A 72,089-nucleotide genomic window follows, 5' to 3' on the forward strand; every position below is an offset into this window, starting at 1 on the left:
CGACCCTCTTGCATCAACACACCACCAATTCCAATACCACTAGCATCACATTCAATCTCAAATTGCTTATTCAAATCAGGAAGTGCAAGCAACGGTGCAGAAGTTAACAATCTCTTAAGTTCATCAAAAGCATGATCTTGGGCTGCGCCCCACTCAAATATAACGCCCTTTTTAGTCAAGTCATTCAAAGGTGCAGCAATAGTACTAAAGTTGGGCACAAATCTTCTATAAAACCCAGCGAGACCATGAAAACTTCTAACTTGGCTCACATTCATGGGAGTAGGCCAATTTTGAATAGCTTCAATTTTTGACACATCTACTTCTACTCCATGCTTAGAGACAACATAACCCAGAAATATGACCTCATCTTTGCAAAATGTGCACTTCTCAAGATTACCATAGAGTTTAGTATCACGCAACACTTGCAAAACATGTCGAATATGTATAATATGATCATCTTCATTGCGGCTGTAGATTAATATGTCATCAAAATACACAACCACAAACTTGCCAATAAAATCACGCAAAACATGGTTCATCAGTCTCATAAAAGTGCTAGGTGCATTAGTCAAACCAAAAGGCATTACTAACCACTCATATAAACCAAATTTTGTTTTAAAGGATGTTTTCCACTCATCCCCTTCTTTCATCCTAATTTGATGATAACCACTACGCAAATCAATTTTAGAGAACACAGCAGCACCACTCAATTCATCTAGCATATCCTCTAAACGGGGAATAGGGTGACAATATCGAATAGTGATATTGTTTATAGCTCTACAATCTACGCACATACGCCATGTACCATCTTTCTTAGGAACTAGAATAACAGGAACAACACAAGGACTAAGGCTTATGCGGATATAACCTTTGTCGAGTAGCGCTTGTACTTGCTTCTGTATCTCCTTCGTCTCTTCGGGGTTCATTCTATATGGTGCCCGATTGGGTAGCGAAGCTCCGGGAATCAAGTCGATTTGATGCTCAATACCTCGCAATGGTGGAAGTCCTGCGGGTACCTCATCCGGAAACACGTCGCCAAATTCCTGCAAAACATTAGAAACACCAAGAGGAAGAGGGGTCATGTCGTTAGAAACCAAAACCGTACCCCTGTACAAGAGCACAAGAGGCATGGTTGTAGGATCCTCACTAAATTCTCTCATGTCTTCTTTGGTGGCTAATGAGACTAAGGAATTCACTCTCTCACTTTTCGTTATATCACTCACAACATTACAATTCTCTCGCCTATCTAAAGATGCATCCTCCAAGTTTACTTCAACCTTCTGACGAGATTCATTGACAATTTGCTGTGGTGTCATAGGCTGTAAGTTAATTTTCTTGCCCTTGAACTCCAAGTGATATGTATTGGCACGGCCATTGTGTTGCACAGAACGGTCACAGAGCCAAGGCCGACCCAATAGTAGGTGACACACCGTCATAGGAACAACATCAAAATCAATGCAATCCTTATACGGTCCAATAGCAAATTCAACACGCACCATGTGGTTTACCTTCATCTCACCATTGTCGCTCAACCACTGAATATAATATGGATGCGGGTGCGGTAGATACTTCAACTTCAGCTTGGTGCACAACTCCTTGCTTGCTAAATTGCGGCAACTCCCACCATCAATAATGACCTTGCAAGCCTTGTCAGGACCAACTAAAGCCTTTGTTTGGAACAAATTGCAGCGCTGAGTAGATGCACTAGGCAACACATTAAGAGCACGCTGCGACACAACAATGGTGCGAGCATCAGACGGATATGCATCTTCACCATCAGTGTCATAGTCATCATCTTCTGGAGCATTAGGATCAACATCATCTCCAGTCTCATACTCATTGTCCTCATTGATAATCATGACTTTACGGTTAGGACAATCTCTCTTGAAGTGACCTTTGCCACCACATGTGTGACAAACCATATCACGATTGCGCGCAGTAGACACTTAGAGCCACTCGTACTTGCAGCAGATTCGGACTTCTTTGTGTTAGACACATTGGAGACCGACTTACTAGGCGGATTAGAGTAAGGGGCGGAGCGTGTCGAAGACGCCGGCGCCGTAGATGGGGCCGCGCGGGGTGTGAAACGCCCAGCTCCTGTAGCTCGTCCTTTGATCTTTGCTTCGTCAGCCAACTGTGATTCAGCTTCTCTTGCATGATGTAACAATTGATTCATATTGGTGTAGCTGTAGTGACGAACAATGCCTTTGATATCATACTTCAAACCGTGGAGGAAACGCTGCATTGTCATCTCGAGAGACTCACGGACACGGCCACGCTGCATAAGCATCTCCATCTCCATGTAGTATTCATCGACAGTCTTCACACCTTGTCTCAATAGAGTCAGCTTATCATATATATTCCGTAAGTAATTTGTAGGCACAAAGCGAGAAGTCATCGCCTCCTTCATGGCACGCCATGTGTGTATAGCTTGCTCACCATCCTCTTCACGATTACGAACAAAGGCATCCCACCAAAGCAAAGCATAGCCATCAAATTCGGAAGAAGCAAGCTTGATCTTCCGATCTTCAGTATAATGTGGATGTAAGCTCCACAACTTCTCAATCTTGATCTCCCAAGTGAGGTATTCTTCAACATCAGCTCCTCCTTCAAACTTGGGTATAGAAAACTTGGGCTTACCCAATCCATCTTCCTCATCTTGTCCACGACCATTGCGGCCAAGTGGAGCCCAACCGCGAGGACGATAACCACGTGGCGCACCACGAGCATTGTGTGCGTCATCTTGAAGCTCAGGATCATCATCATCGTCTTGTTGTTGTTGCGCGGTCAAATTCTCAACAGCTAGGCGCAAATCAACAAGACTGCGTTGTACATCCGTCATTTGATCTTGCATTGTAGTGACGGTCACATGAGTAGCATCCAACTTCTGGGAGATCTCTTGGACCGTCCCCTTAAGCTCCTCATCCTGAGCGCGGAATTCACGTCGCATCTCATTACGAAGAGCCTCATACTCCCTCCATGTGATGATATCTGCAGCACTCTTGTTTTCCTGGTTAACAAGTTTATGATCACTAGCAGACATCGTTAGTAGATTAGTGCACTAAATCAAAAATATATGGTGGTACTCTCACAACTCACTCAAAACTGATAAGAAAAGGAGATCTTACCATTCCAAAGTAAATTAGTGTTGCTTACCACTTGTATGAACAACTAGTGCACGGATGTAGCGAAGCGAATATCAAGGGTATAAGAACAAATCACACGGCAAAGCAGGATATATGTGGGGCTGTAGGTAGGCTACCTATGCACCAATAACAAGCTCTAGCGCTGATCGTAGATAACCAATGATACTCACACAAGGCGATATAATGTGGCAATGCAACTATATGTAGGAAAGGTTGCAATGCACTAGAGAGACGCTAGCAAAGCTCAACGAGATAGGCACAAGATTGCTCAACTACGGGTGCAGTAAAGTTAACTAAGGCCTTCACTTGATTCAACAGCACTTCACTTTTCTTTTTGGATATTTTTTTCTTTTTGTATAACACACGCAGCTATGTAGCTCTTTTTGCTTCTTTTGAATTTTCTCGTTTTTTTTTTTTGATATAGGACACAACTCCTTGATAACACGGCCAACAGAAATATGCAAAGCACCGATAACCTAACGAGCAGCCTGTCGAGCGGTAAACTAGTCTCTTCTGGGGAAGTTCCTAGTCACTTTATATCGAAAGGCTGTGTCTATGGTTGGGAACAAGCACACTGTACGCTATGTGGACTCGGAGTAACAAAAACTGACACTAGACGACAAAGTAACACAAGATGATAGAGTAAACTCAAACCCTAAAATACTAGATGGAAAGAAAAGATACGCAAAAACAACTACGAAAAGCAACTAAAACTTGAAATTAGTGCAATATAAGGCGATGGCAAACCCTAACCCTAACTTTTTATGGCTTTTTCTGGATAGGAAAACACTCACAACTCAACTATGGGGTGGATTGTGGATGGCTTACCGAGGAAAACTGGAAATCTAATACCAAGATGATAAGGGGTGGCCCGATCTTCTCAGTAATCAACGGTGGTGATGATGATCACTGGGTGATGGCAGCGGAGAAACACGACGATGAAGTGGATGATAACTTGTATGACGCAACGAGATCTCTCGATTGGTCCCTGTCGCCAATGCAACAGCTCTCAACCCTGCAAGATATTCGCAACTCCACACACTTGCGCACGTAGCCGCCGACCACGAAGCGGTAAGTTGCAACCTTCTAATTCCCAATGGAACAGCAGATCACACAAGACTTTTTCAGGATCTACACAATATCAAGCAATATGGTGTAGGGAATTCAATAGTTTTGCAGAGCAAACAACTAAGAACTAGGGTTTATCTTAAACGTGGTCTAAAGCAGCTAGGGGGGCATCCTGGGCACTTATATAGGAGTTTAGGATGACCTCATGTCGAAAAAGTACGAAAATAACCGACCCAGAACAGATCTGGTCGAGACAGACTCGGAGTCGGCCGGTCGGGAGGCCGGTCGACCGGGTCTGGGACCGGCCGGTCCGGTTCAAACCGGGCCTGGCGCCGGGCGGCGACCGGGCGAGGCTCCCGGGCTTACTGGATAGTGCCCGGATGGCACAAGCGCCGCGGCCGGTTGAAAACGGACGGACCCGGCGTGGGATCCGGTCGGACCGGGCCTGGGACCGGACGGTCTGGCGGCACGGCCGGTCGGGCCGGATCTGGCACCGGCCTGGACTTCAGCTTTCCCTCTCGCGCCTTCCTCCCGCTCCTCCCTCGCGCGTCCATGTGATATCTTCATGTCCAGCTCCATGTCCAGCTTCACGTCCATCTTCTGGTCCAGCTGCTCTTCTCCTCCTCGTGCGATGCTTGCTCCCTCCTCATATCTGATCATACATAAGTAATAGCACTTAGGCAGTATAAAGTTCTCATCAATCAAAGTATCGTTTAGGAACAAGTTCACCTGTTGTTTGAGTAGCTTCGCACGAGCTCGTGTTATTGGTCCAATCCTAACTTCATTGGACTTGAGCTTCACAGCAGGAACATCTTCAGCTTGCAATGACGGAGGTAGTAGTGAGGTAGGGATGTCCTCATCACAAGTCTACTGACTAGCATAAATGATTCAAACTTTAAAAGTGGGATACATAAGATATACCTTTTGTAGGTGGCTTCATATTTCTCTTCCTTATGATGTGTTCCTTCAAAACTCTTGGTAGATCTCTCTCATAAATATTATCAAGCAAAGAGGCATCAGAAAATTCAGCTCTTTCAAGAACAGGGATAAAAGGAAAATTCTTTTTTTTTGTATTTTCGTGAATTAGGATAGAGAGGGAAAAAGAATCGAGATTGGCAACAAAGTAAGGAACTAAAACAAATGAAAAATGAAAATGAACTAAAACAAAAAAGAAAAGAAAAAGAAAAGTGTTGGAAAAACCAACACGAGTGTTTCAAAGCTCTCTCAAAGAGCCGGAGTACAATTATTCAACACAAATATAAATTCTTGAGGAAGAGATCCCCAAGCTTAGGCTTTTGCAAGTCCTCTTGGTGAGATCATTGTGGTGGAGGATAATTCTCATTGTTCCATTGGTTGTTTCAATGAGTGAACTGGGAATTGAGTTTGGTGGTGTGGTCTCGAAGGTTGATGGCGAGGTTGCTCAGGTTCTCAATGCTTCCTTCGAGCGTGTACATGTCCTGGTAGGTGGTGAAGTCATGGAGTGGTTGTTGCTCATGTTCCGGTCCTTGAGGTTCTTGTTCAAACTCCTCTTATTTTTTGGGTTCATATTGTTGTGGCGGTAGATTTGCTTCAACCTGCGTATCATAATGCAAACGCCTTTCCTCGAGAAAGAATAGAACATTACGCAGAGGGGTAGTGATCAAGTGATCAGCTCCCGGTATATTGAAGTAATATCTACCTTCTATTTTTCTAACCATGCCACATACATTCAGAGTAGTAAAACCAAAACGGCAAGGGTCTTTCAATGCTCGTAAATTACTTACATTGATATTAAGCGTTCTTGCCAAGACGGTGATGACTCCATCTCCGCATATGGGGCCCCGAGCTTCGAGTGTTTGGTGGTTCAAGTAGAGAACGAGAATGACACCCAAATACGTTTGGGCGGATGTTGCTTTCTGGGAACACAATCTTTGCGGGAATCATCATGTACTCTTCATTGAGTTTTGTGAAATCACCTTGTGTCTACAAGGTGTTAGCAATAACATAGTACAAATAGCGAATAACAGGGTACTTAATAGAATTTCCCCGAGGGAGTGTGGTAGGTATTCTCATCCTAGAAAAATACATACTAGGTGAGGGGTTCAAAGTAAATCATACATAGCGGTTTGCGGTGGCACTGTTCTCAAAGCCAAAGTGGTTGCACCACTCATCTAAAGTTAAATTATACTCACGGTTCATCAAACGAAATGAAAAAATGGTGGCATCAACAAATTGAATTTAGAGAGCTAATATTTAAACAACTTACGCCCCATAAGAATGATATAAACGCTTTAGTAGAAACGTTAGAAGATATAAGTCACACAATCAAACATTTAATAGTGTAGCTGGAACACTCAATTTAATTTCACGTCTTCAATATTGCTATGATTTAGACTCATAACTTATTCACATGTTGGTATTTCTTGGAATATTGAGATCATTTGGTGGCAGTGGCACCCAATTGAGCAACCCAACTACCCAAGTATCAGGAGTTGTGTTAGTAGTTTCTTAGTCATTTGTATGTTTTTTTCATGTTGTTTGTGATTGTTTTTCACAAATTATGAAAACTGAATCTTAGTGGACCATTTGTTTTGTTGAATAGACTTAGTTTTGTGCCTTAAAAAATATAAATTAGGACTGGCTCATCTCAAGGGAGTACCTCATAAGTAACCGAAAACTCATTTTCAAAAGCAACTGTACATGCAGGAGTGCCATCTACCACAGACTATGCTTTGAGATTGGTGAGATTACTTGTCCTCTTTTTAACAAAACTGAAACATAATTGAAACAAAATTGAACAGTACAAAATGTTTCACAAGTTTCATAAACACGTGAGCAACATATGTGAAATTTTGTGAAACATACTTTAAACAGTAAATAAATTTTCATAAGTTTCAGACATGTTTCATAAATTTCAGAGATATTTCACAAATTTTTAGAAACTAGATCAATACATGAGTAACATCAGTGTGACGTCATCACTGTTCTACCTACCGAAGCCGATAAAATCTCTGCGTTCATAAGTAACCTCATGCACGAGCCACAACAAACAACTTACAAAAACTCGCATAGCCACGCTACATGCAACAAAAAACGCGGCCATACAAGCTAGTAGAAGAGGGAGTTGTAGGTGGAGACCGTGGCGGCGATGGACGCCACGCAGATGAGCAGCGACGGCAGCAGCGTCGCGTTGAGAAGCATCCCCTGGCCAAGGTACCCGGCGAGCGTGATTGTCCCGTCGGCGGCCACCCGCGCGAGCGTGCCGGCCTCCGTGGACAGGAGCCCGCCGTTCCAGGTGCCGCGCGACAGCCGGGCCGGCATCACCTGCGACAGCAGCGACAAGTTCACCCCCTCCAGCACCTCCGCGGACACGAAGGTGAGCAGCGCGGAGCACACGTACTGCGCCGCCGTGTAGGTCGACAGCAAGTTGAAGCTCAGCAGGACGCCCGCCAGCAGCACCACCTCCGACGCCACGAGGATCTGCCGTTCCTCGAACATGTTGCTGATGTAGGTGCCGACGACGGCGTTGACGGGGAGGACGGTGAGGCCCAGCATAGCCAGGAAGATGGCCACCGTGCTCGTGGTCCAGCTGAAGTAGTAGCTGGTCACCACGCTCGACTCCGACAGCAGGATCTCCATGGAGAACTTGAGCATGAAGTAGATGAGTAGCTGGACCTTCACTGATGGAGTGAGCAGTCTGTAGGCCTCCACAACTGAAGGCGCTGCTGCTGCTGCACCAGGCGCCTCTTCCTCGTGGTCATTGCCGTCATGAGCGTCTTGCTTCAGCAGATGTTCCTCTTGGTCGTTGTCGACATGCGCGTCTTGCTCCAGCAGATGCTTCAGGTGCTCTGTAGGACGGAATGAAGTGTATCGTCACTACATAAATCATGATCAAGATAGATAATATGGGAATAAGTATCATAATTCTGCAAGGCATACTTGTGCTCGAGGAGCCAGCAGAGGAAACCTGACGGTGGACTTGTTCATACGTTTCGCCGAGAGCCGGCTCTTGGAACGAGATCCACAGCCAGATGAGGTACGCGAACCAGCCAAACGCCATGACCCAGCCAGGCAATGTCTCCGCGTTGACGGTGAACGCGTACAGCTTGAAGTTGACCTGAAGTAGTCCGGCCATAGCCGGGCCGCAGGCCATGCCGAGGGCGCTAGCACTGACGAAAGCTGCAGAAGCCTGCATCCGGATCCTCGGAGGAACACAGTCGCTGATGTATCTCCGGTTCACGGCTCTGGCCGATCCCATCCTACATACACATCACCAAAATCACATCAGACACACTGAATTGCATATTTGATTTGCAGGAATTTCATACGAAAACGGATCTTCTTATGCTTACCCACAGAGAGCACGGCCAACGAGTAGAACGGTCAGGGAGTTGAAGTCGTAGGCCATGGCGTACATGACATTGCCCAGGAGGAGCACGACGCTGCTGAAGAGAAGCGGCTGGAAGTAGGACCGGTTGGACCAGGCGCTGAAGTAGACCGACGAGAAGACCTGCGCCACGGGCATGGACCCGATGATTATGCCGCACACCGTGGCAGCAGCGCCCAGGCTGGTGGCGTAGTCATCGGCCGTCGGGACGACGATGTACGTGTTCACCATGTACAGGAAGGTGTTGGCCAGGTTCAGCACCAGGGATATATAGTGGTACTTCTCCTCCGCCGCCGCCGTGTGCTCCTCCTCTGTGCCGGCGGCGTCGTCCGGCTCCGCGATCAGCGCGTGCTGCCCCAGGAACCGCAGGAAGTTGGTCGAGTTCGTTAGCTTGTCCGCCGTCGCCTTGATCATGTCGATTATGGGATCCTTCAGGGAGATTATATATGTCACTGTTAGTCGCATAAGAGCTGCAGAATCACTCACCGTTTGTACCGACAAAGAGAGGCACAAGACTGAAAAACCTTTGGAATGGCCAGTGGGTTTTCGTCATAGATATTCAGATAGCTCCCTTCACGTTCCTCGAGGTCGCCAAGGTTGCGAGACAATGCCCCCACAACAGCTCCAATACCCTACCCACAATTTTAAGATTTTATTAAATCCGTTTGTTCAAATTCAAAATTTTCAAAGTAGCATCGCAGAAATGCTGGCCAACGTACTCACCACATGCTTGAAAACCTGCTTTAGCTGAGAGAAGGGGTGGTTGGATCTGCTCCTGACAAAATAGTCAGTGAACGTATACCCGAGGCGCTCGTCGAACTTCTTCAGAATCTTCCGGACAGCATTGGCATTAAGATCAACAAACTTGAGGAGCCTCACAAGATCCAAGCCAACTGCCCTGTAGTCCTCTTTCAGCTCCGCTATCTCCTGGACCAACGGAATGTCCTCAAGCACCGCCCTTCGCTTCCCCAGCTCCTCGAGCCATGCCGCGATCAGCCCTTGCTGTTTTATCATGAACAGCACTATCCTCTCAATCTGAAAGAAAAGGGGGAATAACGTGAGACCATCTAAACATGAGATCATCTTAATCTGAATCGCAAACCTCATCATCAAGCAACTTTGAGAAATCTTTGAGAACACGTCTTCTGTCGTGGTTTCCTTCCTTTGTCTGCTCTGTGTACACCTTCACTCTTGCCTTGAGCAGCTTGTAGTTGAAGTAGTACCTGAGATGTGCAGGCAAACGATGTTTCAGTACTGACTGAAACTGGGTAGAGTAGATCAACAGAGGAGGAAATTCTAGTTGATCACACGATGAATAAATTTCACATACTCCTCCCATCCTGGAATCTGGTCTTTTGTTAGTTTCTTGGAGAAGTTCACCATTTTTCTTCACAGTGCATATAACCTACAGGACAAGTGCAAATGTAAGGTATTCAATCAGAAGAAAAGAAACTCGCAAAAGAATCAGATAAGAACCTAGAAACTTGGCAATGAGCTAAACCTTACCAGGACTAGATCTTCTGCTCCTCCCTGGAAATATTCTTGGTAGTAAAGTGGGTAGGTGGTGTACTACCATCTGCTCACTATATATAGCTTTGCTTTTTGGAACGATTCTTGCACGTTGGATGAACTGGTTAGTTATCAATGCTGACAAAATCCATGCTAAAATTATATGGAAATCAAGTTCGATACGCACAGCTGTGCAGATCATTTTATATGTATCTTCACCGTCCATATCCATTAGCTTTTCATTGGATTATAAAGCTGTGCCAGGCCCAGCTGCATAATCCGAAATAACAGGAAAATTAAAATCTACGTGTCTGACTTTTGTGCTATTGTATGATAGTTCTGTCCGAATATTCGAGAATATGCTTATTTGGACACAATAATTTATGTGTCCAAATCTATTTATCCTTTCGTTTAAACATCATATTGATTATCATCAAGAGACTATAACAACGGATTAGATATATATGTTCTGTTTATTTATTTTTATTTGGACACAATAGGTAATGTGGAGGACTACTACCTGACTATGCAACGGATTAGATGATATATGTGGAGAGTTGACAATACGTTTTTATTGTTCTGAAACGAATGGAGTTGACTTTACCTAATCTAGTATTTCCGGGGAGGAAAAGCTAACAAATGTCAACCATTTCTTTTTTGCAGGGATAACACAACAACCATAGCAATAAGCCAGATAAGCAATGCAGCACATTTGTTGCATATCCAGTTTGAAAAGGCCCCAGTTCTAGCAACAGCAGGTTGACTTGATTTCAGAATTAAAATCAGACAGGAGCCGAATGCGGTGTTTATAGCTCGTTCTACATGTAAGATGTTTTTCTGGAAAAAATGAAAACGATATTTAACAGTTCCAAAAAAATTCAGAAAAACAAACCTTGATGTAAATAATGGTGTATTCTGCAAACCTGTAAAATTTCAACTCGAAATACCATATATGCTAGGCCGTGCAAAAAATAATAAAAGTGGAAATCTGAAGTAGTGAACAATGCAGATTTTGAAGCCTCCAAAAATTGCCATATTTTGCCATTCTTGTGTGAGCCAAATACAAGGGGTTTTGACTTGAGATTTTACACATTGGTAGAATACATCACTATCAACGTCTAGATTTCTTTTCAGAATATGTTTTGGTCAATGTCCGTACCCCTTCGATCGTGAGGGGATCCTCAGGCGATTAGGGTTCCTCTGCCTCCCGTCGCCGGCCGCGCTTCGATCTGGCCGTCTCTGTGGCCTTCGGGCCATGGAAGTGCGACGGATCACGGCTCTCGTGGCTCCGTTTCCCAGTTTTGGGGGCTTCGTTCCCCGTCTTTAGGGTTTTTGTTTGTAGGGGCGGTGTTTATGTGGTGGTGGAGGCGCCGTGTGCAATAATGTCTCCCCGGCTTCAACCCCATCTCGACGGGGATCTTCGGATCGTCAAGGAGCTTTATGGCAGTTCATCCTACTTCTTCATCTCCGGGACGGATATGGTCTTTTCGACCCGTTCAGCGACTTCCCGTCCGCAACCAACAACGTCAGACTGACTCAGGGAGGAGCGGCGACGCGCCGTCGACACGGTCTAGAGGTTGAAGATGAAGGGCTTCTCAAGGATCTCGTTATACTTTTCGTTTTTCTTGAACTGTTTTGTACTGTCCGATGTTTCTTTTAATGTCAGTGTCCTATTCGCAAAAAAATATAGATTTATTTTCAGAATTTTTTGAAACATAAAACAATTGGTTTCATTTAAAAAAAAATGCCAAGTCAAGCTACATTTGTAGTTTTCTTAACAGGAGCCAAGCTTCTAATTTTTTACCAATGTGAAGAAATTTTTTAAAAATTGGTACCCAAGAATTTACATTTTTTTACATATGGACTAAATCTTAATCCTGGACTTGCATTTTTTTAATAGAAAAATCGTTTCAGTCTTTTTTCCCCGTTCCTGATGAGAGAACACCGAACAGGCGCCAACGCAACCGCTTCAGCTTTTGTTTTTTTTTCTTTGGATCCAACAGACGGAAAGTCGACCGACTCATCTTGTGCAGGCCCACCGTACATAGCCAACCAAACGGCCCATTAGCCGCAACGGCGAGCGAGACACCCGCGAGTCACCGAACCCCGGCGCGGCGCACCAAGACTAGACCCACCGCCGTGGCCGACGCCGACGCCGGCGAAGAAAGAGGGAGGCGAGATGGGCGTGGGCGGGAGCTTCTGGGACCTGCTGAAGCCGTACGCGCGGCAGGAGGGGCCGGGGTTCCTCCGCGGCCGCCGCGTCGCCGTCGACCTCTCCTTCTGGATCGTCTCCCACAGCACCGCCATCCGGGCGCGCTCCCCGCACGCGCGCCACCCCCACATCCGCACCACCTTCTTCCGGACGCTCGCCCTCTTCTCCAAGGTCGGTCCGTCGGGCTGGCTCCCCTCCCCCTCACCTTCCCTCAGACGTCCCTCCCCCCCTTTCGCGTGCGTCGACTGCCTCTGGATTTCACGCCTCGTCGCGGTCGCCGCTTGCTGATGTTCCCCAGTGCTAGTTTCGTGTCTTGGATCGCGGTTTCGCCGGTCCGCATTCCTCAGTGGACATCTCGCGCTCTTCAAGCGTCAATCTTGGAGATGCAGCATTTCTGAATCTTAGTTTGAATTACTCATTTGTCTTTGGTTCCTCGATTTCTTTAGTTCTGGGCTTTTTAACCTTGCGATTTTGATTCACTCGTGTTGGTCTGCCTCTGGCACTGCTGCAGATGGGCGCTTTCCCGGTATTCGTGGTGGACGGCCAGCCGTCGCCGCTCAAGTCGCAGGCGAGGGCTGCGCGCTTCTTCCGGGGCTCCGGGATTGACGTGGCGGCGTCGACGAGCGCACAGCCGGAAGGGGAGGCCAGTGTCCCGGCGCCGGCCAAGAGGAGGAATGCTTTGTTCACGCGATACGTCAAGGACTGTGTGGTTAGTGCCTGCCTATATCTTGCCACTAATGTTGTTTCACGATTTAGAATTTAATTTGGTTATTAAGAAAGCTTGACTGAAGGTCATTGTTTTATTTATAAGCCTTTGAGGCCATTCGGTAGTAATTTTACTCTCCACTCTAGTCTAGGTTGCTGATGCATTTCGGTGCTCTGGGGTTACACCAAAGATCCTATCTTTGACGGCTTTAATTTTCTGTATCGTGTAGGAACTGCTGGGATATCTTGGAATGCCAGTGTTGCAGGCGAAGGGCGAAGCTGAAGCCCTTTGCGCTCAGTTGAATAATGAGGGTGAAGTGGCTGCATGTATTACTTCAGACAGTGATGCTTTCCTCTTTGGAGCAAAGACTGTCATAAAAGTGCTCCGATCGAATTGTAAGGTAGGCAGTCTCTTATAGTTTTGGTACCAGTTTTTTTTTTTTTAATTTGTTTCACTTTCCCTGTACCACGGCACGATGATCACGGAATTTTCTTCAGGAACCTTTTGAGTGCTACAACATAGCAGATATTGAGTCTGGCATTGGATTGAAGAGGAAACAAATGGTAGCCATGGCACTTCTTATTGGCTGTGACCATGATTTGCAAGGGGTGCCTGGTTTTGGTGTTGAGACCGCACTTCGGTTTGTGCAGTTATTTGATGAAGATCGTATTTTAGATAAGTATGTTTTCTACTTTGATGAGAAGTTCTTGTTATTTGTAGCGGAACGAATTCTCCAGCATTGCTTGTCTGAACCTCATCTTCTTTTTGCCTCTCCAGATTGCATGAAATTGGTAGAGGACTCTATCCATTCGCAGAAGTAGATGACAAGACCAATGTTGATGATCTACAATCGCCATCCACAAAGAGCCCAGCAGTTGCGAGATCGCCTCACTGCTCACACTGCGGTCACCCTGGCAGCAAGAAAGATCATACCAAGACTGGGTGCAATTATTGCTTGTTGGATTCATTAGAACATTGCGTGGAAAAACCAGCTGGTTTCAAATGTGAATGTCCTAGTTGTGACCAGGTAATCTCACTTGATTTACTGTAGAGCATAACTTTCCATTTTGCAAGAACCTTCCCAGCTTTCTTAATACTATTTGTTTAGCGTGTATTGCACAGACCAGCACTGTTATGTTGTATAATTTACAGTGCCTGATTCAGAAAAATACAGTTGTTTTCGCGTGTTTACAATGCCTGATCTGTTGACTTGTTTACTGTCATAATGCTTTTGATGTTCTCGGTCCAATCAAATAATCAAGACAGTATGGCGTGTCTATTTTCCCCTTTGTAATGATTTATGGGTCTTAATAATCATCTATTAATAGTATCTTTGGTGGAATCAATGGTAGGCACGTGACCTGAAAGCACAGAGGAGACATGAGAATTGGCAAATCAAGGTCTGCAAAAGATTAGCTGCTGAGACAAATTTCCCAAATGAGGAGATAATTAAACTATATCTTTGCGATGACAATTTGAATACAGGTAAAAGTTAATAACACTGATTTTAATATTTCTCCGTTGCACCTATAGTTCATACTGAAGTTTCTGAACTTGCTGCAAGTGCTAGCCATATCGTCCTTACTTTGTACTTCAGTATCGGCCTGCATTAAAATCTGTTAATTGTCCTCATTGTTATATACTGAGTCCTCATGGTCCTGTCTGCAGAAAGTGGTGTTCTGTTGTTTGTGTGGAATGAGCCTAACGTTGAGGCTTTGGTTGACATGCTAAAATATACGCAGAACTGGGAGCCATCATATATCCGACAGCACATGCTCCCTATGCTATCAACCATATATTTACGTGAAATGGCTTCGTCTCCATGTAAATCATTGCTTCTCTGTGACCAGTATGAATTCCATTCAATTCAACGGATTAAGATAAGATATGGCCACCCTTATTACTTGGTCAAATGGAATAGGGTCACTCGTGGTATGGTTTCTGGTGATGTATCTGACAAGAAGCCAGAATTAGATGGTGAGAGTGAGGCTGAGGTGATTATTTTAGACGATGATGATGACGAAGAGGAGGCAACTGTGAATTGTGAGTCTGCTGACTCATTGGATGATCCAGAACTGCCACAAGTACTCAGGGACGATAACGGCACCTTTCTGTTGACTGATGAAGATATCCAGCTAGTGGATGCCGCATTTCCTAATGAAGCACAGCGGTTTCAGGCCCAACAGGTGCACAATTGTTACTTTCTCCCTGTGATAGAACTGAAAAAACAATGATGCTTTCTGGAGATTATAATGAGCTACTGATTTATATTTGCACCCTTGCATCTTTATTTCTTGAACAAAAACTTTGTTCAGTGCGATTAACAAACCCACTGAATTTTGTACAGAGGCTCAAAGAAGAGAAATCAAGGTCACGGAAATCCAAGGCAATCAGCACATTGGAGACGCCAAGAGGGCCGAGACCCAGCGGGGTGCAGCTCAGCATCAAGGAATTCTACCGCTCGAAGAAGGGAGCAGGAGATGAAGCCACGGGGAAGAAGCCGCAGGCCGAAGCGGGCCAGTCATCGAAACCCGGCTCGAGAAAAGCCTCGCCCGTGGACCTGAATAAAAAAATTCCCAAGTCCCTGCGACGTCGGCTGCTGTTCGACTGAAACAACCCGACACGCCCTGACTGACTGGCCATGCTGCCACTGCTGTACATGCTCCTTTGATTGTGTTAACGTTTCTTTTGGGGGTCTTTTTAGGTGTAAATTTAAGTTAGGTAGCCCTTTTGTCTGTATAGCAAACCGGTAATCTTTATTGTAGGAAAAGGAGAGACTAGTTTGTTTAACTTGAGCGTTGCAACCTGACCTTATGTGTCTGTAATTACCTATTGTTGATGCTAATTGTGTTTGTTGAGCTGGAATGCAATAGACGTCTGACTGTAATAAATCCATGAAGCAAGAACATGTAGATGCTTTGGAACGAACTGAAGAGGCTTTCCGTATAACATAACAGTACTTGAACAGCTGAACACTTGGGGTGTTTGGTTTAGGAACGATGTAGAATGTAATATCATGGTTCCATTTCAGAGGAACGGGTTGATTTCACCCTTGTGTTTTGCTTTGAGTCCTTGTTTTTGTTTGGAATCAAAGATGATAATGTATTGTACTCGTATAAATTTATTTCCACATGTAATGAGTTTCATTGGTTCCTGGGTAAAGAAAACAAACTTGAAACACCCAATGTACAAGTACTATTCATGCTACATTCTTCATAAATTTATCTTTTTGCCCTAAAGTAAATGGGAATAATTTCTTACCTATTTTTTTTATACAAGTACAGTACTTGATTATCTTCGATTCACAACAAAATTCTATTCTTTTGACTTTATTTGAAATTACTAAATTTTCTTGTGCGTATAGGGTGTTGTGGCACCCAAGAGCCAAAAATTCAAATGCTACTAGCTCCGTTCTAAAATACTCTTATTTTTGTATGTATCTAGAGTTCTAAATGCATTTTAGTTATAAATTCAGTCGTATCTAAATAAACTTAAGACACTTATTTTAGAACGGAGAGACTACTTTTGAACAACTTTTCAAGATCTTAGGGCTCCTTTGATTCATAGGATAGGAAAAACATATGATTGATTTGTACTACAAGATTTGATCAGTTCATAGGTATGACCTCATGTTTGTTTTTTATAGGATTTTGCACTACAAGATTCCTATAGGATTATTTCCTATAGGATATGTTTCTATGAATCAAACAACTAGTATAGCAAAAAATCCTATAGAATCTAAATCCTATACAATGCCTACACTATTCCTATGAATCAAAGGACCCCTTATATCCCTCACCCTCTCTAGCCGGTGCCCCTACCGCCCAGGCCACACATCAAAATGTAGATTTTACATGGGCCCTATTCCTACGAATGGGGGCACTCCGCTGCATGTTTTTGAAGGAATGCCACCTGACATTTTTATTTAACTGATAGCAATGTTACATCAGAAATTACATGAGATAAAATAAAATCTGAAGGATCAACATTCCACACATGCATATCCTTTGAGCTATAAGCAAATTTCGCTAATTCCTGCCACTTTATTAGCATTTCTTGGACAATGATGGAATTACACCTCTATCATCTGACCGGCTTTTATTCAGCTAAGATCGTCACATATGGATTTCAAACTTCAATCGTGTCATTACAACATTTGATTAGTTCAAGAGAGTTCAACTCGATCAACACGCTGGAGCATCCAAATCTTTCTAGGAATTCGTCCAAGCCTTGCGGTAGGCTTAACACCTCCGCCACAGCCGCACTTAGCACATTTTCAAGTGGGCAATATAATCTCCCTATCGCCTATCTTCGTGTCTTTCTGTCTCTAGAATTCGAAAACTTTCGACCCATCATTGGGAACCATTATAACTTTTTTGGGTAGTGGTATTGTAACTATACGTCTGTATGTACACGCGGTTCATTATCTTGACCATAAGTCTGCAGGGAATACTTAGTTAATGTTTTTGGAATTCAAAGGAAATTACTTTTGTTTTGAGACGGAATACTGCAAATACATTTTTTTCAGGGAAGAATGCAAAGATTTGGTTTTTTTCTTAGTTATCAGGAATTCCTGCTAGCGTGGGCTTTCTCTTAGAAGAACGTTTTGGGCTTCTTTTAAGAATAGTGCTAGGCTTCATTAGCGCATGCAATTACTATAACTTTGGGCGGACCCTCTGTACTATATTGTGGCTGATTACAACACAACCACATGACCTAGCGTCTAGCGAGCTGTGAGAAGGGCCAGATGCGCAGCCACCACGACGGCAAACTCTCCCAGATCCTCCTTCGCGACGGCGACCACCGCTCCTTGTCCCTGCGATGCCGCCATGGATTTCGTACTCCTGATCCACACATCTCTGGTTGAAAGCGGTGTTGAGATGAGATTTCTCCATACATATCACTTCCAGGTGGTCTTGTAAACGCCGCCAAACGTGAGGTCGGCGCATGGGGTAATTTCATCTCAACATCGCTTCCAACCGAGGTTTCTCTTTTTTGAAACGTCGCAGGAGAGCTGCGGTATTCATTAGAAGAAGACTCGGGTTACAGGGAACCGAACAAAGGGAAAAAGAAAGCAAAAAGCAGCGCTAAGCGCTGGATCTAAGCCCTCACTCTCGCGGTACAAGCTGCCGGCCCCTAGCCAGCGCCCACACGGCCAACTCATCGTCAACCTCAGCTACAACAACAGCCACCGGCCTATCCTTGTTGTCGAAAATACGGCGGTTCCGCTCCTTCCAGAGAACCCACAGCACCAAAAAGATGGTAGACGCGGAGCGCTTGCGATCACGCACCGTTGCCGCGGCGACGGTGGAGGCAAGCCACTCCAAAGGGCTGGAGGGCGTGCCCCAGGTGAGAGGTGAGAGGACGGGGAGGTGGTGAGCAGCCGCCACCGCTGTCCAGACCCGCCGCGCCCACGGGCATTCCACAAGGAGGTGCAGGGCCGTCTCGAGATTCCGTCGACACAAGGGGCAGAAGTAAGAGTTCGGCCACCGGCGTGCAAGGAGACGATCTGCCGTGAGCAGTCTATTCAGAGCGAACAGCCACCCGAAGAAGCGACACTTGGGCGCGGCCGTCGCGCTCCAAATGAGCTTGACAAAGGGAGAGGAGGTCGCCCCCAGGAACTGTAGCCGGTACGCGGACTTAGACGAATAAGTACCGTCCGCGGAGAAGCGCCAAACGAAGGCGTCGGCGACACCGTTTACTAAGGTAACGCGGCGCACCCGATCCCATAGGTCCACGAACTCTGACAGCGAGTCAGCCGTGACACGCCCTCGAAGGTCAAGAATCCATTTGCCGTCGTTGAGCGCCTCGGCCACGGACCGACACTTACGGCGGGAGGCTTTGAAGAGGGTTGGCGCGATTAGGAAGGGGGCTCCTCCATCGACCCAGCTGTCCTTCCAGAAGGAGGCAATCTTCCCGTCGCCAATGGTTGCGCGGGTGGCAACCGCGAACAGCTCTTGATCAGCTAGAGAGCACGGAACAGGCATGCCAACCCACGGCTTGTCCCGACTGCATCGCTCGTGCCATAGCCATCGAAGCCGCAGCGCCGTGCTAAAGCGGTCCAAGTCGAGGATGCCGAGTCCACCTAGATCAAGTGGCCGGCAGATCCTGCCCCAAGCCACCTTGCAGTGGCCGCCATTGCATGTCACTTCCCCATGCCAAAGCCAAGCGCGGCGGATGGAGTCGATCTTTTTCCTCACCCATACCGGCAGCTTGTGCACCGAGAGCCAGTACACCGGGATGGAGGAGAGGACGGCGTTGAGTAACGCGAGGCGACCCGCCGTGGACATCATCTTCCCCTTCCAGGTGGCAAGGCGGCTGGCAATCTTATCGATCAGAGCCTGCCAGTCAACCCTCCTGAGCTGCCTAGTCCCAAGCGGTAAGCCCAGGTATTTGCATGGGAGTGCAGCGATGGGCACGCCTAAGGGAGCAAGCACGGCGGCGACATCAATGCCACCACACCTGATGGGGTATGCAGCGCTCTTCCCGAAGTTGATTCGCAGTCCAGAGGCTAACCCAAACCGCTCGAGGATCGCCTTGACCAACCTCACATCCGCTGCCAATGGATTGAGGAAGATCGTGGCGTCGTCCGCATAAAGCGACGCACGAAGGGTGGCCACCCAACCTTTGAGCGGCGAAAGCAGGCCACGCTCCGTGGCCAAGGCAAGGATCCGCTGCAGCGGCTCCATGGCGAGTATGAAGAGAAGCGGGGAGAGGGGGTCGCCTTGCCTTAGGCCGCGACGATGTAGGATGGCCTCGCCCTCGATGCCATTAAGAAGCACCCTGGAGCTCGACGAGGATAGGATGATGGAAATCCAGTTGCACCACCTTGGGCTAAAGCCGCGGGCGCGCAAGGCCTCCAGAAGGTACGGCCAAGAGACAGTGTCAAACGCCTTCTCCACATCGAGCTTGAGGAGGATGGCAGCCGTTTTGCGGCGATGGAAGTGCCGCACTAGGTTCTGGACGTACAGGAAGTTGTCCTGTATAGACCTGCCGCGGATAAAAGCGCTCTGCCCCGGCGCAATGAGGTCGGCGATGCGCCGGCTAAGCCTAGTCGCAAGGATCTTCATGAAGATCTTGATGACCCCGTGAATGAGGCTGATCGGGCGGTAGTCCCGCACCGTAGAAGCCCCGTCCGACTTAGGGATGATGACGAGGTGTGCGGCATTAATGCGGGCCAGCCCACTGCGGTTCATGGCATGTAGATGTCCGAAGGCCAACAACAGGTCAGGCAGGATGATGCTGGCCGCCGCTTTGAAGAAGCCCCCGGAGAAGCCGTCCGGTCCCGGTGCACGGTCAGCGGGAATGTCGGCGATAGCCTGGCGCACCTCATCAGCCGAAAACGGCGCGTCAAGCTCGCTGAGGTCCAGCTGCGGCAACTGCAGGGCCGGCCAGTCGATCGCAGTGGTAGGCGAGGGGGCGGATCCGATCAAGGTGTCGAAGAAGGCCTTGATCATGTTGGCCTTGTGTTGATGCTCCGTCGCGATCTCGCCCTCGCCCGCTGATGGCGTGTAACTCACACGTTCGTTGGGAACCCCAAGAGGAAGGTATGATGCGCACAGCAGCAAGTTTTCCCTCAGAAAGAAACCAAGGTTTATCGAACCAGGAGGAGCCAAGAAGCACGTTGAAGGTTGATGGCGGCGGGATGTAGTGCGGCGCAACACCAGGGATTCCGGCGCCAACGTAGAACCTGCACAACACAACCAAAGTACTTTGCCCCAACGAAACAGTGAGGTTGTCAATCTCACCGGCTTGCTGTAACAAAGGATTAACCGTATTGTGTGGAAGATGATTGTTTGCAGAAAACAGTAGAACAAGTATTGCAGTAGATTGTATTTCAGTATAGAGAATTGGACCGGGGTCCACAGTTCACTAGAGGTGTCTCTCCCATAAGATAAACAGCATGTTGGGTGAACAAATTACAGTTGGGCAATTGACAAATAAAGAGGGCATGACCATGCACATACATATCATGATGAGTATAGTGAGATTTAATTGGGCATTACGACAAAGTACATAGACCGCCATCCAACTGCATCTATGCCTAAAAAGTCCACCTTCAGGTTATCATCCGAACCCCCTCCAGTATTAAGTTGCAAAGCAACAGACAATTGCATTAAGTATGGTGCGTAATGTAATCAACAACTACATCCTTAGACATAGCATCAATGTTTTATCCCTAGTGGCAACAGCACAACACAACCTTAGAACTTTCTCACATCGTCCTGTGTCAATGCAGGCATGAACCCACTATCGAGCATAGATACTCCCTCTTGGAGTTACAAGCATCTACTTGGCCAGAGCATCTACTAGTAATGGAGAGCATGCAAGATCATAAACAACACATAGATATAACTTTGATAATCAACATAACAAGTATTCTCTATTCATCGGATCCCAACAAACGCAACATATAGAATTACAGATAGATGATCTTGATCATGTTAGGCAGCTCACAAGATCCGACAATGATAGCACAATGGGGAGAAGACAACCATCTAGCTACTGCTATGGACCCATAGTCTAGGGGTAGACTACTCACACATCACTCCGGAGGCGACCATGGCGGCGTAGAGTCCTCCGGGAGATGATTCCCCTCTCCGGCAGGGTGCCGGCGGCGATCTCCTGGATCCCCCGAGATGGGATCGGCGGCGGCGGCGTCTCTGGAAGGTTTTCCGTATCGTGGCTCTCGGTACCGGGGGTTTCGCGACGGAGGCTTTAAGTAGGCGGAAGGGCAGGTCAAGAGGCGGCACGAGGGCCCCACACCACAGGGCCGCGCCGCCCTAGGGTGTGGCCCCCTCGTGGCCCCTCTTCGTCTCCTCTTCGGACTTCTGGAAGCTTCGTGGCAAAATAGGACCCTGGGCGTTGATTTCGTCCAATTCCGAGAATATTTCGTTACTAGGATTTCTGAAACCAAAAACAGCAGAAACAAAGAATCGGCACTTCGACATCTTGTTAATAGGTTAGTTCCGTAAAATGCACGAATATGACAGAAAGTGTGCATAAAACATGTAGATAACATCAATAATGTGGCATGGAACATAAGAAATTATCGATACGTCGGAGACGTATCAGCATCCCCAAGCTTAGTTCTGCTCGTCCCGAGCAGGTAAAACGATAACACAGATAATTTCTGGAGTGACATGCCATCATAACCTTGATCATACTATTTGTAAAGCATATGTAGTGAATGCAGCGATCAAAACAATGTATATGACATGAGTAAACAAGTGAATCATAAAGCAAAGACTTTTCATGAATAGCACTTCAAGACAAGCATCAATAAGTCTTGCATAAGAGTTAACTCATAAAGCAATAATTCATAGTAAAAGCATTGAAGCAACACAAAGGAAGATTAAGTTTCAGCGGTTGCTTTCAACTTGTAACATGTATATCTCATGGATATTGTCAACATGGAGTAATATAATAAGTGCAATATGCAAATATGTAGGAATCAATGCACAGTTCACACAAGTGTTTGCTTCTTGAGGTGGAGAGAAATAGGTGAACTGACTCAACATTAAAAGTAAAAGAATTGTCCTCCATAGAGGAAAAGCATCGATTGCTATATTTGTGCTAGAGCTTTGATTTTGAAAACATGAAACAATTTTGTCAACGGTAGTAATAAAGCATATGTATCATGTAAATTATATCTTACAAGTTGCAAGCCTCATGCATAGTGTACTAATAGTGCCCGCACCTTGTCCTAATTAGCTTGGACTACCGGATCATCACAATGCACATGTTTTAACCAAGTGTCACAAAGGGGTACCTCTATGTCACTGTACAAAGGTCTAAGGAGAAAGCTCGCATTGGATTTCTCGCTATTGATTATTCTCAACTTAGACATCCATACCGGGACAACATAGACAACAGATAATGGACTCCTCTTTTATGCATAAGCATGTAACAACAATTAATAATTTTCTCATATGAGATTGAGGATATATGTCCAAAACTGAAACTTCCACCATGGATCATGGCTTTAGTTAGCGGCCCAATGTTCTTCTCTAACAATATGCATGCTTAACCATAAGGTGGTAGATCGCTCTTACTTCAGACAAGACGAACATGCATAGCAACTCACATGAAATTCAACAAAGAGTAGTTGATGGCGTCCCCAGTGAACATGGTTATCGCACAACAAGCAACTTAATAAGAGATAAAGTGCATAATTACATATTCAATACCACAATAGTTTTTAAGCTATTTGTCCCATGAGCTATATATTGCAAAGGTGAATGATGGAATTTTAAAGGTAGCACTCAAGCAATTTACTTTGGAATGGCGGGAAATACCATGTAGTAGGTAGGTATGGTGGACACAAATGGCATAATGGTTGGCTCAAGTATTTTGGATGCATGAGAAGTATTCCCTCTCGATACAAGGTTTAGGCTAGCAAGGCTTATTTGAAACAAACACAAGGATGAACCGGTGCAGCAAAACTCACATAAAAGACATATTGTAAACATTATAAGACTCTACACCGTCTTCCTTGTTGTTCAAACTCAATACTAGAAATTATCTAGACCTTAGAGAAACCAAATATGCAAACCAAATTTTAGCATGCTCTATGTATTTCTTCATTAATGGGTGCAAAGCATATGATGCAAGAGCTTAAACATGAGCAAAACAATTGCCAAGTATCACATTACCCAAGACATTTATAGCAATTACTACATGTATCATTTTCCAATTCCAACCATATAACAATTTAACGAAGAAGAAACTTCGCCATGAATACTATGAGTAGAAACCAAGGACATACTTGTCCATATGCTACAGCGGAGCGTGTCTCTCTCCCATAAAGTGAATGCTAGGATCCATTTTATTCAAACAAAACAAAAAACAAAAACAAACCGACGCTCCAAGCAAAGCACATAAGATGTGATGGAATAAAAATATAGTTTCAGGGGAGGAACCTGATAATGTTGTCGATGAAGAAGGGGATGCCTTGGGCATCCCCAAGCTTAGACGCTTGAGTCTTCTTGATATATGCAGGGGTGAACCACCGGGGCATCCCCAAGCTTAGAGCTTTCACTCTCCTTGATCATGTTGCATCATACTCCTCTCTTGATCCTTGAAAACTTCCTCCACACCAAACTTAGAACAACTCATTAGAGGGTTAGTGACAATAAAAATTAACATATTCAGAGGTGACACAATCATTCTTAACACTTCTGGACATTGCATAAAGCTACTGGACATTAGTGGATCAAAGAAATTCATCCAACATAGCAAAAGAGGCAATGCGAAATAAAAGGCAGAATCTGTCAAAACAGAACAGTTCATATTGACGAATTTTATTAGGCCACCAGACTTGCTCAAATGAAAATGCTCAAATTTAATGAAAGTTGCGTACATATCTGAGGATCATGCACGTAAATTGGCTTAATTTTCTGAGCTACCTACAGGGAGGTAGACCCAGATTCGTGACAGCAAAGAAATCTGGAACTGTGCAGTAATCCAAATCTAGTACTTACTTTACTATCAAAGACTTTACTTGGCACAACAAAACACTAAACTAAGATAAGGAGAGGTTGCTACAGTAGTAAACAACTTCCAAGACACAAAATAAGAACAAAGTACTGTAGGTAAAAACATGGGTTGTCTCCCACAAGCGTTTTTCTTTAACGCCTTTCAGCTAGGCGCAGAAAGTGTGTATCAAGTATTATCAAGAGACGAAGTGTCAACATCATAATTTGTTCTCATAATAGAATCAAAAGGTAACTTCATTCTCTTTCTAGGGAAGTGTTCCATACCTTTCTTGAGAGGAAATTGATATTTTATATTACCTTCCTTCATATCAATGATAGCACCAACAGTTCGAAGAAAAGGTCTTCCCAATATAATGGGACAAGATGCATTGCATTCAATATCCAAGACAACAAAATCAACGGGGACAAGGTTATTGTTAACGGTAATGCGAACATTATCAACTTTCCCCAAAGGTTTCTTTGTAGAATGATCAGCAAGATTAACATCCAAATAACAATTTTTCAGCGGCGGCAAGTCAAGCATATTATAAATTTTCTTAGGCATAACAGAAATACTTGCACCAAGATCACATAAAGCATTACAATCAAAATCTTTAACCTTCATCTTAATGATGGGCTCCCAACCATCCTCTAGCTTTCTAGGAATAGAGGCTTCGCGCTCTAGTTTCTCTTCTCTAGCTTTTATGAGAGCATTTGTAATATGTTACGTGAAAGCCAAATTTATAGCACTAGCATTAGGACTTTTAGCAAGTTTTTGCAAGAACTTTATAACTTCAGAGATGTGGCAATCATCAAAATTCAAACCATTATAATCTAAAGCAATGGGATCATCATCCCCAATGTTGGAAAAAATTTCAGCAGTTTTATCACAGGCAGTTTCAACAGTTTTAGCAGTTTCAGGCAGTTTCTCGCGCTTTGCATTAGAAGTGGAAACATTGCTAACACCAATTCTTTTATTATTATTAGTAGGAGGTGCTGCAACATGTGTAGCATTAGCATTACAAGTGGTGGTAATAGTCCAAACTTTAGCTACATTCTTCTCTTTAGCTAGTTTTTCATTTTCTTCTCTATCCCACCTAGCACGCAGTTCAGCCATTAATCTTATATTCTCATTAATTCTAACTTGGATGGCATTTGCTGTAGTAGTAATTTTGTCATGATGATTTCCATTAGGCAAAACTTTCGATTTCAAAAGATCAACATCAGCAGCAAGACTATCAACTTTAGAAGCAAGTATATCAATTTTCCCAAGCTTTTCTTCAACAGATTTGTTAAAAGCAGTTTGTGTACTAATAAATTCTTTAAGCATGGCTTCAAGTCCAGGGGTGAATTCCTATTATTGTTGTAAGAATTCCCATAAGAATTACCATAGCCGTTGCCATTATTATAAGGATATGGCCTATAGTTGTTACTAGAATTGTTCCGGTAAGCATTGTTGTTGAAATTATTATTTTTAATAAAGTTTACATCAACATGTTCTTCTTGTGCAACCAATGAAGCTAACGGAACATTATTAGGATCAATATTAGTCCTATCATTCACAAGCATAGACATAATAGCATCAATCTTATCACTCAAGGAAGAGGTTTCTTCGACAGAATTTACCTTCTTACCTTGTGGAGCTCTTTCCGTGTGCCATTCAGAGTAGTTGATCATCATATTATTAAGAAGCTTTGTTGCTTCACCAAGAGTGATGGACATAAAGGTACCTCCAGCAGCTGAATCCAATAAATTCCGCGAAGAAAAATTTAGTCCTGCATAGAAGGTTTGGATGATCATCCAAGTAGTCAGTCCATGTGTTGGGCAATTTTTAACCAAAGATTTCATTCTTTCCCAAGCTTGAGCAACATGTTCAGTATCTAATTGTTTAAAATTCATTATGCTACTCCTCAAAGATATAATTTTAGCAGGGGGATAATATCTACCAATAAAAGCATCCTTGCATTTAGTCCATGAATCAATACTATTCTTAGGCAGAGATAGCAACCAATCTTTAGCTCTTCCTCTTAATGAGAAAGGGAACAATTTTAGTTTTATAATGTCACCATCTACATCTTTATATTTTTGCATTTCACATAGTTCAACAAAATTGTTAAGATGGGCAGCAGCATCATCAGAACTAACACCAGAAAATTGCTCTCGCATAACAAGATTCAGTAAAGCAGGTTTTATTTCAAAGAATTCTGCTGTAGTAGCAGGTGGAGCAATATGTGTGCATAAGAAATCATTATTATTTGTGGTTGTGAAGTCACACAACTTAGTATTTTCAGGGTTGGCCATTTTAGCAACAGAAAATAAAGCAAACTAGATAAAGTAAATGCAAGTAACTAATTTTTTTGTGTTTTTGATATAGCAAACAAGATAGCAAATAAAGTAAAACTAGCAACTAATTTTTTTGTATTTTGATTTAGTGCAGCAAACAAAGTAGTAAATAAAACTAAGCAAGACAAAAACAAAGTAAAGAGATTGAGAAGTGGAGACTCCCCTTGCAGCGTGTCTTGATCTCCCCGGCAACGGCGCCAGAAAAAGAGCTTGATGGCGTGTAACTCACACGTTCGTTGGGAACCCCAAGAGGAAGGTATGATGCGCACAGCAGCAAGTTTTCCCTCAGAAAGAAACCAAGGTTTATCGAACCAGGAGGAGCCAAGAAGCACGTTGAAGGTTAATGGCGGCGGGATGTAGTGCGGCGCAACACCAGGGATTCCGGCGCCAACGTGGAACCTGCACAACACAACCAAAGTACTTTGCCCCAACGAAACAGTGAGGTTGTCAATCTCACCGGCTTGCTGTAACAAAGGATTAACCGTATTGTGTGGAAGATGATTGTTTGCAGAAAACAGTAGAACAAGTATTGCAGTAGATTGTATTTCATTATAGAGAATTGGACCGGGGTCCACAGTTCACTAGAGGTGTCTCTCCCATAAGATAAACAGCATGTTGGGTGAACAAATTACAGTTGGGCAATTGACAAATAAAGAGGGCATGACCATGCACATACATATCATGATGAGTATAGTGAGATTTAATTGGGCATTACGACAAAGTACATAGACCTCCATCCAACTGCATCTATGCCTAAAAAGTCCACCTTCAGGTTATCATCCGAACCCCCTCCAGTATTAAGTTGCAAAGCAACAGACAATTGCATTAAGTATGGTGCGTAATGTAATCAACAACTACATCCTTAGACATAGCATCAATGTTTTATCCCTAGTGGCAACAGCACAACACAACCTTAGAACTTTCTCACATCGTCCTGTGTCAATGCAGGCATGAACCCACTATCGAGCATAAATACTCCCTCTTGGAGTTACAAGCATCTACTTGGCCAGAGCATCTACTAGTAACGGAGAGCATGCAAGATCATAAACAACACATAGATATAACTTTGATAATCAACATAACAAGTATTCTCTATTCATCGGATCCCAACAAACGCAACATATAGAATTACAGATAGATGATCTTGATCATGTTAGGCAGCTCACAAGATCCGACAATGATAGCACAATGGGGAGAAGACAACCATCTAGCTACTGCTATGGACCCATAGTCCAGGGGTAGACTACTCACACATCACTCCGGAGGCGACCATGGCGGCGTAGAGTCCTCCGGGAGATGATTCCCCTCTCCGGCAGGGTGCCGGAGGCGATCTCCTGGATCCCCCGAGATGGGATCGGCGGCGGCGGCGTCTCTGGAAGGTTTTCCGTATCGTGGCTCTCGGTACTGGGGGTTTCGCGACGGAGGCTTTAAGTTGGCGGAAGGGCAGGTCAAGAGGCGGCACGAGGGCCCCACACCACAGGGCCGCGCGGCCAAGGGGGGGGGGCGCGCCGCCCTAGGGTGTGGCCCCCTCGTGGCCCCTCTTCGTCTCCTCTTCGGACTTCTGGAAGCTTCGTGGCAAAATAGGACCCTGGGCGTTGATTTCGTCCAATTCCGAGAATATTTCGTTACTAGGATTTCTGAAACCAAAAACAGCAGAAAAACAAAGAATCGGCACTTCGGCATCTTGTTAATAGGTTAGTTCCAGAAAATGCACGAATATGACATAAAGTGTGCATAAAACATGTAGATAACATCAATAATGTGGCATGGAACATAAGAAATTATCGATACGTCGGAGACGTATCACCCGCAATGGTGGTGATGAAGTTTTTGCGGCGCCGCGACGAAGCTTTCACGTGGAAGAACTTCGTGTTCGCGTCGCCGGCGCGCATCCAGTTGACTCGTGCTCTCTGTTTGATGCGGATGCGCTCGATGACCGCCAGGCCGAGCACCCGAGACTTGAGCGCGCGACGTAGCTCAAGCTCATCGGCCTGAAGGACGCGAGATTCCTGCGCAAAGTCCAGCTGCAGGATCGTATCCTGAGCCATGAGGAGCTGGAGCTTCGTATCGCCAATGTAGTTTTTCTGCCAAAGCCGTAGCGCACGCGCCGTGCGGTGCAGCTTGAAGTCGACCTTAGCCAACGCGTCCAGAGGTGGGCAGGGCGCGTTCCAGGCCTGCGCGACAACGTCGGAGAAGCCGGCAACGTGTGGCCAGTAGGCCTCGAAGCGGAAGCGAGGGGGCCTCTTGAGCAAGGAGTTACATGTGAGCACAATGGGGCAATGGTCAGACATGCCCGTGGCCAGCGGCTGCAGGCGCGCCAGATTGAACAGCACATCCCAGTCCGGGTTGCAGAAGGCCCGGTCAAGGCGAACCAAGGTGGGCACGGCCTGCTCATTGCTCCAGGTGAACCTGCGTCCGAGGAGCTTTAGCTCCTTGAACTCGCAGGCGTTGATGGCGTCGCGGAACAGGGTCATGAGCCGCCTATTAAGGTTGGCGTTGCTCTTGTCGCGCGCCTCGTAGATTAGGTTGAAATCCCCGATGGCGAGCCATGGCCCAACCACCGCGTTCCTAATCCGCACCAATTCCCGCAGGAATTCAGGCTTAGCCGCGTCGTCCGAAGGGCCGTACACCGTGGAAAGATTCCAGGCGATCCCCTCGTCGCGCGGTTGGAAGCGCGCGGTGATGGCGGAGGTGGAGACGGCGATCTGGTCCACCTCGAAACGGGCGGTGGACCAAAGCAGCAGGACACCGCCGCGCGTGCCGTTCGCCGGAAGGACGGCGTGTCCGTCCAGCCGCGGCCCAGCAATGTCCGCCAGCATGGAGTCAGAGACAAGCTGCAGCTTGGTCTCTTGAATGCATGCAATGGAGCAGCTCGTTTGATCCAGCAGCAGGCGGAGGGCTAAGCGGCGCGCCCTATCGTTGAGCCCACGAGCGTTCCAGTTGAAGAGAGAAAATGCACTATGCATCAGGAAACTCGGACGAACCCATGGCAACCGAGCACGCACGAACGGCGGGCGGCTCACTTTGAAGAACAAACAGACGTGCCAGAGACGTTACAGGCGCCCGGCCAAGGCACCGACGACCACACCACAAGCCGCAACCAAGGCGGCAACACACAAAGCTATGGCAACCTAACATGGAAACCTAGCAAGACCCGAAGAGGGCGCACGGGCGCTCAGGCCACTGCCTCGCCGCCGGCGAGCTCGAGCAGCTGGTCATCCGGCAGGTCGATGAGGCCCACCGCGGAGACCCCAGCTGCCCGACCAAGCTTGGCCGAGAGGTCCTTCCCAAGCGGAGTCTTGAAGCGGCCGACGTAGGCCGCGCGAACCGCCGGCGTGAAGTCGTTGGGGGAGTCGATGAACTGCAGCTGCTTTGCCAGCCTAGCCTGGGCCTGCTGCTCCTGGGTGAGGCCGCTCTTGCGCGTCTTGGCAATCCGGGCGCTGGAGCGACGCTGCGGCGGCGGTGTAGCCGCGTCTACCGGCGGCGGGAGTGGCGGCTGGGGCCCCATGAGGGAGGCAGGCAGCATCCCGAAAACGTGCGCCATGAAAGTGGTGGCGCCGTCGACCTCGAGGTGGCGGAACTGGTCGGTGACGCCGTCGACCTCGAGGTGGCGAAACTGGTCGATGGCGCCGTCGACAGGTAGCAGGCCCTGCATGTCAACCGGATGCGCCTGCTCATCCACCTCCTGCACGCCAGCACCGAAGCAGACCTCGGGCTCAAACCCAGGAGGGAAGGTCGGCGTAGTGGGCTCGTCACCCGGCCCACCGCCCAGCTGGTGGCAAGGGAGGCCCAGCTGGTGGCTAGGGAGGCCCAGGTCGTCACCAAGCGGGCCGGCCCAAGGAGGGTTGTTGGCCACCATCAACTGCAGGTCAGGCTCAGAAGGCTGCGGCCCGCATGCAATGGAGAAGGACATGCAGCTAGCTGGCGCCTGGAGCTCGAACAGCATGGGGTCGGTGCGGGTGAGGTCACGCCAGAAGTCGTCGACCTCCGCAGCGCCGAAGAGATCCGGCTCCACAAACTGCCCCGTAGAAGCGCCAAGCGGCGACAGCACGGGCGGCAGGAAGGGGCACTGCTCCACCGGCAGCAGGTCCGGGGCAGGCAGCACCAGGCTTAGCTGGGCAGCGGGAGCTCCTGTAGGCACCACAGAGGGTGAGACCGGGACCGGTTCACGGGCGCCGGAGGAGCCCACAGCAGGTGGCAGTCTCGGGGACCGCGACCGCGACCGTGAGCGAGAGCGGGGCCCGCCCGCGTTGTCGGACGCAGGGGAGCGGCTGCCATGCTGGCGACCGCGGGGACCCCGCGAGCGACGTCCTTGGCGGCGCCCACCATGGCCCGGCTCCGCCGGCGCCGCCTCGCTACCGCGGCAGCCAAGGAAGCCGCCCCGCCAACCAGGGCGCGACCGGTTGCGCCGGCCTGCGTCGCGGTCGCGTTCGGATTCGTCGTCGTCGTCTCGTCGCCTTGGCAGGAGCCTGTCGTGGACAGACGGCCGCCGGCGCCCTGCAGCCACGAGCTTGTCCTGCGTGCCGGGCACCCAAACGAAGCGCTCCACCTTAGGCGCGGAGCTGGTGGCGCGCTCCGGGGAGAGAGGATACTCCTTGGTAGTGTCCAGGTGGATGAGGATCGGGAAATGGGGCCCCTGGAGGCCGTCGACGCGCGGCGTCCCTTCCGGCAGCGGCGGCACCCGCACCGCCGGAGCGTCGTCAAGCAGACCGTAGTCATGCGTGCAAGGGATGAGGTCGGGGTTCCAGGACCAGCCCCAAGCGTAGAGGTTGCTCGGTCAGTGTCCTTGAATTCAGTGTTGACATAAATAACCAACAAATATCCCCCCAAGTAGCAGTTTAGCCTAGCGCCCTAGCAGTTATACAAATAACTTCCCATTGAGATTTTGCACGTTTGTAGATTTCATCATCGGCTATATTTTTCAGATTTTTTTAAAAATTAAAATATAATTTTGAAATTTCAAAAATAAAAAACTACATGTAACTCGACATCCATTTACAGATTCCCGATACTGTTCACCTGTGATGACACGAACATGAAGACCAAGGTAACTGTCGTCATCACCGTATCATCATCCATTACGAGTAAACATGTGGTGCGTGCCCCCAGCTACCACATCCAAGTAGTCTTCATGTTCCTGTCAAAATTGTCGTAGTCTCGTAGACGCAAAGCGTAGCGTGCTTGCTGCTGTCGCTTCGCTGGTCCAGTGGGCGCGCGAGTGGTTGTGGAGGAAGCAGCCGCAGAGCTCTTACGCGCTAGCTCAGTGAGCCGCTGTTTCTCCTACCGTTCCTGTCGTCGCTTCGCTGGTCCAGTGCGCGAGCGAGTGGTGGTGGAGGAAGCAGCCGCCCTACTCTCACGCGGTGAATGATCGATGCACATTCACGCGCTACCTCAGCTAGCGTCTCCTCCTCCTTTAAGCGTGTACTGCTGTGGCCAACATGGCATCGATGTGATGTGTCCCCAAATTACATACACTAGTGGTTGGGGCGCCCCATGGGGCGCCTCCTAGCCGGTCAGGTGCATCCTAATCAACGTCCCAGTCATGCATGATCCTTGATCCATACTTCTTTGTATGTGAACAGATCTTAACAGCTAGTAAACACAATAATACAAACATTTGGTCATTTTACAAAATCCAAGTAAAAGCTAATCCTTCTTATTATGGCATACCATATGGTTACACTCAATGGGCAAATCTTAAGAGAAAAATAAAACCCACTTATATTCATGCATCAAGGTTCCAGCTACTCCTCCTCCAACCTGAAACAAGAAACTCTGCACCGAATCAATATCCATTAGCTGTAACATGTGTTCATCGGTTAGAGATAGCCCCGGAGAAATTAGAGGACCAAGTAAGTACACTATTAGATAGATATTCACGACATGGATTATTATTAAGAGGCATTAGCATGCATTCATATTTATCCACACATTTTGGCATATCATAAAATTCAAAATTTCAGATTTTACATGCCATTTTTTAGAGAGGAAAAATAGTATTTTTTACCACAGAATGTGCCCACAGAAATTTCCATAACTGCTGCTCTATTGACTGGTTAATATGACCTTCAGCTGAAGCAGGCCATTATGGTCTATCTTTTCCCTATGTGCTTCATCACCATTCCTAACAAATAAAGGAATACATGTAAGAATTATTGGTCAGCATACATACCTTTTAGTCTTTTACATGCTAAGACAGATTTTGCAGTTGGATGAAATCTTAGATCAAAATAACATCACATCTGCCACTGAAATTGTTCGCAAATAGAGCCATGATCTTGGTCAGGTTCAAACATTAGGTGTCCCTCACTAATTTGGATTCCATCTGGTATGCATAAGATCTGTCATTTCGGTAGCTTGAAAATATGTTGCTAATTTATTATCTGAACAATTTCTATGTTATACATACATTTTGTTCATCGTTATAGACTACATAGTAGGGAGTGAGGACATGACAATATATTTTCTTCACAATTTTGTTAGTTGGTACAGGTTCAAATATGTACTTAATCAACATCAATAGGATAAGCTATCACAAACAGAAATAAATAATATGCTGACATGGTGATGATGGGAGTGCAGAGCATCACTGGAGCAAATCCAGCAAGCAGGAACTAAGCTGATTGCTCTCTTGTGCTTTTTATATAAAAAATTATCTCAAGCCCCACAACCAGAACCACATCTTGCTAAAGAAAAATCCAATGTTTCACAGACAGTCACAACCAACAATATTTGAGTCAATGTCAAACAAGAATCAACGAGCACGAAGAAATTATCATAATTGGGGTATATCTATTTAATGGATAAAAGGGGAAATAAAACATGATTACGTGGGCAATGGACAAAAATATTTGCATCAATCTCTAACAAGAATAAACGAGCACAAAGAAATCATATTTGGGGCACATCTATTTAATGGATAAAAGAGGAAATAAAACATAATTAAGTGGTCAATTGACAAAAATATTCAAAGATCAACAACTATACTGGATTTACAATAAATAGTTTCCATTGTAAACAGTAAATGCAACCTTAGGTTAACAGACAGGGAAAGAGTATAGTCACTATGGAAGCCATACTTTGCACCTACGATAATCCATAACTAAAATGGAAGGTAGCAGGCTAACAATAAAAATCACGGCTTGAATAATTACATTTTTCAATAAGCATGGCTAAAATATTAGAATAGCTTTTACGTCCTACCAAATATACAAAATAGTTATTAGCTGCTTACGTGGGAACTAAAGATCATTATGGGCAATGGGAAGGAACTGCCTCACACAACATGGTGAATCAGCAATAGACTAAATCATATGTTTCAATCACTTTCAGCATAAGAAATAAGAAACAAAATACAATAGTTATACTACCTGATTTTTAACGTGGAAGTAAGCTCACAAGAAACCAAAAAATATATTAGGATAGGGATCACCATAACCTCAATTGTTTCATACTCATTTAATCCTATGAAAAACAAAGTTTCGGTGCAAACAAATATCTACACTGAGAAAAAAAGCCAAATAAAGTGGCGTAATAGTTTCTACTTGTGAAAGATAAAAGATTATTCGGATATCGCATCACAACAAATAAATTTATCACCATAACAATTGACATCATAGGAAATCAATTAATACAGGAGCTAACAAGCCTGAAACCAGCATCAATGATCTATTTTTTACAACTCCAGAAAACAAGATTTATATGGTGATATTCACTTTGAGGTATACCATGTACCAAGAGAGCGTACCAACTAAGTAAATTACATGGTTGTCAAGCAACAAAACACCACCTGATTATCGGCAGAGATGACACTACGACATGTGGAGGGTAACTTTAAGAACAGGGCATCTGAACAAATATAAATCTTATCATTTAGAATTTTTTAGCCTTTACATGGAAGATCAACTCTGGAGTTTCCTCTAAGAATCCATAAGGTTATGACTGGTTAGTTCTCGTGTAATTATGCACTCATACATACCTCGCTCTAGTTTTCTTGGAATCCTAGATAGCATTGAATTGAAATGAAGATAATGAGGAATCGGCTTTTGGGAAAGGTTCATGCAGCAAAAATACCTTCAAGTGCTTAAATACAATACAAGCGGAAGTAATTCAGCTTTAAACACTTGAGAAGTCCTCTTAAGAAAATGAGTTGAATATGATAGGATACTTCCATAGCTTCCCGCAAAGCTGTTGATAGAATTTCTGAAAAACAGGTGTGAGGAAGGTTCAGAGTATATATAAGTATCTTCCAGACCATCGAACTACAAATAATCAAGTAAAAATTAGTTCACCAAATCAAGGAGACCACACATATAATAGGCCTACATTGAGAAACATAGCCTAGACTTGAGAAAACTCATATACAGCTGATACAGATACTGCCTGTTCAAACACATAAGAGATGGAAATACGGAGAGTTAGTTAAGGTTAAAGTTGAACCAGTTGTAGCAATAAATTCACATAGTAGAGCTTACAGGCAATAATGCTACATATTCCATGACTCCAACAGAACCTGGTTGACCCATCCTGTTGGTATGATAAAACTTACAGGCAATATTGCAACATATTCCATGACTCCATCAGAACCTGGCCGGCCAATCCCGTTGGTATCTTGATAAAACTTATTCATCTGATCTGGTGTCTCATGCAGCATATGGTAATATTGGTCCACAAATAAAGAGCAAACGTATACGAGAAAAATTCTCAATCGAAACTGATATATTTATTAAATATATAATAGGGTATCCACAGGGGAGATAAAGCTACATCTGGGGACCTGAGTTCTTGCTTCCATCGTTGCTGCTGAAAGGAAAATTTTATGTTAATGCACAAACTGAATGAGATATTAGATTATAATATGAAAAGGTAGCAATTATTTACCAGTAATGACGAATACTAAAAGGCAGACGAGAAATAAGAGAAAACATAAAGTATAACAATTTAAATTTTGATATGAAATAAATCCAGTACCTCGCAAGAACTGCAAATCCAAATGCAGATTTCAGAAATTAAACACTAACCATATCAAGATAAAAGAAAAGAGGGCTACAGTTTCAATCTACTCGAAGAATTGCAATAAAAAGCCCGGGACATCTATACCATAATAATCCTACTTCAGGACACTTCACAAACAACAAAGATTTTGACAGTAATAGCCAACTCCCAAAACCATGACTGGCCTAGAGATCTAGAAGTGAGTAAACAAGGTAAGCAGATAAACATAAATGTCATCTTCTCATGTTCGATTAGAATTGCTTGCAAGGCAACATGCGAGAGTAAACAAGGTAAGCAATTGATTGAGCAAGAAAATAAGAGTAATAGTTGCTAGGATTTGGGGATCGGAAGAGGGTAAGCTACCTGGCTTGAGTTGTTGTTCATATTCTATTCATTCTTGGGATCCCACTGAAGCAACTGAAAAGTCGAGGAGGAGAAGGAGCGTCTCCGCAGATGGAGAGCTACCCCTGCAGTGGTGCCTGCTGAGTGGCCCTAGCCAGGGCCTCCCTAGTCTCCCTCTTCTAAAGATCCACCACCAGCGAGTCGCCGCGTCCCCAGCTCTTCTTGGCTTCCTCCATAGAAGTCATCGCAAGCACCGCAGCTGTGAGACTCGCACTCGCGAGAGCGCTGCAACCTTGTTGCAGGGAGAGGCCGCCGCTGCTGTGAGGGGAAGGAGCCATGAGGTTGGGGGTGAGGAGGAGAGAGCGGTAGCGGCGGCAGAGGAGGACTCTCATGGAGGCGAGTGGCGGCGGAAGCAGGGGAAGGAACCTGGATGTGGATGGACCTGGAGAGGGTTCGTGACTTGTTTTTCTCCTTATCGCGACCTTTTCTTTTCTCACCCGACGCGGTTTCTTTTCTTGGCCCATCCAACGCTGACACGTGGTAGCCCAACACACAGTCGATACGCGCGCCTCAACCAGCCTGTGCCCGCCTCTGCGCTATCGTGGGACGCTCTCAGATAGGGCAAGTACCCACGCACTTGCTTGTTCTCAATGCCCGGGCGACAGGGACTTGGCTTCTAGTTGCATTGATCTTTGCCTTGATGTGGGCAGGTGGTAGTGGCGCCCATGTTCTTTAATTTTGAAGATTCAGAAAACTGAGAGAAAAATAGCATATGGTAATCATGAAATATTAAGACAACATCGGAACGAATTCTCCTGCAGAATTTAAATCTCCGTTTTTCTTCTAGAAGAAAATATATTAATATAGCGTAGATATTAATTACACAGTCTCTGCGCCAACAAGGATGCAATAACCAAGAAAAAAAAAGCAGAAAACAAAGACCCGTCGCCGTGGTGACACACTGGCAACAACATCCCTCCAACCACCACCAAACAGAACACTCGGACTACGAAAGAGAGTCTCCAAAAGCAACACCCCAAGAAGGAAACAATGCTCAAGCGTTCTCGTCGCTCGATCGAAGATCTTAGGTTTCACCATGGAGGACGTCCGGGTTCACAAAACAATGCCCTCGGAAAGGCCATTGCCAGATACAACCAATAAAGACTAGACATTCCCTTCTCACTTGGAAAATCGTGACTCGGGACTCGATCACCAAAAATGTATTCCTCCTGACAGCCCCTTTTTCCAAGGCCATCGTTGCAAGTCACCAAACTCCCGACACACCGGAAGATCTTTTGCTCCATAATCTTTGACGAAACCGATAACCTCTTCGCCATAACTTCAAGACATCCAATCGCAGTCATCATAACCTTCTCCATCCTCGCCAATACCATGAAAATCTATACTTAGACACGTCCCATGGCACCGACAAGAAACCGAAGCTTCACGCCACACCCTCATGTAGCCTCATTGGCTGAAGATAAGGGCTCACACGAACTAGATCAATTCTAATCAAGATATATAGTGGCTCCATGCGTCAAACTTCGGAGATGTCCGACCAGAAGACCAGAACACATCAGCGGCCAGACCGAGGAGACCGACATCGAGCAGATCGATGATGTGGCGCATGAAGAACAATAGGGCCAAATCACCATTATTCAGATCTAGCGAGCAGCCCCTACACCTCTAGCCGGCTCCTAGTGTGACTGGCCACCCGCCCCCCCCCCCCCCCCCCCATAGGCCACCCATAGGCCAAGCCGCAGAGGAGCAGGAGACCCAGGCCGCCAGAACCATGAGCATGTTGAACTCAGAACTGCAATGGAGATCCACAGGGACGGGACATACCAACCGCTACATGGGCCGAATGGGACCATGAACCCGACCGCCGCGCCACCACCAACAAGATCACGCCGATGCACTCCCGCCATCACATGCTCCTCCATGAATGCTCACCACTGATATCCACCCATGGTTGACATCTCCCAGGACACGCCGCAGTCCCAAAGGCCATGTTCTACGCCGCACTGCTAGCAAGGGGAGAGGGCTCCCCGCCGCCACCTCCCTAGGGCGAGCCACCTTTGCTAGCAACCCCTTGGGCGATGGCGAGATGCGGAGAAGGAGGAAGGTGGGGGAGAGTCGACATAGGCTAGGGTTTCCCCATGTTGCGAGGGAGGGATGCCCACAACAAAATTCTACAAACCTTGAAACAATCAAGTACATGTAGAAGTTGGTGGCACCTCCCACTTGCTACTGATGAGGAAGATTGGATATCCTTTGGTCATCATTATCTGGGAGGAAAATTTTCAACTATTTTGTGGGATGTTGCAGTTCCTCATTTTGAAAGAACACAATGTTATACTTGAAAGCCAAATTTTCTTCCCTCATATTTGATTATGAGACACTTTTAGTTATTAGTCCTAGATCACTTTTTCGACTGTATGTACGTATTTGTGAGCGTTTGCGTTGTCTTGCAAAATAAATGTAATGTGAAGTCAAAATTTATGAAAAATGTGCAAAGTTGATCAATTTTTACAAATCACGAAACACCGGTTTTCTAAAAGTTCAGTTTCTGACAATTGTTGGCTCCCGTGCAGCTCCCCATGGTGACACCAGGGCCAACCCTAGCCGCCACCAAAATCTCATTTCCGCTGTCGTCCGCGGCTGTGGCGGGTACTAATGCCAAATGAGCTGGGGTGGAGGGATATGATGATGACACCGTTTAAGCACGGCTGGGGCGGGCGAGCACCTCCCGTCAAGCATGGTGGCCGAGGAGGAGTCATATGGTCGATGCGGCGGAGCTGATCTGCTTGCTCGACGATGCACTTCGGTGCGTTCCTAAGGAAGATGCAGTGTTGTGGATCTTGGGTCCCATCTAGATCCTCCGTCCTCGATCAACCGGCCTAGTTCCGGTGGGTCTGGCCGCCACCTGATGGTCGTTGGTGTGGGGACTACCTACTCTCACGCCATGACGAAGATCTAGTTGATGCATGTCTTTATTGATCTTGCCGGAGTGTCGATTTTCAGAAGGCTCCGCTGGCGAACTCCAATGGGCGACATGCCTGGAGATTGCCATATCAGATGTGATTCGGTCGGGGCGCAGCCATATTTTCTCTAACCGTTTGGTTTCAGTGAGAGCGATGCGAAGCTTTCCAGTCTGTTCCCATGGCAATGCTTGTTTTGAAGATAGTTCTCGTGATGTCTTGGTAGTGTTTGGTGCAGTGTTATAAGAAATAGATCCATGTATTAGGACTTTTTTTACTGTAATTTTTTTTATCGTGCATCCACATTGCCATTAGGACACTGTGTTATTGCAGAGGCTATGTGTAATTGGTATCTTTGATACATTAATAAATTTCCTCTTTTAAAATAAAATAAAAAACTCTTCACCAATTTTTAGAACTTCTTTCAAAATGTACAAAATTACAATGCTCTGGTGTTATCTTTCTCAGCGGTTCTGTTGAAGGCGGCACTTCAAAGATGGTGGAGAAGAAGAAGGGAACTACTACACTACCAGATCTACCTTACAAGTACAGATATCAGAGGATTACAAAAGTACTTCCTCCGGTCCTTTTTAATTAACTTAAATTTAGTACAAAATTGTACTAAATCCGAGTCAATTAAAAAAAAAGAGAGGATCCATAGGGACAAACAAAAATCCTGTCGTGTCGTTTTGCCCCCTGTGCTGCACGCGGCTTTACAGCGCAGAGCCCCTGGAAATATAATATGGGTCCCTGTTTTGCTTAACGCTGCAAAAGAAGGACACGCGTCAGCTCCTCACCGGAAACGCTCCGCCGCCCGCCGCCACGTATATGTTTGAACGCGTGAGCATAAACTATATAAGACCGCACCGATCGCACAGCAATGAGTTACCCAACACTTCGAGCTCGACCTCAGCAAGATCGCCAGCAACCTCACACTCCACATCCCAACCATACCTGACGAAGCTAAAGCCAGCACCCAGCTAGTGATCGCTCGGCAGCCATGGACATGAGCGGCTCATCTTCCTCTTCAACGTCGTCGCACGAGCACTCGGCGGCGTTGATGGCGCCGCCGCCCAAGCGTCCCGCGGGGCGCACCAAGTTCAAGGAGACGCGCCACCCGGTGTACCGCGGCGTGCGGCGCCGCGGCAGCGCTGGCCGGTGGGTCTGCGAGGTGCGCGTCCCCGGCGGCAAGCGCGGCGAGCGGCTCTGGCTCGGCACGCACGCCACCGCCGAGGCCGCCGCGCGCGCGCACGACGCCGGCATGCTCGCGCTGCTCGGCGGCCGCCCCGTCTCCGTCTCCGCCGCGCGCCTCAACTTCGCGGACTCCGCGTGGCTCCTCGCCGTCCCGTCCGCGCTCGCCGACCTCGCCGCGGTCCGGTGCACGGCGCTCGCCGCCGTCGCGGACTTGCAGCGCCGGGAGGCCGCCAGTTGCGTGGCGACCGTCCCCATTTACGAGGCCGACGCCTCCAGCTCGTCCGCGTCGTCTTCAGCGGACGACGCCGGTTCTTCGTCGGCGACGTCCCTGTGTTCTGAACTGGACGGATTGTTCGAGGTGCCGGCAGCTGCACCACTTGGCATGGGAAACGACATGTTCGACTTCGAGTTCGGCATGTCCGGCGAGATAATGGACCTGGGATCCTACTACGCGGACCTCGCGGAGGGGATGCTCCTCGAGCCGCCACAGCCGGAATTCACCGAGGTGTGCTGGGATGGCGGAGCTGATTACGCCGCGCTCTGGAGCTACAACTGAAACTGAAACACCACCATCTGGAACGAACTCAACCTGCTTCTACTCAGCCTAGTAAAATTAACATGACGCACGCCCGGTTGAATGTCAACGGTTTCAGATTTCAGGCAGGTCGCAAAAAAGATTTGCTTCCAGAAAAGGCCAATAGAAAAGAAAAAGAAAAAAAGATGGAGCATGCGGCCGAGAACCCATCCCAGGTCAGCCGGTTGAAGCTTACCGAAGCTACTGGCCTTTTCCTCAAAGTTCTAGTAGCCACGCGAACGGACGCGGCGATCTGACGTCCTCCCTCGCTCTTTGGCGGCTCCTTCCTATGGCCAACAGGGCAAATGTGTCACTTTTTTAGATCACGTGCCACCTTAGATATTTAGATATCTAGTTTGGTGGAGTAGTGTAGTAGGTAAACAATGTTGCATTTCTTGTTTGTAAGCGTTTGAATTTTGATCCCGTGAAATGAAGGAAGGAAGTTCTCATGTTAATTAACTCTGGAAAGTTTATAGCCTCTTAGTCTTAATTATGGACAGATATTCCCTGCATATGGGCACTAGTGATCTCGTTTTCTAAATAAATTAAAAATCATATTTTTGAGTTTTAAAAATTCTGAAAAAATCTACATATAGCCAATGTTGTATCCCACAAACGTGTAAAATATAAATTTAAAATACTTTATATTTTAAGCTACAAAAATGACAAAAATGCAGATCTGAGAAGTATATTTCAAATCTCTAAAAACATGTCAGATTTTGTTATTTTTGTCTAGCACAAAGTAAAAAAAAAATTGGATTGAGGTTTTGCATGGTTGTGAGATGTATCACTGACAATCTCCAGAATTATTTTTCAATTTTTTTAATAACTTATAAACATTTTGTGTCTGTAATTACCTATTGTTGATGCTAATTTTGTATGGTGAGCTCGAATACAATAGACGTGTGACTGTAATAAAACCATGAAGTAAGAGCATGTAGTCTGGTAGGGAGTGGTGTTTTGGAACATGGGAGCACATGCACCCTATATTTTGAAATGCATCTTACACATATTTTAAATTTCAAAAAAATTGAAAAAAAAAATTCCCACGTACATCTTCACGTGCTACGCGCTCACATAGTCGTTTCATAAAAAATAAACTTATCACGTGACGTGTGTAAAAAAGATAAAATCCAGTGCTGAAAATAATGCTTTTCACTAGATAAGTTTTCTCTTTTTTACATAGGCCACAAAAAATATTATTTTTTCGTGAAACTTGACGCATACACATATATTATGAAGATATACATGTAGAATTTTTTGTCAAAATTTTTCCACACTTCAAAATATGTTTTGTTGGTAGAAGGAGCATACGCAGCCGGGAGCCAAATTGAATTTCCGATGTAGTCTTTGCAACAAACAGAAGAGGCTTTCAGTATAACAAAACCGTACTTGAACAGTTTAACACTTGACAACCAGACAGACACAATGCCACATGGAGGGGCGTCGCTTTTGGTTGAAACTTGAAAATGATGGTTCCAGTCTTCGAGACGTCCTGCTGAAAGGATCCTGAAAGAAGATACTATGTTGACGTGTGGTGACACGAACAAGAAGACCAAGGGTAACTGCTCCGTCATCAACTTATCATCATCCAGTAGCAGTAGAACACATGTGGCCCAGGTAGGTGCGTGCCCCCAGCTACCACATCCAAGTAGTCTAGAAATGGCAACTGGATCACTGAATCTTGTTGCTGTCAGCACTGTCGTAGCGCAAGCGTAGTGTGCGTGCCTGCCGTTGCTTCGCTGGTCCATTGGGCGCGCGAGTGGTTCTGGAGGAAGTAGCCGCAGAGCTCTCACGCGCTAGCTCAGTGTTGTCAAAATCGCGCTAGTGGCAAGCGTGCCCTGCCGTCGCTTCGCTGGTCCAGTGCGCGAGCGTGTGGTGGTGGAGGAAGCAGCCGCCCTACTCTCACGCGGTGAATGATCGATGCAGTCACGCGCTACCTCAGCTAGCGTCTCCTCTCCTCCCCGGTTAAGCGTGTGCTGTGGCCAACATGGCATCGATTTGATGTGTCCCCTTGTTACACTAGGGACTTGGCTTCTAGTTGCATTGATCTTTGCCTTGATGTGGGCAGGTGGTGGTGGCGTCCATTTTTGCCTGGGTCACAGTCGAGTGAGAAAATCTTAGGGCATCTCCAATGCGACCACCCAAACGGACGCGTTGGTTTGTCCGTTTTGGGTCATTTGAGTGGTCGCGTGGATACGTGGATAGGTAAATCTGGCTGTCGGTCCGTTTGGGTCGCGCACTGCGTCAAACGCGGGGATGCACCCCAAAAGTCAAAGATAACAAAAAAAGAAAATAAATTAAATTTAAACTTAGCCCTATTTGGGCAATTTTTACACAAAAGAAAAGAAAGCCCTATATGGGCTTTAAACTAAAAAATGGGGTAACCCTCGTCTAGGGTTTGGGACGTGGTGGCCGCCGGTGCGCCACCCTACTCCCAGTAGTACTCATCGTCGTCGCCGTCGATGAGGACGATGCCCCCGGTGGCGACGCGCTGTTCTGGCTGGACACGCCGGAGGACGCCGGGGACTCCGGCCAGGGCGACCACTGCGCCCTTTACCATGCGGATTGCGGATCCGGGGGGGCTCGCCGGCCTACGCATGCGTGCCAGTCGTGCCGCCTCCTTCTGCCGCTGCTCCTCCGTAGCGGCCTGCAGTTCCACCTCGTGCCGGAACGCAGCTAGGCGATCCTCCTCCCGAAGCGCGGCCTGGCGCGTGGCCTCCTCCTTCCGGCGCGCCATGGCGAGGAACGCCCACGCGTCGGCGTCCTCCTTGGCCTTCCTGGCCTCCTCCTCCAGCGCGGAGGCGTGCAGCGCCTTGGTGAGGTGCGACCATTTGGCCACCTCCTCGAGGTCATTGACCTCGCGGGACACTGATACGTCTCCGATGTATCGATAATTTCTTATGTTCCATGCCACATTATTGATGTTAGGCAGCTCACAAGATCCGACAATGATAGCACAATGGGGAGAAGACAACCATCTAGCTACTGCTATGGACCCATAGTCCAGGGGTAGACTACTCACACATCACACCGGAGGCGACCATGGCGGCGTAGAGTCCTCCGGGAGATGAATCCCCTCTCCGGCAGGGTGCCGGAGGCGATCTCCTGGATCCCCCGAGATGGGATCGGCGTTGGCGGCGTCTCTGGAAGGTTTTCCGTATCGTGGCTCTCGGTACTGGGGGTTTCGTCACGGAGGCTTTAAGTAGGCGGAAGGGTAGGTCAAGAGGCGGCACGAGGGGCCCAGACCATAGGCCGGCGCGGCCAGGGCAGGGGCCGCGCCGCCCTATGCTCTGGCTGCCTCGTGGCCCCTCTTCGTCTCGTCTTCGGACTTCTGGAAGCTTCGTGGCAAAATAGGACCCTGGGCGTTGATTTCGTCCAATTCCGAGAATATTTCCTTACTAGGATTTCTGAAACCAAAAACAGCAGAAACAAAGAATCGGCACTTCGGCATCTTGTTAATAGGTTAGTTCCAGAAAATGCACGAATATGACATAAAGTGTTCATAAAACATGTAGATAACATCAATAATGTGGCATGGAACATAAGAAATTATCGATACGTCGGAGACGTATCAGCATCCCCAAGCTTAGTTCTGCTCGTCCCGAGCAGGTAAAACGATAACACAGATAATTTCTGGAGTGACATGCCATCATAATCTTGATCATACTATTTGTAAAGCATATGTAGCGAATGCAGCGATCAAAACAATGTATATGACATGAGTAAACAAGTGAATCATAAAGCAAAGACTTTTCATGAATAGCACTTCAAGACAAGCATCAATTAAGTCTTGCATAAGAGTTGACTCATAAAGCAATAATTCAAAGTAAAGGCATTGAAGCAACACAAAAGAAGATTAAGTTTCAGCGGTTGCTTTCAACTTATAACATGTATATCTCATGGATATTGTCAACATAGAGTAATATAATAAGTGCAATAAGCAAATATGTAGGAATCAATACACAGTTCACACAAGTGTTTGCTTCTTGCGTTGGAGAGAAATAGGTGAACTGACTCAACATTGAAAGTAAAAGAATGGTCCTCCATAGAGGAAAAGCATCGATTGCTATATTTGTGCTAGAGCTTTGATTTTGAAAACATGAAACAATTTTGTCAACGGTAGTAATAAAGCATATGTATCATGTAAATTATATCTTACAAGTTGCAAGCCTCATGCATAGTGTACTAATAGTGCCCGCACCTTGTCCTAATTAGCTTGGACTACCGGATCATCACAATGCACATGTTTTTACCAAGTGTCACAAAGGGGTACCTCTATGCCGCCTGTACAAAGGTCTAAGGAGAAAGCTCGCATTGGATTTCTCGCTATTGATTATTCTTCAACTTAGACATCCATACCGGGACAACATAGACAACAGATAATGGACTCCTCTTTTATGCATAAGCATGTAACAACAATTAATAATTTTCTCATTTGAGATTGAGGATATATGTCCAAAACTGAAACTTCCACCATGGATCATGGCTTTAGTTAGCGGCCCAATGCTCTTCTCTAACAATATGCATGCTTAACCATAAGGTGGTAGATCTCTCTTACTTCAGACAAGACGGACATGCATAGCAACTCACATGAAATTCAACAATGAATAGTTGATGGCGTCCCCAGTGAACATGGTTATCGCACAACAAGCAACTTAATAAGAGATAAAGTGCATAATTACATATTCAATACCACAATAGTTTTTAAGCTATTTGTCCCATGAGCTATATATTGCAAAGGTGAATGATGGAATTTTAAAGGTAGCACTCAAGCAATTTACTTTGGAATGGCGGAAAATACCATGTAGTAGGTAGGTATGGTGGACACAAATGGCATAGTGGTTGGCTCAAGTATTTTGGATGCATGAGAAGTAATCCCTCTCGATACAAGGTTTAGGCTAGCAAGGCTTATTTGAAACAAACACAAGGATGAACCGGTGCAGCAAAACTCACATAAAAGACATATTGAAAACATTATAAGACTCTACACCGTCTTCCTTGTTGTTCAAACTCAATACTAGAAATTATCTAGACCTTAGAGAAACCAAATATGCAAACCAAATTTTAGCATGCTCTATGTATTTCTTCATTAATGGGTGCAAAGTATATGATGCAAGAGCTTAAACATGAGCACAACAATTGCCAAATATCACATTACCCAAGACATTAATAGCAATTACTACATGTATCATTTTCCAATTCCAACCATATAACAATTTAACGAAGGAGAAACTTCGCCATGAATACTATGAGTAGAAACCAAGGACATACTTGTCCATATGCTACAGCGGAGCGTGTCTCTCTCCCATAAAGTGAATGCTAGGATCCATTTTATTCAAACAAAACAAAAACAAAAACAAACCGACGCTCCAAGCAAAGCACATAAGATGTGATGGAATAAAAATATAGTTTCAGGGGAGGAACCTGATAATGTTGTCGATGAAGAAGGGGATGCCTTGGGCATCCCCAAGCTTAGACGCTTGAGTCTTCTTAGAATATGCAGGGGTGAACCACCGGGGCATCCCCAAGCTTAGAGCTTTCACTCTCCTTGATCATGTTGCATCATACTCCTCTCTTGATCCTTGAAAACTTCCTCCACACCAAACTCGAAACAACTCATTAGAGGGTTAGTGCACAATAAAAATTAACATATTCAGAGGTGACACAATCATTCTTAAAACTTCTGGACATTGCATAATGCTACTGGACATTAGTGGATCAAAGAAATTCATCCATCGTAGCAAAAGAGGCAATGCGAAATAAAAGGCAGAATCTGTCAAAACAGAACAGTTCGTATTGACGAATTTTAAAATGGCATCAGACTTGCTCAATTGAAAATGCTCAAATATAATGAAAGTTGCGTACATATCTGAGGATCATGCACGTAAATTGGCTTAATTTTCTGAGCTACCTACAGGGAGGTAGACCCAGATTCGTGACAGCAAAGAAATCTGGAACTGCGCAGTAATCCAAATCTAGTACTTACTTTTCTATCAACGGCTTAACTTGGCACAACAAAACACTAAACTAAGATAAGGAGAGGTTGCTACAGTAGTAAACAACTTCCAAGACACAAAATAAAAACAAAGTACTGTAGGTAAAAACATGGGTTGTCTCCCATAAGCGCTTTTCTTTAACGCCTTTCAGCTAGGCGCAGAAAGTGTGCATCAAGTATTATCGAAGGGTGGTGCATTCTCAGCGGGGTGCGGAGTTTTCTCAACCAGGCATAATATATTAGATACATAAGTTTTAGCATCTCCCTTTTCATTAGTCTTAGGCGTGCTACTCTCATCAAACAAATTTTCAGGAACAAGCCAAGCATAGTTATTTTCTAGTGCATCATTCATAGCTAAGAGTTTACATGGTATTGGTGCTTTGATCTCCCCACCATCATCAATATTATTAGTGTATCTTATTCTATCCATGTCCATCTTTTCAAGGAGACTAACAAAATTAGTATGAGAACCAAGCATATTAAATTTAGCAAAGACCTTTCTAGCTTCTCTTGCTAGACCACCAAATTCTCTAAGAAGGGTTTCTAAAACAAAATCTTTCTTTTCCCCTTCTTCCATATCACCAAGTGTGAGAAACATGTGTTGGATTATAGGATTAAGATTAACAAATTTAGTTTCCAACAGGCGAACTAAATGCGCAGCAGCAATTCCATAAGTAGGCGCAAGGTCTACCAAGTGTCTATCTTCAAAATTTTCAATGGTACTAACATGATTGAAAAATTCTTCTATATTATTTCTCCCAACTATAGACCCACGTCCTACCGGTATATCTTTCGTGGTAAAATTAAAAGGAAACATGATGAAATAAGTAAAGTAAATGCAAGTAACTAATTTTTTTGTGTTTTTGATATAGCAAACAAGATAACAAATAAAGTAAAACTAGCAACTAATTTTTTTGTATTTTAATTTAGTGCAACAAACAAAGTAGTAAATAAAACTAAGCAAGACAAAAACAAAGTAAAGAGATTGAGAAGTGGAGACTCCCCTTGCAGCGTGTCTTGATCTCCCCGGCAACGGCGCCAGAAATTTAGCTTGATGGCGTGTAACTCACACGTTCGTTGGGAACCCCAAGAGGAAGGTATGATGCGCACAGCAGCAAGTTTTCCCTCAGAAAGAAACCAAGGTTTATCGAACCAGGAGGAGCCAAGAAGCACGTTGAAGGTTGATGTCCGCGGGATGTAGTGCGGCGCAACACCAGGGATTCCGGCGCCAACGTGGAACCTGCACAACACAACCAAAGTACTTTGTCCCAACGAAACAGTGAGGTTGTCAATCTCACCGGCTTGCTGTAACAAAGGATTAACCGTATTGTGTGGAAGATGATTGTTTGCAGAAAACAGTAAAACAAGATTGCAAAGTAGATTGTATTTCGGTAAAGAGAATTGGACCGGGTCCACAGGTTCACTAGAGGTGTCTCTCCCATAAAACAAACAGCATGTTGGGTGAACAAATTACAGTTGGGCAATTGACAAATAAAGAGGGCATGACCATGCACATACATATCATGATGAGTATAGTGAGATTTAATTGGGCATTACGACAAAGTACATAGACCGCCATCCAACTGCATCTATGCCTAAAAAGTACACCTTCAGGTTATCATCCGAACCCCCTCCAGTATTAAGTTGCAAAGCAACAGACAATTGCATTATGTATGGTGCGTAATGTAATCAACAACTACATCCTTAGACATAGCATCAATGTTTTATCCCTAGTGGCAACAGCACAACACAACCTTAGAACTTTCATCCTTTGTCCCGGTGTCAATGCGAGCATGAACCCACTATCGAGCATAAATACTCCCTCTTGGAGTTACAAGCATCTACTTGGCCGAGCATCTACTAGTAACGGAGAGCATGCAAGATCATAAACAACACATAGATATAACTTTGATAATCAACATAACAAGTATTCTCTATTCATCGGATCCCAACAAACGCAACATATAGAATTACAGATAGATGATCTTGATCATGTTAGGCAGCTCACAAGATCCGACAATGATAGCACAATGGGGAGAAGACAACCATCTAGCTACTGCTATGGACCCATAGTCCAGGGGTAGACTACTCACACATCACACCGGAGGCGACCATGGCGGCGTAGAGTCCTCCGGGAGATGAATCCCCTCTCCGGCAGGGTGCCGGAGGCGATCTCCTGGATCCCCCGAGATGGGATCGGCGTTGGCGGCGTCTCTGGAAGGTTTTCCGTATCGTGGCTCTCGGTACTGGGGGTTTCGTCACGGAGGGAGGCTTTAAGTAGGCGGAAGGGTAGGTCAAGAGGCGGCACGAGGGGCCCAGACCATAGGCCGGCGCGGCCAGGGCAGGGGCCGCGCCGCCCTATGCTCTGGCTGCCTCGTGGCCCCTCTTCGTCTCGTCTTCGGACTTCTGGAAGCTTCGTGGCAAAATAGGACCCTGGGCGTTGATTTCGTCCAATTCCGAGAATATTTCGTTACTAGGATTTCTGAAACCAAAAACAGCAGAAAACAGCAACTGGCACTTCGGCATCTTGTTAATAGGTTAGTTCCAGAAAATGCACGAATATGACATAAAGTGTGCATAAAACATGTAGATAACATCAATAATGTGGCATGGAACATAAGAAATTATCGATACGTCGGAGACGTATCAAGCTGCCTAACATGATCAAGATCATCTATCTGTAATTCTATATGTTGCGTTTGTTGGGATCCGATGAATAGAGAATACTTGTTATGTTGATTATCAAAGTTATGTCTATGTGTTGTTTATGATCTTGCATGCTCTCCGTTACTAGTAGATGCTCGGGCCAAGTAGATGCTTGTAACTCCAAGAGGGAGTATTTATGCTCGATAGTGGGTTCATGCATGCATTGACACCGGGACGATGACGAAAAGTTCTAAGGTTGTGTTGTGCTGTTGCCACTAGGGATAAAACATTGATGCTATGTCTAAGGATGTAGTTGTTGATTACATTACGCACCATACTTAATGCAATTGTCTGTTGCTTTGCAACTTAATACTGGAGGGGGTTCGGATGATAACCTGAAGGTGGACTTTTTAGGCATAGATGCAGTTGGATGGCGGTCTATGTACTTTGTCGTAATGCCCAATTAAATATCACTATACTCATCATAATATGTATGTGCATGGTCATGCCCTCTTTATTTGTCAATTGCCCAACTGTAATTTGTTCACCCAACATGCTGTTTATCTTATGGGAGAGACACCTCTAGTGAACTGTGGACCCCGGTCCAATTCTCTATACTGAAATACAATCTACTGCAATACTTGTTCTACTGTTTTCTGCAAACAATCATCTTCCACACAATACGGTTAATCCTTTGTTACAGCAAGCCGGTGAGATTGACAACCTCACTGTTTCGTTGGGGCAAAGTACTTTGGTTGTGTTGTGCAGGTTCCACGTTGGCGCCGGAATCTCTGGTGTTGCGCCGCACTACATCCCGCCGCCATCAACCTTCAACTTGCTTCTTGACTCCTACTGGTTCGATTAAACCTTGGTTTCTTACTGAGGGAAACTTGCCGCTGTGCGCATCACACCTTCCTCTTGGGGTTCCCAACGGACGTGTCAACCACACGCATCAAGCAAATTTCTGGCGCCGTTGTCGGGAGATCAAGACACGCTGCAAGGGGAGTCTCCACTTCTCAATCTCTTTACTTTGTTTTTGTCTTGCTTAGTTTTATTTACTACTTTGTTTGCTGCACTAAATCAAAATACAAAAAAAATTAGTTGCTAGTTTTACTTTATTTGCTATCTTGTTTGCTATATTAAAAACACAAAAAAATTAGTTACATGCATTTACTTTATCTAGTTTGCTTTATTTACTGTTGCTAAAATGGCCAACCCTGAAAATACTAAGTTGTGTGACTTCACAACCACAAATAATAATGATTTCTTATGCACACCTATTGCTCCACCTGCTACTACAGCAGAATTCTTTGAAATTAAACCTGCTTTACTGAATCTTGTTATGCGAGAGCAATTTTCTGGTGTTAGTTCTGATGATGCTGCTGCACATCTTAATAATTTTGTTGAACTATGTGAAATGCAAAAATATAAAGATGTAGATGGTGACATTATAAAATTAAAATTGTTCCCTTTCTCATTAAGAGGAAGAGCTAAAGATTGGTTGCTATCTCTGCCTAAGAATAGTATTGATTCATGGACTAAATGCAAGGATGCTTTTATTGGTAGATATTATCCCCCTGCTAAAATTATATCTTTGAGGAGTAGCATAATGAATTTTAAACAATTAGATACTGAACATGTTGCTCAAGCTTGGGAAAGAATGAAATCTCTGGTTAAAAATTGCCCAACCCATGGACTGACTACTTGGATGATCATCCAAACCTTTTATGCAGGACTGAATTTTTCTTCGCGGAATTTATTGGATTCAGCTGCGGGAGGTACCTTTATGTCCATCACTCTTGGTGAAGCAACAAAGCTTCTTGATAATATGATGATCAATTACTCTGAATGGCACACGGAAAGAGCTCCACAAGGTAAGAAGGTAAATTCTGTCGAAGAAACCTCTTCCTTGAGTGATAAGATTGATGCTATTATGTCTATGCTTGTGAATGATAGGACTAATGTTAATCCTAATAATGTTCCATTAGCTTCATTGGTTGCACAAGAAGAACATGTTGATGTAAACTTCATTAAAAATAATAATTTCAACAACAATGCTTACCGGAACAATTCTAGTAACAACTATAGGCCATATCCTTATAATAATGGCAACGGCTATGGTAATTCTTATGGGAATTCTTACAACAATAATAGGAGTTCACCCCCTGGACTTGAAGCCATGCTTAAAGAATTTATTAGTACACAAACTGCTTTTAACAAATCTGTTGAAGAAAAGCTTGGGAAAATTGATATACTTGCTTCTAAAGTCGATAGTCTTGCCTCTGATGTTGATCTTTTGAAATCGAAAGTTATGCCTAATGAGAATCATCATAATAAAATTGTTACTACAGCAAATGCCATCCAAGTTAGAATTAATGAGAATATAAGATTAATGGCTGAATTGCGTGCTAGGTGGGATAGAGAAGAAAATGAAAAACTAGCTAAAGAGAAGAATGTAGCTAAAGTTTAGACTATTACCACCACTAGTAATGCTAATGCTACACATGTTGCTGCACCTCCTACTATTAATAATAAAAGAATTGGTGTTAGCAATGTTTCCACTTCTAATGCAAAGCGCGAGAAACTGCCTGAAACTGCTAAAATTGCTGAAACTGCCTGTGATAAAACTGCTGAAATTTTTTCCAACATTGGGGATGATGATCCCATTGCCTTAGATTATAATGGTTTGAATTTTGATGATTGTCACATCTCTGAAGTTATAAAGTTCTTGCAAAAACTTGCTAAAAGTCCTAATGCTAGTGTTATAAATTTGGCTTTCACGCAACATATTACAAATGCTCTCATAAAAGCCAGAGAAGAGAAACTAGAGCGCGAAGCCTCTATTCCTAGAAAGCTAGAGGATGGTTGGGAGCCTATCATTAAGATGAAGGTTAAAGATTTTGATTGTAATGCTTTATGTGATCTTGGTGCAAGTATTTCCGTTATGCCTAAGAAAATTTATAATATGCTTGACTTGCCACCGCTGAAAAATTGTTATTTGGATGTTAATCTTGCTGATCATTCTACAAAGAAACCTTTGGGGAAAGTTGATAATGTTCGCATTACCGTTAACAATAACTTTGTCCCCGTTGATTTTGTTGTCTTGGATATTGAATGCAATGCATCTTGTCCCATTATATTGGGAAGACCTTTTCTTCGAACTGTTGGTGCTATCATTGATATGAAGGAAGGTAATATAAAATATCAATTTCCTCTCAAGAAAGGTATGGAACACTTCCCTAGAAAGAGAATGAAGTTACCTTTTGATTCTATTATGAGAACAAATTATGATGTTGACACTTCGTCTCTTGATAATACTTGATACACACTTTCTGCGCCTAGCTGAAAGGCGTTAAAGAAAAGCGCTTATGGGAGACAACCCATGTTTTTACCTACAGTATTTTTGTTTTATATTTGAGTCTTGGAAGTTGTTTACTACTGTAGCAACCTCTCCTTATCTTAGTTTTATGTTTTGTTGTGCCAAGTAAAGTCTTTGATAGTAAAGTAAGTACTAGATTTGGATTACTGTGCAGTTCCAGATTTCTTTGCTGTCACGAATCTGGGTCTACCTCCCTGTAGGTAGCTCATAAAATTAAGCCAATTTACGTGCATGATCCTCAGATATGTACGCAACTTTCATTCAATTTGAGCATTTTCATTTGAGCAAGTCTGGTGGCCTAATAAAATTCATCAATACGAACTGTTCTGTTTTGACAGATTCTGCCTTTTATTTCGCATTGCCTCTTTTGCTATGTTGGATGAATTTCTTTGATCCATTAATGTCCAGTAGCCTTATGCAATGTCCAGAAGTGTTAAGAATGATTGTGTCACCTCTGAATATGTTAATTTTTATTGTCGCTAACCCTCTAATGAGTTGTTCTAAGTTTGGTGTGGAGGAAGTTTTCAAGGATCAAGAGAGGAGTATGATGCAACATGATCAAGGAGAGTGAAAGCTCTATGCTTGGGGATGCCCCGGTGGTTCACCCCTGCATATATCAAGAAGACTCAAGCGTCTAAGCTTGGGGATGCCCAAGGCATCCCCTTCTTCATCGACAACATTATCAGGTTCCTCCCCTGAAACTATATTTTTATTCCATCACATCTTATGTGCTTTGCTTGGAGCGTCGGTTTGTTTTTTTTTTGTTTTGTTTGAATAAAATGGATCCTAGCATTCACTTTATGGGAGAGAGACACGCTCCGCTGTAGCATATGGACAAGTATGTCCTTAGGCTCTACTCATAGTATTCATGGCGAAGTTTCTCCTTCGTTAAATTGTTATATGGTTGGAATTGGAAAATGATACATGTAGTAATTGCTATAAATGTCTTGGGTAATGTGATACTTGGCAATTGTTGTGCTCATGTTTAAGCTCTTGCATCATATGCTTTACACCCATTAATGAAGAAATACATAGAGCATGCTAAAATTTGGTTTGCATATTTGGTTTCTCTAAGGTCTAGATAATTTCTAGTATTGAGTTTTGAACAACAAGGAAGACGATGTAGATTCTTATAATGTTTACAATATATCTTTTATGTGAGTTTTGCTGCACCGTTCATCCTTGTGTTTGTTTCAAATAAGCCTTGCTAGCCTAAACCTTGTATCGAGAGGGAATACTTCTCATGCATCCAAAATATTTGAGCCAACCACTATGCCATTTGTGTCCACCATACCTACCTACTACATGGTATTTTCCGCCATTCCAAAGTAAATTGCTTGAGTGCTACCTTTAAAATTCCATCATTCACCTTTACAATATATAGCTCATGGGACAAATAGCTTAAAAACTATTGTGGTATTGAATATGTAATTATGCACTTTATCTCTTATTAAGTTGCTTGTTGTGCGATAACCATGTTCACTGGGGACGCCATCAACTACTCTTTGTTGAATTTCATGTGAGTTGCTATGCATGTTCGTCTTGTTTGAAGTAAGAGAGATCTACCACCTTATGGTTAAGCATGCATATTGTTAGAGAAGAACATTGGGCCGCTAACTAAAGCCATGATCCATGGTGGAAGTTTCAGTTTTGGACAAATATCCTCAATCTCATATGAGAAAATTATTAATTGTTGTTACATGCTTATGCATAAAAGAGGAGTCCATTATCTGTTGTCTATGTTGTCCCGGTATGGATGTCTAAGTTGAGAATAATCAATAGCGAGAAATCCAATGCGAGCTTTCTCCTTAGACCTTTGTACAGGCGGCATAGAGGTACCCCTTTGTGACACTTGGTTAAAACATGTGCATTGTGATGATCCGGTAGTCCAAGCTAATTAGGACAAGGTGCGGGCACTATTAGTATACTATGCATGAGGCTTGCAACTTATAAGATATAATTTACATGATACATATGCTTTATTACTACCGTTGACAAAATTGTTTCATGTTTTCAAAATCAAAGCTCTAGCACAAATATAGCAATCGATGTTTTTCCTCTATGGAGGACCATTCTTTTACTTTCAATGTTGAGTCAGTTCACCTATTTCTCTCCACCTCAAAGAAGCAAACACTTGTGTGAACTGTGCATTGATTCCTACATATTTGCTTATTGCACTTATTATATTACTCTATGTTGACAATATCCATGAGATATACATGTTATAAGTTGAAAGCAACCGCTGAAACTTAATCTTCCTTTGTGTTGCTTCAATGCTTTTACTTTGAATTATTGCTTTATGAGTTAACTCTTATGCAAGACTTATTGATGCTTGTCTTGAAGTGCTATTCATGAAAAGTCTTTGCTATATGATTCACTTGTTTACTCATGTCATATACATTGTTTTGATCGCTGCATTCACTACATATGCTTTACAAATAGTATGATCAAGGTTATGATGGCATGTCACTCCAGAAATTATCTGTGTTATCGTTTTACCTGCTCGGGACGAGCAGAACTAAGCTTGGGGATTGATACGTCTCCGACGTATCGATAATTTCTTATGTTCCATGCCACATTATTGATGTTATCTACATGTTTTATGCACACTTTATGTCATATTCGTGCATTTTCTGGAACTAACCTATTAACAAGATGCCGAAGTGCCAGTTCTTGTTTTCTGTTGTTTTTGGTTTCAGAAATCCTAGTAACGAAATATTCTCGGAATCGGACGAAATCAACGCCCAAGTTCCTATTTTCACCGGAAGCATCCAGAACACCCGGGAAGGACCAGAGGGGGGGCACTGGGCCCCCAGACCCTAGGCCGGCGCGGCCCAGGCCCTGGCCGCGATGCCCTATGGTGTCGTCGCCCCTTCGACCCTCCTGCGCCGCCTCTTCGCCTATATAAAGCCCCTGGATCGAAAACCCTGATACGATTGACGAAAACCACAGAAACCTTCCAGAGCCGCCGCCATCGCGAGGCCAAGATCTGGGGACAGAGTCTGTTCCGGCACGCTGCCGGAGCGGGGAAGTGCCCCCGGAAGGCTTCTCCATCGACACCGCTGCCATCTCCACCGCCATCTTCATCACCGCTGCTGCTCCCATGAGGAGGGAGTAGTTCTCCATCGAGGCTCGGGGCTGTACCGGTAGCTATGTGGTTCATCTCTCCTATGTACCTCAATACAATAATCTCATGAGCTGCTTTACATGATTGAGATTCATATGAGTTTGTATCACAATTTATCTATGTGCTACTCTAGCAAAGTTATTAAAGTAGTTCTATTCCTCCTGCACGTGTGTAAAGGTGACAGTGTGTGCACCGTGTTAGTACTTGGTTTATGCTATGATCATGATCTCTTGTAGATTGCGAAGTTAACTATTGCTATGATAATATTGATGTGATCTATTCCTCCTACATATGCATGAAGGTGACAGTGTGCATGCTATGTTAGTACTTGGTTAGTCTGTTGATCTATCTTACACTAAAGGTTACTAAAATATGAGCATTATTGTGGAGCTTGTTAACTCCGGCATTGAGGGTTCGTGTAATCCTACGCAATGTGTTCATCATCCAACAAGAGTGTAGAGTATGCATTTATCTATTCTGTTATGTGATCAATGTTGAGAGTGTCCACTAGTGAAAGTGTAATCCCTAGGCCTTGTTCCTAAATACTGCTATCACTGCTTGTTTACTGTTTTACTGTGTTACTACTGCTTGTTTACTACACGCCAGCAAGCTATTTTCTGGCACCGTTGCTACTGCTCATATATATTCATACCACCTGTATTTCACTATCTCTTCGCCGAACTAGTGCACCTATTAGGTGTGTTGGGGACACAAGAGACTTCTTGCTTTGTGGTTGCAGGGTTGCATGAGAGGGATATCTTTGACCTCTTCCTCCCTGAGTTCGATAAACCTTGGGTATCCACTTAAGGGAAAACTTGCTGCTGTTCTACAAACCTCTGCTCTTGGAGGCCCAACACTGTCTACAGGAAAGGAGGGGGAACGTAGACATCAAGCACTTTTCTGGCGCCGTTGCCGGGGAGGAAAGGTAAAAGGTACTCACACTACGGATCCCGGCTACTAAGCTATTTTCCGCCGTCGTAAGTACTCGAAGCTATTTCCTTTAGATCCTGCAATTGCATCTTTTTGTTTCTTGTTTACACTAGTAAGGCATAATGGACAACAATGAGCTTCTTATTCTATTTCCTGATTTAAGACATGGATGGTTTGATCCGAAAATTAAAAAACCCATGAAACATGTTAGCATGAATACTTTGAACACCGTTGTTGCTAATGATATGGAAAATTCTAAGCTTGGGGAAGCTGGCTTTGATGAGCATGATATTTTTAGTCCCCCAAGCATTGAGGAGAAAATTTTCTTTGATGATACTTTGCCTCCTATTTATGATGATTATACTGATAGTAGTCTTTTGTTGCCACCTGTTATGGAGGATAAATTTGATTATGATTACATTATGCCTCCTATATTCGATGATGAGAATAATAATGATAGCTACTTTGTTGAATTTGCTCCCACTACAACTAATAAAATTGATTATGCTTATGTGGAGAGTAATAATTTTATGCATGAGACTCATGAGAAGAATGCTTTATGTGATACTTATATTGTTGAGTTTGCTCATGTTGCTACTGAAAGTTATTATGAGAGAGGAAAATATGGTTGTAGAAATTTTCATGTTACTAAAATGCCTCTCTATGTGCTGAAATTTTTGAAGCTATACTTGTTTTATCTTCCTATGCTTGTTACTTTGCTCTTCATGAACTTGTTCATTTACAAGATTCCTATGCATAGGAAGCATGTTAGACTTAAATGTGTTTTGAATTTGCCTCTTGATGCTCTCTTTTTGTTTCAAATACTATTTCTTGCGAGTGCATTATTAAAACTGCTGAGCCCATCTTAATGGCTATAAAGAAAAGAACTTCATGGGAGACAACCCATGTTTTTACCTACAGTACTTTGTTTTTATTTTGTGTCTTGGAAGTTGTTTACTACTGTAGCAACCTCTCCTTATCTTAGTTTAGTATTTTATTGTGCCAAGTAAAGCCGTTGATAGAAAAGTTCATACTAGATTTGGATTACTGCGCAGAAACAGATTTCTTTGCTGTCACGAATCTGGGCTGTTTTCCCCTGTAGGTAACTCAGAAAATTATGCCAATTTACGTAAGTGATCCTCAGATATGTACGCAACTTTCATTCAATTTGAGCATTTTCATTTGAGCAAGTCTGGTGCCATTTTAAAATTCGTCAATACGAACTGTTCTGTTTTGACAGATTCTGCCTTTTATTTCGCATTGCCTCTTTTGCTATGTTGGATGAATTTCTTTGATCCACTAATGTCCAGTAGCATTATGCAATGTCCAGAAGTGTTAAGAATGATTGTGTCACCTCTGAATATGTCAATTTATATTGTGCACTAACCCTCTAATGAATTGTTTCGAGTTTGGTGTGGAGGAAGTTTTCAAGGATCAAGAGAGGAGTATGATGCAACATGATCAAGGAGAGTGAAAGCTCTAAGCTTGGGGATGCCCCGGTGGTTCACCCCTGCATATTCTAAGAAGACTCAAGCGTCTAAGCTTGGGGATGCCCAAGGCATCCCCTTCTTCATCGACAACATTATCAGGTTCCTCCCCTGAAACTATATTTTTATTCCATCACATCTTATGTGCTTTTTCTTGGAGCGTCGGTTTGTTTTTGTTTTTTGTTTTGTTTGAATAAAATGGATCCTAGCATTCACTTTATGGGAGAGAGACACGCTCCGCTGTAGCATATGGACAAGTATGTCCTTGGTTTCTACTCATAGTATTCATGGCGAAGTTTCTCCTTCGTTAAATTGTTATATGGTTGGAATTGGAAAATGATACATGTAGTAATTGCTATAAATGTCTTGGGTAATGTGATACTTGGCAATTGTTGTGCTCATGTTTAAGCTCTTGCATCATATGCTTTGCACCCATTAATGAAGAAATACATAGAGCATGCTAAAATTTGGTTTGCATATTTGGTTTCTCTAAGGTCTAGATAATTTCTAGTATTGAGTTTGAACAACAAGGAAGACGGTGTAGAGTCTTATAATGTTTTCAATATGTCTTTTATGTGAGTTTTGCTGCACCGGTTCATCCTTGTGTTGACTGCCAAAACCCACCGGCGGGCAGCGGCCTGTCAACACAGGTAGAGCCGGGAAGAGCCTAGAGCTGCGGCTGGCTGAGACCCCTCCGAGCGACGGCCCGCAATGCTCTTCTGGTCACACGCGGCGATGCGAAGTGCAAGGGCGTGCCACCTGACCTATACCTGGTCAGGAAGGTGATGGGGATGCCTCGCTTAGTTCCTGCATGGCATACACGTAAACATTAAGTAAGAGCCTCGATCGGCTCTCAGGTTATCCTGTGAATCGGCTCAAAGAGCCGATCCACCCATGATTCGTACGGGTGCACGAATACTTGGTGATCCTGCTTGATCAAGATAAAGCTAATGAGATCTACGACGATTTAGGGTTTTCACCGCATAATCGGATCATCCTACTCCAGGTTGGGCCTCGCGGCCACGCACGGTGCTCGTAAGCCGATCCTAAACAAGGCCAAAAAACCAACATGGCGTTGATCCTCGGAACATCCTGTTTAGGACTTGCGAACGCCACCCTACGTGCCGCTGGATCCTCCCCCCCTTTGTAAGGCCTAACTATTGCAGATGTTAAACTAATCCTTGCAGAGCAAGGAGCAATCGTAACGGATCAGATCTACTAAATAATGAACAAGCAGGTGCCGCCCCCACAGAGATAGGTGTGAGGGCGGCTAGACATGCAAGGGTTGCACTACGTAAGCATGTTATACGGAGAACTATGCTAACCCTAACACATCTATGATAACTACGTTGCCCGCCATCAAAGACGCTTCAGTACGGGCAACGCATGAACAACGTGGAGCTTGTGCTGCCTAGATCGCAAGATGCGATCTAGGCAGCATGTCGCTTACCTGATTGAAACCCTCGAGACGAAGGAGTTGGCGATGCGCCGAGATTGGTTTGTTTTGGGGTGAACGTTGTGTTGTTTATTCCATAAACCCTAGATACATATTTATAGTCCAGCGGACTTTCTAATGTGGGCGTGCACCAAACCGTGCACGAGTAAGATTCTAACTTCTAAACTAAGATGCGATCTAATATTTTACAGATACACGGGCAATTAAGCCCAACTCGGTATAAAAGGCCGATCTTCGTGTTCTCTCCAAAAATAACCTTCAGGCTTATCTTGATCGTGGCCCACCTCCAACTTGGTCAAATTCTGGTGATAACACATGCCCCCCTGGTTTTGGAATTGGTAATTCCAAAATCACTCCGTCGGGTCATGTCGTGGCAGAACTGTTGCAGTATCCTTCATCATGATGTCCTGCCTTCTCAACTTTCCGCGTGATCTGGCAGTTTTTTTTTTTTTTTTTAGGCACCACTTCCTCGGAAACTGCTGTGGCATTGAATTTCCACTATATCCTCTTTTATTTAACCGCCATGAACAGTTCTCCTCTGCATCTCCTCCGCATTAGCACTCCAAAAGCCCTCCTGCCACCATGTCTTCTTCCTCCTCTTCTCCATCGGATCCTTCCAGCCAGTCCTCCACATCCCGTGAGCCGACGCCGGAGTACAACCCGGCAGAGGTCCACGCGGCGAACACCCGCCGCGCCATTGCGGCCGGGGAGGAGTCAGACCACGACTTCTCCATCTGGTCCGAGGACGACCAATCCTCGACGGACGGGGAGAGCGACCTCCGCTTCCTCACCGTTGGGGAAACGGAAGAGGAGAGTGACGACGGCAGCTTCTCCTGCGACTTCACCTCTTCCGGGGAGGAGAAGCAGGAAGAGGAGGAGGAGGACGACGACGAGAGCTCCTCCGACGAGCCGCCGGCCAAGCGGTTCTGCCCTTGGCCGGGCAATCTTAGCGACTTCGACAGCGACGAGGACGACGCTGACGAAGAAGATGAAGACAACGAGGGCCCGGTCGGCGGCCATTGGAGCGACGACGAGCCCGCCGGGAGCAGCGCCGATAGTGGCGACGACGGCGACGACGAGGGCAGTGACGGCCCATAGATAGGGCTTCTAGAATAGGGCCAGTAGTAGTAGATGGGGCAATGGATCCCCTAGTATTTCCCTTTTGAGAGCAATTAGCTCTTTATGTAAGAAATCTCATCTAATCAATGAAGAACTTCTCCCCAATTTTGATTTTGCCGATTCCTTCTGAGTTTAATTGAGCCGATTCCCTCTTCTACTGACCTTGCCGATTCGTCCCCTTTGCCAATGCGTAATGAGCCGATCGCACCGCATCGGTCCTTTGAAATTCACCCTTCTCTTCTTCAGCTGATGATTTTCCAAATCTGGTAGAAAATGCAGGATCTTCAGGAAAATCTTTAAACTTTCCCAACCAAACCCAAAAATCCTTTTCAGTACCCATCATTGTGAAGAAGGTTGCAATGAAGGACCAGCCGATGGTATCCCCATCGGCTCTTTAAGCAAAGTATCCACTAGGCCTGCTGCCCCCCGAGCCTTACTCGAGCCTGCTGCCCCCCCGAGCCTCACTCGAGGCGAGAATGTCAGAGAGAATGCGCCACAGCCGATCCTCTTTCTTCCTCCAACAGCCGATAATCTTCCGTTTCAGCTAAACTAGCTCCAAAGATTGGAAATCCTTGACAAAAAAGGTTCAGGAACCCGGATCGGCTCGAAGCAGCTGAAGAAGTTTCCATTGTTATACTCCCTCGAGGCAACAGAAGGCACCACCGTTGGTCTAGATTTGGTGGAGACTCGATAAACGTTGCATAATTCCACTAAAGTCGATGGCTGCGCATCGGCTGCCTCTCAATTCTAAAGTCGATGCCCTTGCATCGGCTGTCAATTCTAAATTCTAAAGATTTTTGTTTTTTACTGGCCGATTTTTTCCTATCGGCCCCCAGTATTTCATTGCACACATGTACCCCTGCATCTGGTTCCCCTGTTTAGGTGCCCCCCGAGCCGAAGCTGTCAAAGAATGGCAGATATCGGCTCTGTAATTCGCACGTCGGCTCCTGATAGGGTCGAGGGTGAACACAAGCAGAACATGTGGCGAGGATAATTTTGGCCGATTGCTGGGATCGGCCTCCATAATGATTGGAGCGCTGACTGAAGGTTCTGTAATGTCCCTTCATAGACCTTTGGGGCCGATCACAAGGATCAGCCTCGCCAAGTTGCACGTCGCTTCGCTTCAACTACATGGTCAGGCCAGTGGATAACAACAGCTTAACTCTTCCCTTTGTCACATCGATGCGTTCGCAGTCGTCTAAGTTGATGCCTGAGAGGGGTTCTTGGCCTGCTGCTTCCCATGCGTTCATGCCAGCCGTTGAAACTTCAGCTGAATCATCGGCCTGGACGACCTCTACCTCATCTCCATCCCACTGTATTATGCATTGGTGCATCGTGGAAGGAATACAGCAATTGGCGTGGATCCAATCTCTTCCCAGCAGCACAGCATAACTGCTCGTGCTATCGACGATGAAGAACGTTGTAGGGATAGTTTTCTTTCCTACGGTCAGATCCACGTTCAGAACTCCTTGTGCCTCAGACGCTTGGCCGTTGAAATCGCTCAATGTCACGTTGGTCTTGATTAGATCCGAGCTAGAGCGTCCCAGCCGACGTAGCATAGAGTACGGCATGATGTTAACTGCCGCTCCGGTGTCCACCAACATCTTGTTTACAGGCCTCCCATCGATATATCCTCGCAAATATAGGGCCTTCAGATGCCTGTAGCTCTTTTCTCGTGGCTTCTCAAAGATAACCGGCCGTGGGCCGCAGTCAAGTTGTGCCACGGATGTCTCATCTAAACCTGGAGCACTGAACTCCGAAGGGAGGATGAACACCATGTTCGTGCCAGCCGATGTTTCATCATCGGCTCTCCTTTGCTTGGGACGCCACTCCATTCTCCGTGGACGACCCTCCTCATCCAGGGCTCGCTGAATCTTTGCAGCCAGATCAGGCCGTGCCTTCCTTAGCGTATGCAGGTATAACCTTTCGGCTTCCTCCAGGCCGCGCAACCGCTGAACCCTGCGTTTTTGTGAACGGCTGAGTCCGTCAGGGCACCACCTTGGACGATGGTACCTGTCTTCTTCTTCTTCTTCTAGTCCCTCGTCTTCGGAATCCTCAAGATCTGCCCAACGAAGTGACTCAGCGCGTTTGCTTGGTGGTGGGAGAGGCCCTAAGCGCTCAAACACAGACACGTTGGCTGCCTCCTTCTTCTTCTTGTTGCATTCTGGGCAATTGCCGATTGTGGGCAATCGGCTCATTCCTGAATCCCAGCGATGTACGAAGAAAGGGCAGTCCAGTGTACAGCGTTGTCATCTTGCTCCCTTGACTTGTCTGTGGCACGGCGCTCGTGCTCCTCCTCATCGCGATCCTGCCGACGATGTCTTCTGGCTTCTCTAGCCAGACGATCTCCTTCATCATCATAGTTGGACCGTCGGCGTTGGTCATACTGACTCACATATTTGCTGAGGAGGTGATCAGAGAGAGGTCGTTGATATCTTATGTTCTTCACTTCTCCCTCTGTGACGTAGCGCTTGCCATCATGATGGAGCCGATCGCGTGGAGCGGCCTCCTCTGTGTCCTTGCTATGAGAGCAGCTGCCCTCATCTCCATCTTTGCCAGAGTGGTTCCCAAGTCCTACCATGTTGATGCTGAACGTGGGACCTGGCTGGCAACCCTCAGGGTAGATGACTTATATCATGTTAACGGCGGGGAAGGGCTGGGTGTCTACCTTCATGGCGTACTGGTTGAAAATTAAACGCCCCTTCTCTATCGCCGCTTGGATGTGCTGACGCCACACCCTGCAGTCGTTGGTGGCATGGGAAAGCGAGTTGTGGAATTTGCAGTACGGCTTTCCGTTTAGCTTTTGCGCCGTGGGGAACTTGAGACCTTCAGGAATCGTCAACTGTTTCTCCTTGAGCAGGAGGTCGAAGATTTGTTCAGTCTTGGTCACGTCAAAATCAAATCCCCTGGGCGGCCCTGGTGGCTTTACCCATTTGCAGGACACGGGGGTTCCTCCCCGAGTCCACTCAGCCACTGCTACTTCTTGGTCTCCCGCAGGCACTTCACCTTCCTCTCGTATCGACCATGACCATCGCACGCTTGAACTTGTCTTGGTACAGTGCAGGTGGCGCTGTTCATATGCCGATAGTTTCTGAACCATGTGCGCCCGACGAGGATAATCTGCTTGGGAGGCCATGTCCTTGAGCTGTGTTGTAAGGCCTGCTACGCCAACTCGATCGCTTCCTTTTCAGTTATACGAACCGAATAACATCGGTTCCTAAGATTCTGAAGCGCTGGATGTACTCTGTCACCGTTTAGCGCGCTTCGACGTAGTTGTGCTAGATCGGCAATGCTGGACTCGGAAGCTTCGAATGGTATTGCGTATGGAACTGCTCTTCCAATTGCTTCCAAGACCGGATGGAGTTTGCTTTGGCAAAGAGGTGTACCATCCAAAGCCGATCCCGTGAGGGACTGTGAAAAGAGCCTCACGCGTAGCTGATCCGACACTGAAGCCGGTCCTAGTTGCGCCAAATATCGGCCGATGTGCTCGATGGAGCTGGAGCCATCCGATCCACTGAATTTGGAGAAGTCAGGGAGCCGATATTTAGGTGGCAGCGGGATCATCTCGTACTCGTCGGGGTACGGCTTGGAATAGCCGATCGCCCTTCTTTTCGGCACCATGCCGAACTGGTCTCTCAGTATGGTACTGATCTGATCCGCTGTGCTGGCTGCAGGAGATGCACTCTGAAGATTCGCCGGGGTGGCGTACTTAGCCAGCCATGTTTGCTTTTCCAGCTCTGAGCCAACTGCAGGAGCTGGGCTCGGGAGTTTCGTCGGGGTGGCGTACTTAGTTAGCCACGTCTGCTTCTCAAGCTCGTTGCCGACGTTCCTCCTGTTTGCGCCGGAGTCCCCGACGTTGTGGCCTGGTTTGAGAGTGGCCAGTTGCCACAATCTGGCACATACGTGCACGCGTATCCTTGAGGGATCTCCTTAGGCGCCTCAGTCAAGAACTGGTAGTCACTAGGGTCACCACCGATCTTGTAGACGACGAATGCCGGTGTAGCCGGCACTTCAGCTGGTGCTGCCAACGCATATGGCAGCGGTGGACGGGACTGGAGTGGCAACTCTCCTTGATGCGTCCCGAGAGCTGGTCCTGACGGCGAGTACTGGTGGCTCATGATCTCCTGGATCACGCGCAGAGCGAGACGCTCCAACACGTTGACCAAGTTTTCAGAGTGGCGATGTAGCGAGTGAGCCACCAAGTAGTTGATCTCCTGCCGTAGGCCCCTGGTGCGTTCCTCCGATGGGGCAGAGATCTATCCCATCGAGTGCACCTTGTGGTGAGAATCCCTTCCATCTGATGCCATGGGTACGGGTTCTCTGAAAAGAGCCGATGAGGTCGGCTTCGAGGGTGACCTTGATCTCATCGTATTTCTTCTTGAGCTCGGCAGGTAACTCCTCGTAGGTGACTGGTGTGCCGTCCGCCGCCATCTCAGATGTAGATGGCGATGTGGTTGATGTAGACGATTGTCCCACCGGGCGTGCCAGAATGTGTTGACTGCCAAAACCCACCGGCGGGCAGCGGCCTGTCAACACAGGTAGAGCCGGGAAGAGCCTAGAGCTGCGGCTGGCTGAGACCCCTCCGAGCGACGGCCCGCAATGCTCTTCTGGTCACACGCGGCGATGCGAAGTGCAAGGGCGTGCCACCTGACCTATACCTGGTCAGGAAGGTGATGGGGATGCCTCGCTTAGTTCCTGCATGGCATACACGTAAACATTAAGTAAGAGCCTCGATCGGCTCTCAGGTTATCCTGTGAATCGGCTCAAAGAGCCGATCCACCCATGATTCGTACGGGGTGCACGAATACTTGGTGATCCTGCTTGATCAAGATAAAGCTAATAAGATCTACGACGATTTAGGGTTTTCACCGCATAATCGGATCATCCTACTCCAGGTTGGGCCTCGCGGCCACGCACGGTGCTCGTAAGCCGATCCTAAACAAGGCCAAAAAACCAACATGGCGTTGATCCTCGGAACATCCTGTTTAGGACTTGCGAACGCCACCCTACGTGCCGCTGGATCCTCCCCCCCTTTGTAAGGCCTAACTATTGCAGATGTTAAACTAATCCTTGCAGAGCAAGGAGCAATCGTAACGGATCAGATCTACTAAATAATGAACAAGCAGGGTGCCGCCCCCACACCTGAGATAGGTGTGAGGGCGGCTAGACATGCAAGGGTTGCACTACGTAAGCATGTTATACGGAGAACTATGCTAACCCTAACACATCTATGATAACTACGTTGCCCGCCATCAAAGACGCTTCAGTACGGGCAACGCATGAACAACGTGGAGCTTGTGCTGCCTAGATCGCAAGATGCGATCTAGGCAGCATGTCGCTTACCTGATTGAAACCCTCGAGACGAAGGAGTTGGCGATGCGCCGAGATTGGTTTGTTTTGGGGTGAACGTTGTGTTGTTTATTCCATAAACCCTAGATACATATTTATAGTCCAGCGGACTTTCTAATGTGGGCGTGCACCAAACCGTGCACGAGTAAGATTCTAACTTCTAAACTAAGATGCGATCTAATATTTTACAGATACACGGGCAATTAAGCCCAACTCGGTATAAAAGGCCGATCTTCGTGTTCTCTCCAAAAATAACCTTCAGGCTTATCTTGATCGTGGCCCACCTCCAACTTGATCAAATTCTGGTGATAACACCTTGTGTTTGTTTCAAATAAGCCTTGCTAGCCTAAACCTTGTATCGAGAGGGAATACTTCTCATGCATCCAAAATACTTGAGCCAACCACTATGCCATTTGTGTCCACCATACCTACCTACTACATGGTATTTCTCCGCCATTCCAAAGTAAATTGCTTGAGTGCTACCTTTAAAATTCCATCATTCACCTTTGCAATATATAGCTCATGGGACAAATAGCTTAAAAACTATTGTGGTACTGAATTTGTAATTATGCACTTTATCTCTTATTAAGTTGCTTGTTGTGCGATAACCATGTTCACTGGGGACGCCATCAACTATTCATTGTTGAATTTCATGTGAGTTGCTATGCATGTCCGTCTTGTCTGAAGTAAGAGAGATCTACCACCTTATGGTTAAGCATGCATATGTTAGAGAAGAACATTGGGCCGCTAACTAAAGCCATGATCCATGGTGGAAGTTTCAGTTTTGGACAACAATCCTCAAATCTCAAATGAGAAAATTATTAATTGTTGTTATATGCTTATGCATAAAAGAGGAGTCCATTATCTGTTGTCTATGTTGTCCCGGTATGGATGTCTAAGTTGAAGAATAATCAATAGCGAGAAATCCAATGCGAGCTTTCTCCTTAGACCTTTGTACAGGCGGCATAGAGGTACCCCTTTGTGACACTTGGTAAAAACAATGCATTGTGATGATCCGGTAGTCCAAGCTAATTAGGACAAGGTGCGGGCACTATTAGTACACTATGCATGAGGCTTGCAACTTATAAGATATAATTTACATGATACATATGCGTTATTACTACCGTTGACAAAATTGTTTCATGTTTTCAAAATCAAAGCTCTAGCACAAATATAGCAATCGATGCTTTTCCTCTATGGAGGACCATTCTTTTACTTTCAATGTTGAGTCAGTTCACCTATTTCTCTCCATCTCAAGAAGCAAACACTTGTGTGAACTGTGCATTGATTCCTACATATTTGCATATTGCACTTGTTATATTACTCTATGTTGACAATATCCATGAGATGTACATGTTACAAGTTGAAAGCAACCGCTGAAACTTAATCTTCCATTGTGTTGCTTCAATGCCTTTACTTTGAATTATTGCTTTATGAGTTAACTTTTATGCAAGACTTATTGATGCTTGTCTTGAAGTACTATTCATGAAAAGTCTTTGCTTTATGATTCAGTTGTTTACTCATGTCATTACCATTGTCTTGGATTGCTTCATTCACTACATATGCTTTACAAATAGTATGATCAAGATTATGATGGCATGTCACTCCAGAAATTATCTGTGTTATCGTTTTACCTGCTCGGGACGAGCAGAACTAAGCTTGGGGATGCTGATACGTCTCCGACGTATCGATAATTTCTTATGTTCCATGCCACATTATTGATGTTATCTACATGTTTTATGCACACTTTATGTCATATTCGTGCATTTTCTGGAACTAACCTATTAACAAGATGCCGAAGTGCCAGTTCCTGTTTTCTGCTGTTTTTGGTTTCGTAAATCCTAGTAACGAAATATTCTCGAATCGGACGAAATCAACGCCCAAGTTCCTATTTTCACCGGAAGCATCCGTAACACCCGGGAAGGACCAGAGGGGGGGCACTGGGCCCCCAGACCCTAGGCCGGCGCGGCCCAGGCCCAGGCCGCGCCGCCCTATGGTGTCGTCGCCCCTTCGACCCTCCTGCGCCGCCTCTTCGCCTATATAAAGCCCCTGGATCGAAAACCCTGATACGATTGACGAAAACCACAGAAACCTTCCAGAGCCGCCGCCATCGCGAGGCCAAGATCTGGGGGACAGGAGTCTCTGTTCCGGCACGCTGCCGGAGCGGGGAAGTGCCCCCGGAAGGCTTCTCCATCGACACCGCTGCCATCTCCACCGCCATCTTCATCACCGCTGCTGCTCCCATGAGGAGGGAGTAGTTCTCCATCGAGGCTCGGGGCTGTACCGGTAGCTATGTGGTTCATCTCTCCTATGTACCTCAATACAATAATCTCATGAGCTGCTTTACATGATTGAGATTCATATGAGTTTGTATCACAATTTATCTATGTGCTACTCTAGCAAAGTTATTAAAGTAGTTCTATTCCTCCTGCACGTGTGTAAAGGTGACAGTGTGTGCACCGTGTTAGTACTTGGTTTATGCTATGATCATGATCTCTTGTAGATTGCGAAGTTAACTATTGCTATGATAATATTGATGTGATCTATTCCTCCTACATATGCATGAAGGTGACAGTGTGCATGCTATGTTAGTACTTGGTTAGTCTGTTGATCTATCTTACACTAAAGGTTACTAAAATATGAGCATTATTGTGGAGCTTGTTAACTCCGGCATTGAGGGTTCGTGTAATCCTACGCAATGTGTTCATCATCCAACAAGAGTGTAGAGTATGCATTTATCTATTCTGTTATGTGATCAATGTTGAGAGTGTCCACTAGTGAAAGTGTAATCCCTAGGCCTTGTTCCTAAATACTGCTATCACTGCTTGTTTACTGTTTTACTGTGTTACTACTGCTGCGTTACTACTGCTTGTTTACTACACGCCAGCAAGCTATTTTCTGGCACCGTTGCTACTGCTCATATATATTCATACCACATGTATTTCACTATCTCTTCGCCGAACTAGTGCACCTATTAGGTGTGTTGGGGACACAAGAGACTTCTTGCTTTGTGGTTGCAGGGTTGCATGAGAGGGATATCTTTGACCTCTTCCTCCCTGAGTTCGATAAACCTTGGGTATCCACTTAAGGGAAAACTTGCTGCTGTTCTACAAACCTCTGCTCTTGGAGGCCCAACACTGTCTACAGGAAAGGAGGGGGAACGTAGACATCAGGGATGCTGATACGTCTCCGACGTATCGATAATTTCTTATGTTCCATGCCACATTATTGATGTTATCTACATGTTTTATGCACACTTTATGTCATATTTGTGCATTTTCTGGAACTAACCTATTAACAAGATGCCGAAGTGCCGATGTCTTGTTTCTGCTGTTTTTGGTTTCAGAAATCCTAGTAACGAAATATTCTCGGAATTGGACGAAATCAACGCCCAGGGTCCTATTTTGCCACGAAGCTTCCAGAAGTCCGAAGAGGAGACGAAGTGGGGCCACGAGGTGCCCAGACCCTAGGGCGGTGCGGCCCCCCCCTTGGCCGCGCGGCCCTGTGGTGTGGGGCCCTCGTGCCGCCTCCTGACCTGCCCTTCCACCTACTTAAAGCCTCCGTCGCGAAACCCCCTGTACCGAGAGCCACGATACGGAAAACCTTCCAGAGACGCCGCCGCCGCCGATCCCATCTCGGGGGATCCAGGAGATCGCCTCCGGCACCCTGCCGGAGAGGGGAATCATCTCCCGGAGGACTCTACGCCGCCATGGTCACCTCCGGAGTGATGTGTGAGTAGTCTACCCCTGGACTATGGGTCCATAGGAGTAGCTAGATGGTTGTCTTCTCCCCATTGTGCTTCATTGTCGGATCTTGTGAGCTGCCTAACATGATCAAGATCATCTATCTGTAATTCTATATGTTGCGTTTGTTGGGATCCGATGAATAGAGAATACTTGTTATGTTGATTATCAAAGTTATGTCTATGTGTTGTTTATGATCTTGCATGCTCTCCGTTACTAGTAGATGCTCTGGCCAAGTAGATGCTTGTAACTCCAAGAGGGAGTATTTATGCTCGATAGTGGGTTCATGCATGCATTGACACCTGGGACAGTGACAGAAAGTTCTAAGGTTGTGTTGTGCTGTTGCCACTAGGGATAAAACATTGATGCTATGTCTAAGGATGTAGTTGTTGATTACATTACACACCATACTTAATGCAATTGTCTGTTGCTTTGCAACTTAATACTGGAGGGGGTTCGGATGATAACCTGAAGGTGGACTTTTTAGGCATAGATGCAGTTGGATGGCGGTCTATGTACTTTGTCGTAATGCCCAATTAAATATCACTATACTCATCATAATATGTATGTGCATGGTCATGCCCTCTTTATTTGTCAATTGCCCAACTGTAATTTGTTCGCCCAACATGCTGTTTATCTTATGGGAGAGACACCTCTAGTGAACTGTGGACCCCGGTCCAATTCTCTATACTGAAATACAATCTACTGCAATACTTGTTCTACTGTTTTCTGCAAACAATTATCTTCCACACAATACGGTTAATCCTTTGTTACAGCAAGCCGGTGAGATTGACAACCTCACTGTTTCGTTGGGGCAAAGTACTTTGGTTGTGTTGTGCAGGTTCCACGTTGGCGCCGGAATCTCTGGTGTTGCGCCGCACTACATCCCGCCGCCATCAACCTTCAACGTGCTTCTTGACTCCTACTGGTTCGATTAAACCTTGGTTTCTTACTGAGGGAAACTTGCTACTGTGCGCATCACACCTTCCTCTTGGGGTTCCCAACGGACGTGTCAACCACACGCATCAGACACCGCCAGCGCGGCCTGCAGCTCAGGGTCGTCGTCCTCCTCGGGCTGGGCTTGTGATGCTTGCGCTGGCGCAGCCTGCGGTGGAGTAGCCGCGGGCTCGTCGATGTAGAGGCCGTCGGGGCGGCGGCCAGCCCTCCTAGCAGGCGTGCGCGAGGCCTCGCCGTCGCCTAGGTGAAGCACGTGTGCCGGCGCGCATCGTGCTCCACCTTGAACCTTGGGACTTGTGTCGCTGTAGGTGGGGTCCTCGTGGAGGTCCGCCGGCAGCTGCGCGCGCTACCGCTGGATTCTGTGACGCGGGCGCGGTCGTAGCCCGGGATCGGCGGCACCGAAACCCGATCTGGACTCAGGTGCCAGCCGTGGGGGAAGTGCACGTCGCCCCACGGCATTGGGACGCCGGCCTCCCAGAACATCTACGCAACCGCTACGGTGACGTAGATCCGATCGCGGATGGGAGCCAGCAGCCCCATGTCGAAAGCTATTGGCGCGGCCCACTGGCTGGTGTCGGCCTCGTGGTCGTTGCTGGACGGCTCGACTCGCGCTTCAGGGCCATGGCGACGCAGAAGCTCGAGCCCGAGCTCGTGAGGCCGGAGTGGAGTGGGAAAGTGGGGACTACATAGGGACAGTCCCCCTCCCTAGTCCACATTTAATAGGACTGGGGCACCGACAGGTGGGCCAGACACGCGGACCAGTGTGCCATCTGTGGCCACGCAAACCTGGCCCAGATTTGGGCCAGGTTTGGGTCGTCTCGGACACCGCGGCCATCATTATTTGCGATGTGTGACTGCGTTAGGCAATGTTTTTGTCCGTTTTGACCCATCCGGACGCGCGGGCGGGCGCCGCGTTAGAGATGCCCTTAAGTATCAGTCGACGCCCTCTGCCATCGATTTCATCTGTCGCTATCTTCTATCTTTGC

General features: G+C 45.8%; 3 protein-coding genes across 5 annotated transcripts; 2 read left to right on the top strand and 1 right to left on the bottom strand.

Moving 5' to 3' along the window:
* Positions 1 to 7,071: 7,071 nt before the first annotated feature.
* On the bottom strand, positions 7,072 to 9,963 carry LOC127304241 (SPX domain-containing membrane protein OsI_32082-like). 3 transcript variants are annotated; one of them, XM_071820663.1, is made up of 7 exons: positions 9,911 to 9,963; positions 9,683 to 9,803; positions 9,304 to 9,615; positions 9,105 to 9,212; positions 8,546 to 9,009; positions 8,166 to 8,452; positions 7,072 to 8,041 (listed from the first exon to the last, which is right to left on the bottom strand). In XM_071820663.1, exons 1-7 carry the CDS (start codon positions 9,961 to 9,963, stop codon positions 7,302 to 7,304), a joined length of 2,085 nt encoding a protein of 694 aa, XP_071676764.1. In that variant the 3' UTR covers positions 7,072 to 7,301. The 3 variants fall into 3 exon arrangements, with proteins under 3 accessions (XP_071676764.1, XP_071676763.1, XP_071676762.1); XM_071820662.1 differs by having other exon boundaries at positions 7,072 to 8,014; positions 8,133 to 8,452; XM_071820661.1 differs by having other exon boundaries at positions 8,133 to 8,452.
* A 2,188-nt stretch (positions 9,964 to 12,151) lies between these two features.
* On the top strand, positions 12,152 to 15,980 carry LOC127302478 (flap endonuclease GEN-like 1). The gene is made up of 8 exons (XM_051332950.2): positions 12,152 to 12,472; positions 12,813 to 13,010; positions 13,237 to 13,407; positions 13,505 to 13,686; positions 13,785 to 14,034; positions 14,360 to 14,492; positions 14,676 to 15,193; positions 15,355 to 15,980. The coding sequence occupies exons 1-8, from the start codon at positions 12,269 to 12,271 to the stop codon at positions 15,616 to 15,618; spliced, it is 1,920 nt and encodes a 639-aa protein (XP_051188910.1). The 5' UTR covers positions 12,152 to 12,268; the 3' UTR covers positions 15,619 to 15,980.
* Positions 15,981 to 40,045: 24,065 nt separating this feature from the next.
* LOC127302479 (dehydration-responsive element-binding protein 1H-like) lies at positions 40,046 to 41,371 on the top strand. Its single transcript, XM_051332951.2, has one exon. The coding sequence runs from the start codon at positions 40,145 to 40,147 to the stop codon at positions 40,892 to 40,894; it is 750 nt and encodes a 249-aa protein (XP_051188911.1). The 5' UTR covers positions 40,046 to 40,144; the 3' UTR covers positions 40,895 to 41,371.
* The last annotated feature ends 30,718 nt before the right edge of the window (positions 41,372 to 72,089 follow it).

Source organism: Lolium perenne, chromosome 5, assembly GCF_019359855.2.
Source record: "Lolium perenne isolate Kyuss_39 chromosome 5, Kyuss_2.0, whole genome shotgun sequence".
NCBI lineage: Eukaryota > Viridiplantae > Streptophyta > Magnoliopsida > Poales > Poaceae > Lolium > Lolium perenne.

Excerpts from the sequence above, each read along its gene's own strand:
- LOC127304241 (XM_071820661.1), bottom strand. The coding sequence starts at position 9,963 with ATGGTGAACTTCTCCAAGAAACTAACAAAAGACCAGATTCCAGGATGG. Across the intron at positions 9,804-9,910 it reads CAGATTCCAGGATGGGAGGA|GTACTACTTCAACTACAAGC; the intron begins GTATGTGAAATT and ends TGCACATCTCAG. Across the intron at positions 9,010-9,104 it reads ACCCACTGGCCATTCCAAAG|GATCCCATAATCGACATGAT; the intron begins GTTTTTCAGTCT and ends ATCTCCCTGAAG.
- LOC127302478 (XM_051332950.2), top strand. The coding sequence starts at position 12,269 with ATGGGCGTGGGCGGGAGCTTCTGGGACCTGCTGAAGCCGTACGCGCGG. Across the intron at positions 12,473-12,812 it reads CGCTCGCCCTCTTCTCCAAG|ATGGGCGCTTTCCCGGTATT; the intron begins GTCGGTCCGTCG and ends GCACTGCTGCAG. Across the intron at positions 13,011-13,236 it reads GATACGTCAAGGACTGTGTG|GAACTGCTGGGATATCTTGG; the intron begins GTTAGTGCCTGC and ends TGTATCGTGTAG.
- LOC127302479 (XM_051332951.2), top strand. The coding sequence starts at position 40,145 with ATGGACATGAGCGGCTCATCTTCCTCTTCAACGTCGTCGCACGAGCAC.